The sequence below is a fragment of the Gobio gobio genome (genome assembly GCF_949357685.1).
Source record: "Gobio gobio genome assembly, chromosome: 9".
NCBI classification, from domain to species: Eukaryota; Metazoa; Chordata; class Actinopteri; order Cypriniformes; family Gobionidae; genus Gobio; species Gobio gobio.
In genome coordinates, this window is record NC_137115.1 from 43,931,744 (window position 1) to 44,003,832 (window position 72,089).

The following is a 72,089-nucleotide window of genomic DNA, read 5'->3' on the forward strand; positions in this document are numbered from 1 at the left end:
TAAAATGCAGGGCAGCATGATAAACACTATCCAGTCTTTTCAATAAATATGTAGAAGCATGCATGTAAATATCACCATAATTTAAAATTGGTTTTTAAAAAAATACAAATAAAATTTAAAAAAAGCTCAAAAGGAAAATAATTTTATTTTATGAAAATGAAAACCTAATCTTGGTTTAATTTTCACTAAGTGATCAATATTAACATCAAAGGCCAACTTATAACATACAACATATTCCTAAGTATTTATAAGCTGTTGATCTTTCTATAGGCATCAATGGTAAGAATAGACTTAAAAGGGGTCATAGAAAGGCTACGTGTAAAAGTTATATATTTTTTTGTTTTGTTTGCATTTAGAACTCATTTCAATTTTAATAAAAAAAGTAAGCTGAAGAGTATAAAAAGAATCACACCGTATGAAATATACAAAGAGCCGTTTGAAACATCGAAAAAAACCTTTTAATACTGCTTTAACGCCGCGGACAGTAAACAAATTGTGATGCTCTAGTCAGCTGACAGGGGCGCCAAAAAAGTGCGTCATAGAAACGCAGCGCGACGCCTTCACCCTGTGTGAATTAAATCGGAGCTGGCAATGCCTGGATTTGATTTTCCAGCTATTTTTATTGTTTAATCTGTGAATGGCGCCTAAACAGGACCCTAAACCTAAATTTCAAGAAGGTAAGACGCCCTATAGGAAAGCTTTGTATCCTCTAAAGGAGTCGTCAGTTGTTCGGTGTATCCTCTCATTCAGCCGTGCAAAGGAAGCGGGCGCTGCCACTGCACAATGGCGCGTGTGCACAGCGAGATGTGAATAGAAAAGCATTTTTTTAGCCGAGCACTTCTAACTGCCTATTTTAAAATGTGCAGAATTGTTTATCAGCATCCAAGTGCATGCATAATTGCACGTTAGTGCTTTCCGTTGTGTGTAACAGCCTCTATACATGCACGCGACCGCGCGTTCCTGAAACAAAACATTAGCTGTTGTCTATGTAGCGCATTAGCTTCCAGCAGGCCTTGTTTACAGGAAGCTCCAGTTATAGCATTGAAGTCCTGGCGGGAATTATTTATCGCTTTTCATAACATAATGTTGTCCGATTTTTAATGAGCTGACGGTTAGTAAGTTTAGCATTTGCGGATTTAACCGATGATTTGACTGATATGGGGCGAGTTTATAGCCAAAATGTTAAAAAATAAAACTTGGTCGTACACTTTTTATACAAACCTACTTTCGTTCAATAGCATTTTATTCAAACGTGCGAAAACATTTCCTGCCAAGTTTTAATTGTATTATTGTTTAATGGAATATTTAGGTTCTAAGTAAATTTGATTTAATGAGCTGAATTATGGTTGTAATACGATTACATTAAACACACATGTGCTTTTAAAATGTGTGTTGTGACTTATTTTGAACGCATTTACTAAAATATACATAATAAACAATTGGTCCTGTGCTCATACACATTTTCATCGAATGAAATGCTTCTCCTTTATTTATTAGCCTGCCAGTGGACGCAATTACACGTTAATGTTTCTGATGTGTTTCAGGTGAACGAGTGCTGTGCTTTCATGGGCCATTGCTATACGAAGCTAAGGTATCTGTTTGAATCATTCATGCCATGCATCCCTCAAAAGCATGTTTGATATTTTTTGGGAAGGGAATTTCCTTTTTTAGTGTAAATGTAGTCCAAGTGTTTGAAGTAGTGGTTTTGTAGATAAGGGTTATGCTTTTGAAATGGTTTTCAACATTCATTGAAAGCACTTAAAATGGACACAGTAGCCATTTAACATTTCATTTCTTAAGATGTTTTGTTATCCTGATGTGTTTTCTCATGAAGTGGCCTTTTTTCCTGGGTGTGTTGTGTGAACGTAATTTTGTTACAAATGATTTCAAAGGGGTTAGTTATCAAATGCCTTTTGAGGTGTTTTCCTCTGAAAGATGATTTGGATGGATACATGTCTTTTATGTCTCTCTTCACAGTGTGTGAAAATCAATATCAAGGATAAACAAGTGAAATACTTTATTCATTACAGTGGATGGAATAAAAAGTAAGTATATGTATTAAGCGGTACCTATAACATCCCTTGTAATTTCCACCAATGACCATGCTATTTTTTTTACAGGTTTGCTCAGTTAATTCTAATAATGTTTGTGTTCAATGTGTTTTTCTAGTTGGGACGAATGGGTTCCTGAAAGCCGTGTGCTCAAATATGTGGACAGTAACCTGCAAAAACAGAAAGAGCTTCAGAAGGCAAACCAGTGAGTAATAAAGTTTGGAAACAAGTGATTCCTGATATAAGCCGATTTAATGTGCGTGACACTTCCATGTCCATATTTTCTGCCATTGTTTATGCAATCTGCACAAAAGATTTATTGCAGAACATACAACTGTTTTTCAGAGACCATTATGTTGAGGGAAGGATGAGGGGTGTCGCACCGAGCAAGAAAATCGCTGCTGTGCAGCAAAAAAATGTAGATGTGTGAGTATTACTTTACTTGAGGCAAGAAGCAAAGTGCACTTATGGGCACTTTTTAATATGATCTATCAGAACTGTAAACTCATGCTTACTCTTGGCATGGTTAACCATGGTCTTTCTATCATTTTCACTAGAAAAACAAAGAAGAACAAGCAAAAGAGTAAGTTCCATTTCCCTTTATTTTGACCTGTCAAAGCTGTTTGATTGTGTTAATGTACTCAAATAACCATTGAAAGAGTTTCACAGATGGCTTACAAATCTGTCATGCTGTTCTCCTATTAGTCTTTGTCGGAAGTTAAATAGTTGCAGATCCAATACTATTCATATAGTATTAAATGTGGCTTGGGGCCATTGATTATTTACTGTTGCTTAAATAAATCTGTCTTGTTAACTTCTCAGCACCAGGGTCTGGAGAGGGCACTAGCACTGGGGACATGCCTCACCCCCCACGCAAGAAGAGGGCACGTGTTGACCCAACTGTGGAGAGTGTATGTCAGTTCAAAGTCTGTTTAAAACAAATAGGCCAATATTTAGAGTCTCTTTGAACTGGTGTTTTTGCATGAGAGAAAAGTAAGGCTGTTGACATTCAAACTGGTTTTGTGTGCAGGAGGAAACTTTCATTAACAGAGTAGAAGTAAAGGTAAAAATTCCTGAAGAGTTAAAACCGTGGCTGGTAGATGACTGGGACCTGATCACTAGACAGAAGCAGGTAACTACAAACGTCATCCCATGCTCAACCTAATCCAACTCCTGTATTGCTCTTCTGTCAGATACATTGCTTAATTATTAAAGGTGCAGTAAGCGATTTCTGAGAAACACTGTTGAAATCAGCCCAAACAAATCCCTCAATTCATTGCTCCGCCCCCTAAATGCACAAACACACAATGCAAGATGAATGTTTCTTTATCATAGCTGAATCAAAGCAAAATTATGCTTTGTGAAAAATAAAGCGAAGATAGGGCAAAAAATTAACATACAGTACACAAGTATATACAAGCAAGAGGAGTTAGTCGCTAGCAACTCCAGACAAACAATGACACTCAAAACTGTCCTGTTTAGGGCCCTATGATTTCTGCAATGGGGAAAATGTGGATGTTATTGTGGAATCCAGTCATAAAAGCAGAATATACTGAATAACGTGGACTTTCATATAATTTATAAACAAAAAGGGTTAGTACACATAAATCGCAACAGTCTGTGAATATTAAACCGCAAAAATACTATTTTAAATACGGATCCTGCATGTCTGTGTGAATGAGTTGCGCCGACGCATGGTTTTATTTACCACACACACTTAAGCACGCGTGAAGCTCGCAGTCTCCAGAGCCACTCTGAGGCCGGTTTCACACTGCACGCATTAGCAGGGCGTAAGCAGCGTGCATGGTTTTTCTGCGCCCATGTTAACAGATTAGAGCAGAGGCGGCGCTGAATTAAAGCCGCAGTGAATTGTTCTGTGGCCTGTTGCACATAGCTGGTTTCAGTTGCTACCCAGTTAAGTTCGAGATTAGTTTGAGTGAACTGGTTTTTCGGGCTCAAGAAGGTGGATTGGTTTTTAGCAGTTGTTCATCACCATAGTAACTTGCACTACACGGCTAACCTGCTCTGGAGCAGGTTTTATTCTGGGTTAGAGATCGCAAACCCAAACTGGACCATTCAGCTGCAAGTAAAGATGCAATAAAGCCACACTCCCTGTATCTCTAGTTCCAAATTAAAGCAGTTTATAGTGAGAACTTTAGAGACAAAATTGCTCATCTTTTTGGTGCTTATTATTTATTAAATTTATATTAGGCTATATGAATTATAATTACTTTTAATTCATATAATTATTATATTAATTGACAAGTAGCCAAATATTAATTTAAATATAATGCGTGCATTCATAATTATTTTAAACAACGTGTATTCATATGAGCTCTTTGTGAACCTATAATTATTAGGCATATTTCTTTGATTCACATCATGCATTGATATAGTCAGATATTCTTTCAGCTGGTTTCTCAAACTGTCGCTGCAGCAGAAGTGTTTATTCCTGCTTTGTAAATGCATTTAATTTCATGATCATTTTCAAAACGATCTCTAAATCTTCAGGCGAGAAGTGAATCAATCGGATACTGTGATTGGCTGTTTGCAGCACGTGTCACATTTTCAGGTGCATGCGCTTCAGAGTTTATCGCAAACTCTGGATTAAACCTGAGTTGACAGAGAATGTTTATACCAAGCTTTGAGAGACCGTTGAACTTGATCTAAAACAGGTTGGATTTGCTGGATTTGTCAACTCTAAACTTACACTGAAACTCAGAGTTTGTTCAGCTTGCTTCATGCAACATGCCTCTGATCAAAATTGACCTGATTAACATGAACACATTTCACCATGAAATCATGTAGTGAAGTGTTCCGTGCATTTCACAATCACCATATGACATCCAGCGCTGTGAAAAAAATAAATAAAATACACAAAAACGCATCACTGCCAGTTATTTTTTCCCAAACTTAAAAGGCCCGTTTAAATGATCAACACTAGAAGCTTATCTTAACCTTAAGGTTACTTTTATCATGTAAACTCTCTCTCTATATATTATATACAGCCTGTTATATGCATATGTCTTTTGGACAGAGGGGGACACGGTCGCATTTTCAGCAGATATGCTGCCCATCATAAATCAAAGCATGAGAGGGGAGAACACAGGGAAAGGTGACACAATGGACAATATTCGTCTGTATTTGCAATACACAAGCCGCGGCCCCAAACACTGCCAGTGTGAAAGCACAACAGGCTCGCGCTGCTCTCGCTCTGCTTGCGCGTGTGGTGTGAAGCCGGCGTGAGTCACTTTTACAGTTAAAAATTAAAAATTATTTTACATTAAAATGGAATCCAGAAAACTTAAAACCGAAAACACAGAATTTGGTCAAAATAGTACGGAATTTGAGGGGGGAAAAACGTATTTCATAGGGCCCTAAACATGTAATTTTTGTTAAACTTTTAATAAATTGATGTTAAATTGTATACGTTTCATGATTTCAATTAATTAGACATGCTTTTTGATTTACTAAAATTTAATTTAATCATTAAAATAAAAGAATGGAATTTGGGAAAAAAATAAAACTGATTTCATATGGCCCTACCTGGTTCTATAGCTAAAATTACAACAACAGCATATCTTGGTTCTGTGAAAGATAGCAATACCAATGTTACATATGGAAAAGAAACAACACAACCTTGATTTCAGGCATTCCCGCTCGGGCCTAGCCTGACGTTGTCATACTCAATTCTAGTCAGAATATGAGTCTGATTCTGCTCCGTTGGGCTGTGATTATGGGGCGTGTTTCAACCCAACCAGGAAAGACCTCAATTGGATAGACCTTCAACCAATCAGAGCAGCGGAGCGACCGAGCGATGCAGAACGTTAGTTGTCAAATGTCAACAGAACTCAACTGCACTGTGTTGCCAAGTCCACGGGTTGAAGCGACCCCAATTATGTGATATACAGACCCAGGAATGTGAATTTTAGCAGGCAGTCCTTCCAAAATAACACATATTTTACCCCCCAAATGCCTTTTTTTCCCGGAGAACCCCCTTGGAAAGCTATTGGGCTTGTTTTGAGGAACGTTAGCAATTGGGCGGGTTTTGTTGTAAAAACTTGGCAACCCTGTCTGCACGCACGCTGGACTAACGTTAGAAGAAAAAGATGAGTGTAAACAAACTTTGCCGGTGTTGTAAAAAAAGAATTTAAGGATACACAGAGTACTTACCAACACGATCATCATTTCTGAGAGAAATAGTAAAGGTGAATGCATAAACGAACAAGTTCTCCGTTAGGATTAGAACAAATTCAACCCAAGCGCTCTTTGATGATGTGGATGATTACGTTACTGTTTATCATCTGTCAATCATCGTCTAAAGCCCGCCCTGACAATTTCATTGGTCCGAACAGTTTGTTCGGGCATAATTACTTCTCTATTGAGTAAGTCCAGACCGAACTGCCCGAGTAAAAATGTTGTGGGCGGGGCTAAGTTCGGCTGGCATCCAGGCTAGCTCGGGCCTATAGCGCTGGAAAGCTTTTCTAAAATTAACTCGGGTCCTAAAGCTCTTGCCTAATCATAACCCTTCTTGTAATGTCTCTCAGCCATTTCTCTTTCTACAGTCTTTCTTCAACTCTATCTTGTTCACACTCTCTCCTCCCCCATTATGAGTGGACTACTAATTTACTATGAATGTTGTGGTGCTCGGTCCAATCCACATTTTCAACGCGTTTCTCAGAAATCACTTGCTGCATCTTTTAAACTACAGGATGCTGTCTAGAGCAGCAACTAAACAAAAAAGAGGAAAACAATTATTGGTTGTATGAAGTGGCTCCGCCCTCCTATGAACTTTCGCTCAATTTTCCTTCAGTACTCCGTCTGCTATTTACCAACAGCATATTTGATGGAATTTGCCTGGATATTTGGACTAATTGGTCATAAAATTTGAGTTTTGAAAGTTGTGCTCCTGTGAAAAAGTGGTTTTATTTATTTTTTGTTTAGCTTTTTCACTTGCCTGCAAAAAAGAATGTGGATGCTGTCCTGGAGGACTATGCAATTTACAAGAAATCAAGAGGAAACTGTGATAACAAGTATGAGAAATTCTCCATTTTGTTGAAATCACCGTTGTAATACTCACAAACCACAGGATGTAGAGAGAGCTTTATACACTCTTGATCTTTACGCAGGGAATTTGCCGTGAATGAGGTGGTTGCTGGAATCCGTGAGTACTTCAACGTCATGTTGGGCACTCAGCTCCTCTACAAGTTTGAGCGGCCGCAGTATGCAGAGATCCTAGCAAACCATCCAGATACGCCCATGTCTCAGATCTACGGGGCGCCGCACCTGCTGAGGCTTTTTGGTATGTACTTACTCGCCATGAAATCGTCAATTCTTCTTTTATATGGCGTATTATTTAGAGTATTTATTATTAATGTTTTGATTTTGTTTTTTAAATTTATGTGCCCTCACGTTCTTTTATCAAAATAACTTCCCCTTCCACTTGCAACGACATCCCTTCTCTGATGATGTCATGAGGGCGGGACAACCTGTCACTCACATGAGATCACAGCAATAGCAAACCACAACCATCCAATCAAGTCCCACCCTACAATTTTTCTTGGTCGGGAAGCCGTTTCACTTGGATATACTGTACGTCACAATAGGGAAGAAAAGACTATTGCAACTTCCATTTCATGCCAACTTTAAATGCTAGTTGTTTTGAAACCTAATTGTACCATTTAAAAGCAAAGTAAACCATCAATTATAAGTATTTTAATTTTGAATGTGAGCCTTTAGTGCTACAAACTATTAATAATCCATGACCATGCTCATAATTTCATCCTCAAAGCTTAATGTGATCATGGAAATACAGCGAAGAACATAGTTCTGAAAGAGCCATATCAAAGAGAATGTTTTAATGACATTATTGGTAATGGCATATTCTTCACAGTATTTAGTTTTTTTGTGTGTGTGTTAATGTTTAATTGAGGCATTCGCTGATGTGGCCTCTTGTGTCCTTTGGCAGTGAGAATTGGAGCAATGCTGGCCTACACACCTCTGGATGAGAAGAGTCTAGCCCTGCTTCTCAGCTACCTGCAAGATTTTTTAAAGTAAGTAGAAATTGATTTTAATAGCAGTGACTGACTGACTTTAATGGCTGGCAGTAACTGACTGAAATTATAAAAAATTGTGCTTGTTTTAGGTATTTGGTGAAGAATTCATCAAGTCTGTTCTGTGCAAGTGACTATGAGGTTGCACCTCCGGAATATCATCGCAAAGCTGTGTGAGGGCAAAGCCAGTGAGGATGTTTGGTGCTACCTTCTGATCCTCATTTCATTTGTTATTTAAAATCCATTCATCAGTCTTGTGGAAGATTTTAGTGCTCACAACATCAGTCGATATTGGCAGATTTGGTTCAGTACTCTAAGGATAATGTCTGGTGTTCCAGATAAGGAATTGAATGAAATCTCTTCGGAAAGCTGCTGGCAATTGCTCCCATTTTATTGATTCCATATTTTTGGTTTATCTAATATTGATGAACAGAACCTGGTCATGTATAGTTGAAATGCTGCATTTATTTGTTTAAATTTTTTTTTTTTTTTTTTTTTTTGAAAAAGATGACGGTCAATAAATTGTCCTTCCCAGTTTTGGCTCTGTTTCATTATTCTTCACTCTTACCAATTTTCATTGAGTTCAAAGCTTTGAAGCTGAATCATATCTCCATGTTAAGAACAGTAAAAGGCTATATAACCATAGCACTTCAATGATATGTGGGAACATATTAAAGCAGATGCTGTTGACCTAGGGTCACATTTGTAAATGTACAGTTTGATTAAAGTCCAAGTCCTTCAATTTAATGGTAGTTGTAACTTTTTAGTATGTGGTCTTAAATAGACTGAAATTTAAAGAGTATTACTGTACATATGGATTGTATATCATTTTTCAGCGGACTGCAAAGGTTTAGAAACCACCAGTGAAACATGAGTGTTAGCCACTTTTTGAGAAATACAATTGGCACAGGGCCATTAATACGCTCTATTTGGGAAGCTGCTGTTACATATTTTAAAGAAAGAATGAATGAGGTCTTTCAAGAGGCTCATGTTTGAAACAGGTTTGTCAACTGGATTTGGCGAGTTCCCAACTAGAGCCATTCAAACATCATAAAATGGCAGACTTTACCCCCAAGAAAGAACATAATGTTTAATGCATTTAAGAAGTTTTAGCATCATTATAATGGTTCAGGGTTTTTTTTTGTACTATAACAAAGAAATTAGTCTCCTTTTGTTTATATGTTTAGAGGGTTGTTACAAGACACTACAAAGAGAATGTGATGTGTTTCATAACACGCTCGATTGTCTCTTTGGTAGAGAAGCTGCAAAACGCTTCGGGTCGATCATAATTAGGGTCCACACACCGGATTATTTTTTTTTCTTCATCATTTGTCTGCCCTTAAACTATTTTGGCTTCAGAGACTGTAAATCAAAGACCAACTGCTAATCAAAAGAACACTTTCTTCATACACTAGGTGGCGCTGTAAAAAGATCATTTATATTTTTATTAATAACTGGAACTGGGAAATTCTTGCCCTTTATTTTGTGAGCGCAATGTCCAAATTTCAAAACATGGCACACACGGACAACAGGATTTTAGAAAAAATATATAGAATATCAATTTATAGGCCATTCGAGCGATGTTTATTATCAAAGTTTGCATTTTGTTTGCCATTTTCTGTTTTTACAAACATCTTTATTCTTTGATAATTGACTGCACATGATATTATGACAGGATAATATGAATGATCTCATAAACACATAACATAAAATGTGCCAGCTAATTAGGCTACATGAACATCAAGGTTCTGGGTCATTCCTGTTATACAGTAACATTTTGGCTTCATAATTCTTGCATGTTTTTCATATTTTTAGCATTCTACCAAAATAGTGACATGTTTAACTATTAGGAATACATATTGGTCAAGCTCAGGGACTAAAAAAATTATAATTATGGGTAGATTCATTGTTCAAACACCGGCCGTGAAGGTGTTCCACCCTGTTAGGGACATATACATAGTTTATACCAAAATGTTAATAATGTAAATGTTAAACAATAACGAGCTTTTCTTGGATAGTATATGTCCCTTATGCCATCATGGTATGTTTTATTCTTGAAACAATAACAAAACAATTATTGATTAATAGAATGTCTTGATTATTAAGAACAGGTACTTTTTGTACCCATTTTTGCCAACAGGATGGTAAATAATGAAAAAAGTTGTTCAAAAACATATCCTGTATATGCTGTTAATGCCCCTCACCTCCCAAAATATGACATAAGTATGCAAAACATTTAACGTTGCTGTCAAATTATTATATAAAAATGACTCTTCTAACAGGGTGGAACACCATAACAGTGGATCAGTTTTCTGTCATTGTCATATAAAGCTGTAATAATATTTATATATACATATGTTTATAGAATTTGCAATATACACTAAATACAATTTATTATATTAGAAAATGTTAAGTTAAATTAGCTGTAGCTCTTTGAGTGATCTACATTTAGCTAGCTAATAAAATATGTTTTACATATTTTTGACCGGACAGACATTCTTCATAACATAGCTTAACAGGGTGGAACTTTAAGAGTGGGACAAGCAGGATAACATAAAAAAAAAAAGAAACAAAAAAAGGTAGGAGTGAGAGTTGAAGCTTATTTCAGTTTGTACAGTTGAGTTCCAGCAGGAAAGATAAATTATGACATTTCCTGAAAATTGTCTCAATGGAATTGTGGTCTATTTTTGAAAGTCGAGAAATACATACTAACAGGGTGGGAGATGACTTCAGGGACACAGTAAATTAAGAAAATTTTATTTTTTTTAAAAAACCTATAGTTTCACATAATTTATATGTATGATTAGAGGCAGTTTATCCTATTCTATAACATAATCTAAAAATATTTTGAGATTTTTATCATGTCATGGTTTATAGTTCTTGTGGAAGTTGATTACTTTGCACTGAGGACATGATACAATTGAATGCATATATCAATAAAAAGGTGTGTAAAATACAAAATAGTATTTTTATTGTCTATTATATCTGTTAAAGTGATAAAGAAGACCAAAATATATAATTTAAGCCATTTCTTATAAATATGTGACTCATTTCATAGAAAATATGAGTAAATCATAGAGACAGAAAAGTTACTGTATAACAGGAATGACCCTACTACAAAAAGTGCAATATCAGTTAGTTTAATAATAAATAATTTAAATCACATGATGATTAAATAAAATATGCATATTTCTAACTGATGACGCAACTGTGTTTACAAGTTTGCAAACTGGACAAGCCTGCTGACAGTATTACTCGAAGCTGTCTCCAAAACAAACACTCATTGTCGAGCTGCTTTTGAAGGCATAGCGAGTCTGTGGAATCTGCAGCCCACAAATCATGTGAATCAGCTTTTCCACGGAATGACCTTCATACGGAGACTCCCTTTCCACGCCGATTGGCTCATTGTTACACAGTTTTCCTGACGATTGGTTCATGGGAGTGCGTCAGGTCTCAATAGAGCCTGAACCGTGTAACCGAGGGGTGGAATAAAGTTTACAGGCAAACTTTGACAAGAGACGCCAATTTGGACATCTGGACAAGTGCACTGGTCTTAGTTACTGTTATACTGGAACTATGAAAAGTTTTAAACAGCGACTTAAGAAAAACGAGGTAAACATGAGTGACTATACAAATTGTACTCTTTCGAATAGCTTGTCAAGACTTTGGACCAAGCCCATAACATGTCCTGAAACTGAATGTGTGTAATACAATGGGACTGTGGGTGGTCAGTCTGCGTGATTGTAACTTGCATATTGTTTTGCTGAACTCCAGGAATTAATCGTTATGTTTATGGCTAAAGTGAAGGACGGTGCGTCTGACTCGTGATTGTATCATATACAGCTCAATAGATAGATGATAGTATCGCTGCATTTGACGCTAGCCTACTTTGCGCTTGAGTTAGTGAGACAAGCAGAGATTGCTTAGGCTACTGTGTTGTTGCAAATGTAAACAACTGTAGACGCATTTCACAAATATTATTTGCTATTTCATCATAGTTGCTGCTGTGATAGACTGCACTATGCAATTGTAATGCGGTCAACAGACCTGGAACTACTTCATGATAGTGTGGTTATTGAAAAATAATCGATAGTTTACAACAGACCTGTAAAGTGCTGTTAAAAATAATCGATAGTTTAGAACAGAGTCAGACCTGGAACTACTTCATAGTGCTGTTAAAAATAATCGACAGTTTAGATCAGACCTGGAACTACTTTGTTGTGTGGTTATTGAAAAATAATTGTCATTTTCAGAACAGACCTGTAACAACTTCATAGTGCTGTTAAAAATAATAATCGATAGTTTAGAACAGACCTGGAACTACTTCATAGTGCTGTTAAAAATAATTGGCATTTTTGAACAGACCTGGAACTACTTGTGTGGTTATTGAAAAATAATTGACATTTTCAGAACAGACCTGTAACAACTTCATAGTGCTGTTAAAAAAAAATAATCGATAGTTTAGAACAGACCTGGAACTACTTCATAGTGCTGTTAAAAATAATCAACATTTTAGAACAGACCTGGAACCATTTCATAGTGCGGTTATTGAAAAATAGCCAATAGTTTAGAACAGACCAGGAACTACTTCATTGTGTGGTTATTGAAATATAATCAATAGTTTATAACAGACCTGGAACTACTTCATAGTGTGGTTATTGAAAAATAATCAATAGTTTATAACAGACCTGGAACTACTTCTTAGTGCGGTTATTGAAAAATAATTTACATTTTCAGAACAGACCTGTAACTACTTCATAGTGCGGTTATTGAAAAAAAATTGACATTTTCAGAACAGACCTGTATCAACTTCATAGTGCTGTTAAAAATAATTGATAGTTTATAATAGACCTGGAACTACTTCATTGTGTGGTTATTGAAAAATAATCAATAGTTTAGAACAGACCTGGAACTACTTCATAGTGCGGTTATTGAAAAATAATCGATAGTTTAGAACAGACCTGGAACTACTTCATTGTGTGGTTATTGAAAAATAATCAATAGTTTAGAACAGACCTGGAACTACTTCATTGTGTGGTTATTGAAAAATAATCAATTGTTTATAACAGACCTGGAACTACTTCATAGTGTGGTTATTGAAAAATAATCAATTGTTTATAACAGACCTGGAACTACTTCATAGTGTGGTTATTGAAAAATAATCAATTGTTTAGAACAGACCTGGAACTACTTCATAGTGTGGTTATTGAAAAATAATCAATAGTTTATAACAGACCTGGAACTACTTCATAGTGCGGCTATTGAAAAATAATTGATAGTTTCAGAACAGACCTGGAACTACTTCATAGTGCGGTTATTGAAAAATAATCAATAGTTTAGAACAGACCTGGAACTACTTCATAGTGCGGTTATAGAAAAATAATCAATAGTTTATAACAGACCTGGAACTACTTCATAGTGTGGTTATTGAAAAATAAATGATAGTTTCAGAACAGACCTGGAACTACTTCATTGTGTGGTTTTTAAAAAAGAATTTAAGCACCACCTTGCCTTGAATTATATTATAAAAAGGATGGTTCTAGTCCTGGATGCTGATTGGTTAATACACTTATCAGCCTTTTATATTTCACAATATAGTGGACATGTTCACCATATCACTGACACTGTACAGCATCAATAGCAGAATTGTTATTTCCTTTTGTTGCATATAACTGTTATTTCAGGAGGAAATATATACCATAGCAACTTAATGAATTTGCATAATAAAATAAGGTTTTAATTGCAATTGCTAGTGCTATTTTGAACTATAGTGAAGGTTTCACATTAAAAATACAATGATAAAAGTGATTACACTTTCAGTGATGGCTCTGTAGAGAAATTGCATGAATATTGCATTTTCTGATATCTTATATTTGCCTCTGTCTCAGAGTACAGAATGGGGAAAGTATGATGAGCGTCTCTTGAAGGCAGCAGAGAATGGAGATATAGAGAAACTCACAGCAACACTCAAGAAAGGAACCAACCCCACCAAACTAGACCCAGAGGGCCATTCTGCGTAAGTGCCACTTTCAATATGATGCTTCTGTGATGTTAAACAAATAGTGTCCAGTGTACAAATTGCAGTTTTTACTGAGAATAATTCTCCACATAAGTTTATTTTTTTCTACATTGCGTTTATGCAACTAAACCAACCAAAAAAAATTTCAAAGACTTCTAATTTTATAGTCAGTTGCTGTCTTCTATGGTTTTGTGCACTACTGAGCTCATACCCGCACTATGTTTTAAAGTGGAAGGCTCTGGGATCAAGTGGTCTTGTGATCTTTGATTGGATGTGAATCTCAAAAACATATCTCTATCCTCCCTGCTGGGACTCCTGTGTTTACTTATTCTGCATGCATTTTATCATTGCATCTTGCCACAAAAGATAGCTTTTTAATAAAAGTGCAAATGTCCAGCCAGGGGATGAGGGGAAGAAGTTTTGATAGCCCTATTTTTTGTGCCCTCATCCTCCTCTGCAATGCACAATGCCTTGATTGCTGTTGAATTTATTTCCAGTAGCAGCTTCTGAATGAAAAGTAGGGAGTCTGTTGCACTCAAGTTTTGTAGTGTTTTTCTTCTTCTGTATTGGTGGCTGGCACATGCACACTAACCTAAGTTTTTACTGCTAAACAAATTATGAGGCAATTTCACCCTTACTGCTATTTAAATCCTTCTTCTGCATTGGTTTACTCTTATATTTTACCCTCAAGGATAAGCTACCTAGAAAACCCTGTTTGCTTTGTGGAGGGTTTTGTATTCCCTTATTGTATAATTGACAGAGCTATAGTACTGATTCCACAATCTTTTCTCCATGGACCTGCCTCACACTTCTCATGATAAATACTGGTATGAGTAAAGAAGGAGAAATAGAGGGAGAAGGAGAAACATCAACCACACGATGATTAGTATACTTTCTTCAAAATCAAGCTAAAATACACTGAGTTGATATTCTTTTTTTTATTTATCTAAAACTGGTACCTGTAGTCCTAGAATAACCTATATTCTGTGTGTGCAGTTTGCAAAAAGAATAAAAATGGATCTGATTATGCAGTTTAAAGTAACACTATGGGCACTATTTTAATGATCTGAGCGCATGGCACAGGTACACTAATTCAGAGTTCTTTCAGGACCACTATCGTCAAAGATGATTGATTGACTATTAGCATATAGTTTGGATTGACAATATGTTTCTGTTCTGGGCAAGAACTCCCTGCGCATCCATGCAGCCTAGCAGTAATAACCCCCCTTAGGGTAAACAGAACAGAACCAACATAATGTATTGCAGATATCATTAAAGTTGATATTACATGTACAAAGTGATTCAGGAATTTAGTCTGATTCAAGGGAAATCAGAATACCAAATCCTGACTGACAACAGGAGGAGCTGGGGATGGAGGAGGGTAAATGAGCTCTGGAGAAATACGATAGCTGCTTATAATACTGAGGAGCTATATATATATATATATATATATATATATATATATATATATATATATATATATATATATATATATATATATATATATATATATATATATATATATATATATATATATATATATATATATATATATATATATATATAGCTCCTATTAAAGGTCAAACTAGATCTCTACAAATCTTCACAAGCATCTACTTGCCACTATAAATCTTTAAAATGTTTTAGATTAGACAATGAAAACATAGGTCATAGAATTTTTTTTAAAGTAGTCGCCAATTTCGCAAAACCTGTTGGCGAGTCAAAACCAGGGCTAAAATCGGCAGTGTGAAATCAAGTGTATAGCGTCAGTTCTGGCAGGCCACGTTAGTCAAACTCGCATCAACTGTCTGTCAGCTGATCTCGTCTACCTATAGGAATACGACGTCTATCACCGCATACATGCGACTACTTTAAAAAAAATTCTATGACCTATGTTTTCATTGTCTAATCTAAAACATTTTAAAGATGATTTATAGTGGCAAGTAGATGCTTGTGAAGATTTGTAGAGATCTGGTTTGACCTTTAAAAAAAGATTATGTTGCATATTGTTCAAAACAAATACATTTTTCATACCTGACTTTTTCGACTGTTGCCCATCACATCACCACGGCATGATATCTTGTACATTAGAGCCATATAAGGTGTGAAAAAGTTCCTAAGTAGTGAAACAGGAACATGCGAAGCATAAAAATGGGGGAGTAAATGTCATCATAAAGCTTTCTACGTTTGCTTAAATCATAAATGTGTGGCACAGCAGTGCTCTGGTGATAATATGTTTATGGGACAGTATTAAATATGGTGTGCAGTGTTATATGCAGCCTATCATTTTCCTATTTTTCTTCTTTTATCTCTTCCGGTCAGCTGTTTTTAAAGGGGGTTGTGTATTAGGTGTGTCAGGCCTCATGACAGGATTTTAGTCATGTTCTGTTTTTGTTAAATATTTCCTACCTCCCAATGACAGCTTTTCTGTCAAATAGAATATATGCATTTCCTTGCCCTAACCTTGCCAGTGCAGTAAACATGATGAAATAAAGAAATATCCAATTTTTTATATATGTTTAGCTCTTGTGCATTTTATTTCCATTCCTTTTTCAAATAGATTTTAAAAAGAGTTTTCCCCCCTTTATTTTCTGCTACAAAACATGTTTATACCCACTCCCACTACATCTTTCTGATCCTTCTTTTGTCCTCCACCTATTTCGGCTTACAAGCACCAACAGTCCTGGTGATCTAATTAACTGTTGTATCATGCCTGCTTTGTGAGGCTCAAGGAGTGGTTGTCTATTTTCTGTTGAAACAGGCCTTGGCTGCCATGTTGTTGCATGTTTCTTGGCTCTTAATCTATAATCTTATTGGTCACTGGTAAATGCACATATGTTGTAAATGCAAATTTTGACTTCATGGAAGTAATATTTTATAAATATAAAATAATAATATAATGTTAACCTGTGCAAATATCTGCATTAAATACACATTATTCATGTTGACAAATCAATTATTGACATTTACATTAATGAACAATATTGTTGATGATAATCATGCTTATATTTTATACATGTACTTATATATTATCTTTCTTTTTTTTAAGGTTTCATGTTGCTGCTAGCAAAGGCCTCATAAATAGTCTAAACGTTTTCCTGGAGAACGGTGTCAATTTGAAGGCTGTTGATGCTGCCGGTAAGACTTTCTGTCTCTGTACATCTTTAATGGTTATACACTCATAAAAAAAAAAACATATGTAAAGTAGGTCAAATGTCTGAGATGGGGCTGTGCGATTAATTGAAATCAATTGAAATCGATTTCAGCACCCAGCGATTATAAAAATACGATAATTGAGATACAAACGGTTATTGTGCTCCATTCCGTCCCTTTTCAGTGCGCATTCTCTCCTCCTTAAAGAGATAGAATTTTCATTTTTGGGTGATCTGTCATCATTTACTCACCCTCAAGTTGTTCCAAGCCTATATACATTTTTTTTTTCTGCTCTAACCTACACAAAGGAAGATATTTGGAAGATTGTTTGTAACCAAGCAGATCTCGCCCATTGACTACCATAGTAGGAAAAAAAAATACTATGGTCATTGGGGGGTGATATCGGCTTAATTACAAACAATCTTCCAAATATCTTCCTTTTGTAGGCTATAGCAGAAAAAAATAAATGTATACAGGCTTGGAACAACTTGAGGGTGAGTAAATGATGACAGAATTTTCATTTTGGGGTGAACTATCCCTTTAAAAACCCAAACTTAACATGCAAATCAGTAAAAAATTCGCAAAATGGGATGTGCTTGAAATTATGAGCCAAATTTCTAATCAAAGCAAGTTTAATTCTTACAGTGAAGACTATTCTGTATTTTATTTTACATTTTATTTTTCAATTTCTGTAGTAGGCTGTTAGCTGAATACTCTTTGTTTACTTTGTTTATCTTTTTTTCTATTGTGTTTAACTTGCTTTTAACTTGGACTTTAAAAAAATACTAATACTATAAGTGTACTTCTACTAATACTTATACTAGTTAGCCTAATACTCTGCTGTGGTATCGAAATTTGTATTAAGAATTGTCAAATTTCAATATATCTCTTTCGTTAAAGCTGCTGTCCGTAACTTTTTTGTGTTCAAGATTTACAAAAAATATTATACAGAGACTTTACTACATGAATCCATTTTATAAACCATGTTTTTGTCTTACCCTGAATCATTATGGTACACTTATAATAAGTGTTTATATTGGGACTATTTCAGACCGGTCTGGTAGGAACGGCTGCGGAGGAGCACAGTCCCTGCGTGATTCGCCATAGACATAGAGAAAAAGAAAGAAGTAGCTCCGGCTGCAGTGTTCTTCCGCAAGACGTGTGCAGTTCTGTTTATTAACCGCTAGAGCGCAAAAAGTTACGGATTGCAGCTTTAAATAAAATACATAATAATAAGGTTTTGGTCATGTGACCCACTCATAATCATGATTACAATATTGATAAAAAATAATGACCATTATGATTTTTGCCATAATCGAGCAGCCCTAGTCTGAGACCACACTGAAAAACTAGGATTCAAAATCTATTTAAACATGGAAATAAACAGAAAGGATTAGATTTTGTAAAATGTAATGTAAAGAAATGTTATGACATAAAATTAATAGTATTCTGCACTATTTATAAGTCTCTCTCTTAACAATTAAATAAGCAAATTTGTGAAATTGATCATGAGACTCCTTTGTATAGATGACCAGATGTTCTTTGGATTATTCTCAAATCATGGAGATCCTGATCAGTTTATACACAAACTTATGGAGTTCAAGCAGCTCAAGTGCTGCTGCCATTAAAGCAAACAATGTTTCTGACTTTTAAACCTCATTGTATGTATGTTGTTCTTTTGTGCAGGTAAAACAGCGTTACATCTGTCTGCAGCAGGCGGTCATTCCATGTGTGTGCAGAGGCTACTGCAGGTACCGTCCACTGCGTTCCTCCACTAACAATCACAGGAAGAAAGACTAATGAGAAACCGCATTGGAATGTCACAGTGTTGACGTATAACCAACCCCTTTAGCGATTGCTCTGCCAAAGAGCTCAATGCTTTCTTTTCTTTCCCTACCCTATTTTGTTTAAAGCCCTTGTTTATTGTTTTTTTCTTTCTCTGGACTTTCCTTTGCTTTTGATCTTCACATGAAACTGTGCGCTTAAAGCAGGGCTGGAGCAATTTACTCCACTTTTTGTATCATAGCAACAATCCTTTTGCTCACAAACACACCGCTAAGAATGTGAGGTGTGTTATCTGGTGTGGAAATGTGAATTTTCTTTCGTAAAGCTTTGATGTGAATGTAGCTTTAATTAATTGCAAGTCAAAATGAATGCAAATGAGTGTCAATTGCATTCAAGTAGTACAAAAGCAAAATAATTAAAACCACGGACAATTTAAAGCATTAAAAGAAGAAACTTATGATTGAGACAAATTCCAAATATACATTTGCATTTATGATGAGCATGTGCTGAGAGGCATTTTTGCAATTTACATTCTTTTCAATGTTTTTACCTTAGTTTTCTTAGCTTGTTGAGCAGAGGAATATGTAAATGAACTTATGTAAAATGAAACGCATTTCATTTTTTTCCCAGAATGTATGGTATTGCTCATGCATGTGTTAAATATTTTATTTTCCAACAGTGTAAATGTCCTGTTGACAGCACAGACCTGCAGGGCCGTACAGCTTTGCATGATGCAGGTGTGTGAATTTGTATTCATATTCCATTTAAAATGTTAGTTAATATATAATTCTACATTTGCTTTTGTTTCTCACTGACTAAACGACAACAATGCATCATTTAAAGCTTTCATATTGTTTTTTATTCTGGTCAATCCCATGACCACTGCAAATATCTTCCTCAAAATGAAAATTCCTGAAAGTATGAAACAATAACAAACTCTGCTCTTGAACTGTCCTCCTACTATGGCCGTGCACAGACATTTTGTGGGGCAGGTGCTCAAGTAAAAAAAAAAAAGAGCTTATAATTATTTATACAGAGCAAAGTTACATTTGCTGATAATGTTTTCATCAATTACACTATTTAACACACTATAGGGCTGTTATACCAATTAAACTAAATCAGTATCAACAAAATCCATCTTGCCATTTATCAAAATCCATTTACACTGCAATTACAATTACCTAATTAATATTATGGTTTCATTTTCTAAATATAACAGTTGGCAACATGGAAATGAAATTAAGGAATTATTATATAGTATATATTCAAATAAAACCACCAGTAGGTGACGGTAAGTTGTAATAAGCGAATCATAAAATCATTCATTCAACTGATTTGTTCAAATTGGTTGATTAATTCATGAAAGACGCAAGTGTCCACTGACTTTATGAATGGGTCATTGAATAATTGACTCACCCAATTTGTTCAAAAACTGGGAATCTTTTAAAGGGATAGTTCACCAACAATTTTTGTCATTATTTACTCGCACTCATGTTGTTCCAAACCTGTATGAGTTTCTTTCTTCTGTTGAACACAAAAGAAGATATTTTGAAGAATGTTGGTAATCAGACAGTTGACGGTAGCCATTGACTTGCATATTTTTTTTTCCTACTATGAAAGTCAATGGCTACTGTCAACTGTCTGATTACCAACATTCTTCAAAATATCTTCTTTTGTGTTCAACAGAAGAAAGAAACTCGGTTTGGGACAACTTGAGGGTGAGTAAATGAATTTTCATTTTTGGGTGAACTATCCCTTTAAGAACGAAACACTGCTGTGAGATGCTAGATTTCTGCAATTTTTTTTGGAACTATAAACGTTGGAAAACAGACAGTCAAAATTGAAAATTTTCGGTCTAAAAATGGTCAATTCATATAATCATTATTGTTTATTGAACTGTTGTACAAAATGAATATCATATTTGTAATCATGAAAATGACCCTCTTGCTTGTGTAATATTGCTTAACTATACAAACACAAAATACAATAACTCATTCAAGGGGAATTCATATCTTGAATTCTGGGGGCTTTTTTTTATTTCAGTGGCATTTCCGACCTTGCACAACACCATATTACATCAATGATAGACTAGCTTGCTTGTTGTTAATCTTAATGGAGGGCTATTGCCTAAGTAAGGCTTGCTGTATTCAGATAATAGTGTTTTAATAGTGGTGTTTTAAAAGTATGTACAATTTTTAGGATTCCAAGGCAAGAAACATTTTATGAGCATGGTAATATTTTTTTTAAATGAATGACATGCAAATAGTTTAACCGACAAGCCTACAGGACATACCACAATGTTAAAATGTTTTATGTACACCAGTATGCTTAGAGCGTTTTCTTACACATTCTGAAACCGAAATGATAATGAATAGTTTCCTTCTTTGTATTTTGAGGATTGCGTCAGATTCATTATTGTCATTCTTTTCGAGCAGATCTTTCATTATGAATTCTTCAACTGCTGCATGATGATGCATCAAGGACAGATATAATGTCTAGCTGTCAGAGTTGATTGGCAAATTATAATGTCTTGTCTTGTTATTGTTTTTCAGCATATGTAGGCTGTAAAGCCGCAATCAAAATGCTCTGTGACAGCGGTGCATCTGTTGATGCTGCTGATGCAGTAAGTAAAATAGGTTTTGACAACAATACATTTTTCACACTGTGTATGTAATGTATAAGAAGCCATGTAAGAAAGGAAGACCGAAATGGTGTTGCAATATATGTATATATGTGCCTTTTTCAGGATGGTAGATCACCTTTGTTGCTTGCTGCTAAGATGAGCCAACCAGGAGCATGCCAGTTGCTTGTGCAATGTGGAGCACGCACTGTTTTTCGAGACAAGCAAAACAAGTAAGGGAAAATGATCAAATTTTCTGTTGTGCATTAATAATGATCAAATCTGTATAACTAAAGTATAAGCCAGAAGAGGAAGATCACCATTTTAAATTCAAATATTTATATTCAGTTCCAGTTTGTATACTAATGTGAATCAGCTTGCAACTTCATATAAAAAAGGCCATCCCAGCTGCATTGCGCTAGTGTCCTTAAGAAATCCATCTTCTACAACAAGGAAGTCACCTGTTTTCTTTCCTTTGAAGTGACACACATTTGCATGTGTACCCTGGAGAAATCTGAAGTGCATAGCACACTTACATTGCATCCATTCTCAGAACTAGTGAAGCGTCACCATATACCTTTATTTGTTATTTATCAGTATTCAATTATATTTTTTTGATTTATACAAAAAAAGTTTTATCAATATTTTAACATTTTTAGGGCTGCCAAAGTTAATTTAATTAAATGTTGAACAGCATTAAATATATTTAATAAATAATATCATGCTATAGTTCAGTAGAACTCATGAACTGCTTTTGATGAGTCACTTAGAAAATCTCATTAAAGTAAAGATACACTATATTGACAAAAGTTTTGGGACGCCTGCCTTTACATTCACACAAATTTAATGACATCCCATTCTTAATCCGTGGGGTTTAATATGGAGTTGGCCCACCTTTTGCAGCTATAACAGCTTCAACTCTTCTGGGAAGGCTTTCTACAAGGATTAGGAGTGTGTTTATTGGAATTTTTGACCATTCTTCTAGAAGCGCATTTGTGAGGTCAGGCACTGATGTTGGACGAGAAGGCCTGGCTCGCAGTCTCCACTCTAATTCATCCCAAAGATGTTCTATCGGGTTGAGGTCAGGACTCTGTGCAGGCCAGTCAAGTTCCTCCACACCAAACTCGTCACTCCAGAGAACACATCTCCACACATCTAGAGTCCAGTGGTGGCATTTACACCACTGCATCCGACGCTTTGCATTGCACTTGGTGATGTAAGGCTTGGATGCAGCTGCTCAGCCATGGAAACCCTTTCCATGAAGCTCTCTACACACTGTTCTTGAGCTAATCTGAAGGCCACACAAAGTTTGGAGGTCTGTAGCTATTGACTGTCTATTGAGTTCTGCGCACTGTGCGCCTCAGCATGCGCTAACCCTTCTGGCTGAGTTGCTGTTGTTCCCAATTGCTTCCGCTTTGTTATAATATCACACACAGTTGACCGTGGAATATTTATTAGTGAGGAAATTCCACAAATGGACTTATTGCACAGGTGGCAACCTATCAAGGTACCACACTTGAATTCACTGAGCTCCTGAGAGCGACCCATTCTTTCACAAATGTTTGTAGAAGCGTCTGCATGACTAGGTGCTTGTTTTTATACACCTGTGGCCATGGAAGTGACTGGAGCACCTGAATTCAATGATTTAGAGGCCCAATACTTTTGGCAATATAGTGTATCTTTTAAAGGGATAGTTCACCCAAAAATTATCATGATTTCCAAACCTGCATAATTTGTTTTCTTCTGAACACAAAAGAATACATTTCGAAGTATGTCAGTAACTTTAAGCTCTACCTTTTTTACCTTAGTAGTGTCATACCAGCTGATCAATCATTCTGACCATGTTCTGTTTTTCTGACTATTTTCTGTTTGTGTGTGTTCTGTCTAGGACTGCGCTAATATTAGCTTGTGAGAAGTCCTGTAAAGAAGTGGTGGATATTCTCCTGAAGACTAAGGCAGATGTTTCTGTAGTGGACATGTATGGCCACGATGCTTACCACTATGCCAGACTAAGTCAGAATCAAGACTTGATCTCACTTGTACAACATGCCTTGGAAAAAAACACTAAAGGTAACATAAATGTACATCCCCAAATCAGAAAAAGTTGGGACAGTATGGAAAACGCAAATAAAAAAAAGAAAGAAGTGATTTCTAAATTTACTTTGACTTGTATTTCATTGCAGACAATATGAACAAAAAATATTTCATGTTTTGTCTGGTCAACTTCATGTCATTTGTAAATATGCATCCTTTCCTGTCATTCAAACCTGCAACACATTTAAAAAAAAAGTTGGGACAGTAAGGCATTTACCACTTTGTAATGTTGCCATTCCTTTTCACAACACTTAAACAACGTTTAGGGACTGAAGACACCAAGTGATGAAGTGTTTCAGGTGTAATTTTGTCCCATTCTTCCTACAAACAAGTCTTAAGGTGGGCAACAGTACGGGGTCTTTGTTGTCACATTTTGCGCTTCAAAATGCGCCACACATTCTCTATTGGAGACAGGTCGGGACTGCAGGCAGACCAGTCAAGTACCCGTAACCTCTTCCTCCGCAGCCAGGACTTTGTAATGTGTGCAGAATGTGGTTTTGCATTGTCTTGTTGAAATATGCATGGACGTCCCTGGAAAAGATGTCTTCTTGAAGGCAGCATATTATGCTCCAAAATCTCTATGTACTTTTCAGCATTAATGGTGCCTTCACAGAAGTGCAAGTCACCTTTGCCAAGGGCACTGACACAACCCCATAACATGACAGACCCTGGCTTTTGGACTTGTTGCTGGTAACAGTCTGGATGATCCTTTTCTTCTTTGGTCCGGAGCACACGGCGTCCATTCCTCCCAAAAAATACCTCAAATACTGATTCATCTGACCACAGTACACGTTTCCACTGTGTGATGGTCCATCCCAGATGCCTCCGAGCCCAGAGAAGTCGACGGCGCTTCTGGACACTGTTAACATAGGGCTTCCTTTTGGCACAGTACAGTTTTAACTGCCATTTGTGGATGTAACTACGTATTGTGGTACTTGACAAAGGTTTGCCAAAGTAGTCCTGAGTCCATGTGGTGATATCGCTTATAGATGAATGACGATTCTTGATGCAGTGCCGCCTGAGGGATCGGAGATCACGGTTGTTCAGCTTAGGCTTGCACCCTTGTCCTTTACGCACTGAAATTCCTCCAGATTCCTTGAATCTTTTAATTATGTTATGCACTGTGGAATGTGAAATATCCAAATCTCTTCCTATCTTTCTTTGAGGAACATTGTTTTTAAACATTTCAATAATTTTCTCACGTATTTGTTGGCAAACTGGCGATCCTCGGCCCATCTTTGCTCCTAAAGGATTAGACCTTTCTTGGATGCTGTTTTTGTACCAAATCATAATTACAATCACCTGTTGACATCACCTGTTTCAAATCAATTATAATCAATAATTATTTAACCATTCTACCTCATTACTAGCCCTAAATTGCTCCGGTCCCAACTTTTTTTGAAATGTGTTGCAGGTCTGAATGACAGGAAAGGATGCATATTTACAAATGACATGAAGTTGACCAGACAAAACATGAAATCTTTTCAAGTCAAAGTAAATTTAGAAATCACTTTTTTTTTGCGTTTTCCATACTGTCCCAACTTTTTCTGATTTGGGGTTGTACTTGTTGAATGATTTTGAACATGTTTATCCTGTTTGCTTGCAATATACGTGTATACAGTGGAATTAAATGTTGTTTCAATGTGTAAAAAACCCATATAATCTTGTGACCAGCAATGCTGTTTTTTTTCTCAGTGAGGTAGTGCAAAGTGACAGTCTTGTTATTATTACATGTAGCAATTACTGAACCCTTTCAGACAGGCAGCAGGTCAGTCGAGTTTTAAATTTAGATCCCGGATGAACCATCACTCTGTCATTTCTAGGTAATGTCATGTCATTTAAGAGAAGTGTCTGATATAGATCAGATCCAGCTGTGCTCACATAGACTTCTCAGATTCTAACACTAAAAGGCAATCAATTTCTAGATGCGACCAGTCTGTATTCCTTTTCCAAGAACTGTCATATAGAGAGAGGCTTATTCGAAGCAAATCAGCCCTTGGATCCCTGAAAAAGGCTTTTGATATAATATTGGCATATCACCAGATATTGAAATGCACCAATTAGTTAATAAAGTGATTGTCATAGCACATTCATGGCATATTAAAATGCTTGTCTGAAATTCAGTAGGAACAGAAACATCATGTGCTATCACCCCCCCCTCCCCTTTTTTTTTTCAGCAAAAGAGACTTCCAGTGTTTCACAGAAGATGCAACAGGTAACATTGACATTTTGCTATCAATTTACCTCTTTGATGCATTTACATGCACATTCACATTCACAGTCAAGTTCAAGTATTTGTAATCTAAGACAGGAAAGGCAGTAACAACAGACAATAAGGTCATGGGTTTGCTGCACTCAAATTAAGTCCATCTTTTTATTGATTTTACTGCCATCTAGAGTCTTAAATGCTAATCGCAGTGCAATTTATTTAGAGCCATCCTAATACTCAGTCACTTGCGAATGATGATGGTGTGCTATCTTCATCTCTGCAATGATGGAAATCAATTGGATGAAATGTAATGTTCTTTTGCAGCTGTCAATGGAGAGGAATACATGTTCATTTATAGTTTCTTACTCCTAAAACATATATTAGGGATCCAGCCTTCAGGATATGTTTCACTAATTTACTGTAGGGAGATGCATTTATTAAAGAATTGTTGGAGAATAGCATTTATTATGGAAATATAGATTTCGTTCTATCTGAAGGCCATGTTATCAGAGATTTTTTTGGTAATAATTATTAATTTTTCTTTCTGAATGCACAGGCTAAATCCTGGACCAAAACAGGATCAGTAAAGATGGAGAAAGTTTTGTCAGAACCCCTAACAGTGAGTTTCTTTAGAGGGTGACATTTGAATTCATTTGATTGACATTTGAAGTCTGCGCTATCAGGCAGTCATTTCCTCTCATGTAGCTGATTGTGGTCCTGTGAGTTGTTCATGTCACCATTAAATGGTTGTTTCTGAATTGCAGAGGGAACATGGCAATCACTCCACTGAAGGTAACTTGGAACGTGATTTATATATATAATGGCAGAACATCAGGATTGCAATCAGTCATATCACAAAAGCTTTCCAGGTATGGACTCTAATGTTTTAAACATATTTTCTGCTCCCTGAAGGAAAAGGTGCCAAACAAGGTCATAATCTGGATTCTACACAGGTAACCTGCCTTACCTGACTAACTTGATCTATGTCTGAAGAGTTTGCTTTATGACAGTGGCATTATGTATTTTTAGGTTTAGTTAACTCCTTATTTTTTAAGTATGTGACCTTGATATCTTGCTCACAGTTTGTCCTTTAATCAGCCATTTAAATAAAAATTTTACATTAAGGTCCTCACCACAAAATCACTCAATCAACCAATAAATACATTTTTATGTTTAAGTAAAAAACCTTTTTTATGTAAGTCCTTTTATCAGACAGTTAAATTAAACTTTACATTAAAGTAGTGCACCAAGTAATATCATTGTCATAATGTGAACACTTTTTTCTGACAGAATATAGAGATTAAAGGGTTATAACCTCACTTGATATCAGACTTATTTTATATCCTATTCTCATCAAACTGAACAATTTCAGCAGTTGAATTCAAATGGACAAACAAAAGAGTATTTGGCCTTGTTTACACCTGGAATTAAGATGCGTTTTGGTCGATCGGATCACAAGTAGACGGTGGAGACACATTCCCATTTACACCTGGTGTTTTGATCTGTCTCTTTTGTCCACTTTCAATTACTTCTGTCCTGATTTCTTCAAGGAGAGGGTCTATGGGCGGGTAAATGGATTAGCTTTTTCAGATCTTTCGATTGAATGAACAAAATAAGCTCAAGCTATTTACATATGTATGCACCCGGATACATTGGAAAAACATACAGAGAACATCAGCTTTCATTTCTGCTTTGATAGCCGCGAGACCATGCCGAACGCTGTGAGTGTGTGTTAGAAATCAGGAATGGTGAGTTCGGTGAGGTGGGTTCGTTTTTTTCGTCTTCAAACGAAACTTTGCTTTCAGTCAACAAAAGTTTAAATCCTGCCTGGCTAGAGCTCTTCCGGTCAGTGGGCGGAGAGTAGACGGTCTTTTGTGGCTATATGAACGCATTTGACTACATGAGCGTCTCCACGAAAGCAATCCGTTGAATGCGTTTTTGTCTGGAAGTGGTCGAAAGTGGACAAGCTCAAAATGTTTTAGACCCTGTTTACCCCTGTATTTAGCGTTGTCCAATTGTGATCCAATCTACCAAAACGCATCTTAATACCAGATGTAAACAGGGCCTTTTTCACTTCAACATAACCCTTGTCAATTACTCAGGTCAGGCCTGCACAGTCAGCTCCTGTGCCAGTGAGATCTGCTCCTGTGGAGTTATTGCCCGGCGAGGTGGACGCCCTTAGGAGAGAACTACGAGATGCACGAAGGAGGCAAGAAGCAGCAGAGACGGAGGTGCACAGGCTGGACACGGCTCTAACTCTGCGTTGTCAGGAATACGAAGGACTGAGGAGGAACAGCGAACAAGCTCTGCATGTGGCTCATAACCGAGCATGGGAGCTGGAGGAGGCCTTGGGCGAGGTGCAAAGGCGGATGGCCGGCTCAGAATCCCGAGTGAGACAGATGCAAGCTCATCTAGTGGCCGTCAGGGAGCACTTGGTGGAAGAGCTAAGAGTCCAGCTTCAAGAAGTCAAAGGCCAGCGGGAGGCAGCCGTAGCCGAACTGGGGAGAATGCAGAAGGAGCTCATCCAGAGCAGGAGGGAGGTAGAGCAACAGAAGGAGAACCAGAGCTCCTTGATGCAGGAACTTAGCCGGCTTTCCCAGGAGATGCTCAGCAGAGAAGAGCAAATAAACACACTGAAGACCAGGTTAGCGGGAATGGAGACGCAGCAGGCTGAGATGTCGTGTAAAGAAGCTCAGACCCCGTCAGAATGGTGCCCCACACATGCGAAGAGCACCATGACTGACCTCATCACAGAGACCCGTGAACCAGCCGTAGATCTGGAGAACTACATCAGCAAGGGTGAGCACACAGTCATAACTAGCTCACTGAATAATGCACTGCAACAAGCAGACACCAAAGCTGACGAGGCTCTACAGAAGTACCAGTGCGCCCAGGAGGAGAACCAGAGCCTGCTGAGAGAACTTCAAGAACAGAAGACAGAGCTGGACACAATCCAGGAGGCTCTGGAGTCCAGGTTTGCTCCTGCTGTCTTAGTGGAGGAAAAGGAGAAAGAGGTGGAACGACTCAAACAAGCCCTTGAAGAGATGGAGAAGAGACAAAACCAGGCCAGTGTGAGCATCTCAAACTCAAAAAAGGATGGTGTTCAGAAAGAAGAACACAGGCAGCCATACGCAAGTGAAGTACAGCATAACAAAGTATCTTCTTCTACAGGGAGTGACAGAGCAGAATGTAAAGTCACTAGAATTGTAGTGGAAAACGTGCAGACTAAAATAGAAAGCAAAAGTAGCACAACTGAGGACCAGAGGAGCACATCACCAGATCAAGTTGCCAAGGTTAATGATTATTGCTTGTATATTTAATATATTCATGATACATTTTTTTCTATTTAATTCTATTTAAAAAAAAGTTTAATGTATGATTTTGTCATTTACAAGCATATTATTTGATTGATAAATGGCAGATTTTGTCTAAATAAATTAAGAAATAAAAAATGAAAACTAAAATCGGTCCTTTTAAATGCTACAAGTGAAATTTGCTATAGATAACATTTTATTTTAGTGTTATTAAATTGTTAATGTTTTTAAAAAGCATTAGATGGCAGCAATGGTTATACGAATATGAGAAGACATGAATAATTAAATATCTCTAATATCAGCAAATAGCCTAATTGTTACGGTACCAATATGTTGTACATCTCTAAATTAAACATACAACCTTGGGTATGGGGGGTTGTGTTAACCACCAAGCAACCAATCAGAACATCCTGATCACCCTGGAGAAAACGTAAATATCTAATTACATGTGTTCTCTATCTCAGCCATCAGTGAAGAATGAGGGACAGAGGTTGGCTCAGGTCAACATATCAGAACCCATCAGCTCCTGTGAACCATCACAGTCAGACAGCTCCCTCCAGGCTCAGGTCTACAGCCTACAACAGCAGCTAGAGGTTAGTTACTCACGGATTGCTCTATTGTTTAGGGCTGTTTTTTGAGACCCTGTTTTGTTTAAGCTTTGTTAGACTAGAGAGGTCAGTGCTTTTAGTGCAGATTGGATTGTGATAGGATTCTTTAGTATAGGCAGATCTGTTGAAAAGAGAGTTGTGATCTTGCTGCTACAAACCCACGCTGTCAACCTGTTTGAATGGGGTTAAGCAGGACAAAGAAACAGCTTGTTTATTTGCAGCGATTTTCGGAAATATTAACACATGATATGCACTGGTTACAACGTTGACTACATTTATGTTAGCATTTTTTCTTAATGGAGAGTTAATGGAGAGCCAACATCATGACTTGTGATTAACTTTGGAGGGAAGGTGGATTGCTCCCATAACTCCCATAATGTAGAATACATTTACAGTATGTATGCTTTAATATTTTTCTCATGTCTCATATTTTTATGTTAAGGCATTCACATAAGCACGCACAGCAAATACATATCAATAAATACTAGCAGCTGCTCAATTTAACCCAAGAAAGAAGTTTGGTAGTGCAAAAAAGACAAGGCAACGAATTTCACTTAAACATTTTATTATATAATACATCCAAGGAGAAGGTAGAGAAGTTTTTCCTTCAGTCAGCACTCATTTGGGGTGTAATAGTTGGTTTAGCTTAAAGGGATAGTTCACCCAAAAATGAAAATTAGCCCATGATTTACTCACCCTCAAGTCATCCTAGGTGTATATGACATTCTTCTTTCAGGCTAATAAAATCGGAGTTATATTATAAAAGTCCTGGCTAATCCAAGCTTTATAATAGCAGTAATTGTTGCTCTGTTTTTGAAGTCAATAAAAATGTATCTGTCCGTCAAATAACGTGCTCCACATGGCTCCTCTAATAAAGGCCTTCTGAAGCGAATTGATGCATTTGTGTAAGATAAATATCCATATTTAAAACTTTATAAAAGTAAAGTTTCAGTCGATCGCCTTCCATATTCAATTTATGGAAAGAGTGTTGAAAGTGCCTCTGCCGATCAAAGGCTTACGTTACCAGGTACGCTCATCAGACGTTGCGTACGCATCTTGAATTGCGAGAAGGCACTTTCAACACTTTTCCACAGAAGGCGATCGGCTGGAACTTTACTTTATAAAGTTTTAAATAAGGATATTTTTCTTACACAAACGCATCTATTCGCTTCAGAAGGCCTTTATTAAAGGTCCTGTTCTTCGTGATCCCATTTTTCAAACTTTAGTTAGTGTGTAATGTTGCTGTTAGAGCATTTATAATACCTGTAAAATTATAAAGCTCAAAGTTCAATGCCAAGCGAGATATTTTATTTAACAGAAGTTCCCTTTCAAAGCCTACAGCGAACGGCTGGTTAGGACTACATCCTGGTATTTCCTGCTTTAATTACGTCAGTAGAGCAGTATGTCGACTAACCTCCGCCCACAAGAACGCGCGAAAAAGGGGGCGTGGTCTTGTTGCTCCCGCGTGGAGAATAGGAAGTGTTGCATTCGGTTGCGTTCGTATAGTTTGTTTGTTGCCATGTCGTCGAGACGCTGTTATTTTCATCCCGGAGTCAAGTCACCTTTGTTTGGCTTTCCCAGGGACGCTGTACTTAGAGATCATTGAGCGCATGCATCCCCGTTATGGTGAGAGGCGTGACCTTTCCGGTAACGTGCGCTCTGCGTGCGCTAAGCTGCTGTCGAATCACAACATGGGAACCGCTGGCACAATCAGAACTCGTTACGTATTTCTGAAGGAGGGACTTCATAGAACAGGGAAATCTTTCAAGCCGTTTTGAGGACAGTGCAAACAGCAGTATACAGATAAGTAAATTGTGTGAAAAATACTGTGTTTTTTTACACGTGAAACATGAACACATGTTATATTGCACACTGTAAACACAATCAAAGCTTCAAAAAAACACGAAAAACGGGACCTTTAACCCCCCGGAGCCGCGTGGAGCACGTTATTCGACGGACAGGTGCATTTTTTATGGACTTCAAAAACAGCAACTATTACTGCTATTATAATGCTTGGATTAGATATAACTCTTTCGTCTGAAAGAAGAATGTCTTATACACCTAGGATGACTTAAGGGTGAGTAAATCATGGGCTAATTTTCATTTTTGGGTGAACTATCTCTTTAAGAAGGAGAACTTCCCAACCCATAATGGAACACTTAGGGCCCTATTTTAATAATCTAAGCACATGGACTAAAGCACACGGCGCAAGTGCACTGAAGTCTTGTCTGAATCCACTTTTGCTAGTTTAACGCTTTAGTTCAGCGCACCCGGCGCATGGTCTAAAAGGGTTGTCCCTATTCTCTTAATGAGTCATGGGTGTGTTTTGTGTGTAACGTGTAATAAACCAATTTAGAGTGTCATCTCCCATTCCCTTTAAAAGCCAGTAACGCTCGCCATGGCAGATTACTTTTTACATGGAATATAGACACCCTCAAACTCAGTTTAAATACATGTGTGTATTGTCACGATTGGTCAGATAATTAGCCAATTTCATTCGTCATTGCAAATAGGTTGGCTAAAGCCGCGTTTCCACCGCAAAACAAAGCAGACCATGTCATAGGCCACAGAAGAGACTGGATCTTGAGTCAAACCTGTTGCTGTTGGAGAGAACTGGGAATAGTAAGGATAGATGAAACTGATACACTGAACTGAACAGCTCATACGGGGTACACTGGGCTGGTAACTTCACAGAAGCAATTTTTGCAATCCCACAGAGTAACATGAGATAGTCCTGTGATATTTAAAAAACAATCTGCTGTGACTGTGATCCAAAACAGCATGCTCCTGAATCACTCTCATCAAAGTTAAGCTTTTACTGTAATCCATCAAAACAGAGCACTATATGACATGTATTGTACATTTCTAAATGAAATGCAAGTTTAGGCATTATTCATTTTACTTTTGAAAACCAATGCATTAGGAAACTTGTTCTCTTTTTTTTGCCAGAACTCGGAAAAGCATTACAGACATGTGCTTTCAATATACCGAACACGGTTGCTCAGTGCAGCACAGGTAACATTTTATTCCTTTATGATTCATATTTTCTTATTATGTAACAGAAGTAAACCCATGAAAATAGCAGTGTTTATGTTCTAGAAACTGTGGTCTTCTTTTGCAGGGTTTCATGGATGAAGAGGCCAGAGTGGCTCTGCTTCAGATTGCCAAGATGAGAGAGTGCTGAGTGTGTGCTGAGCATTCATTGTGCATATGTATAGACACTACTGTTCAAAAGTTTGGGGTTGGTAAGATTTTTGTAATGTTTTTGAAGATGTCTCATATGTTAACCAAGGCTGCCTTCAATTGTGAAATGTCATCACAACCTAAAATAACTGCTTTGTATTTAGATATGTCATAATTTTTTATTTTTTCTATAATGGCAAAGCTGAATTTTCAGCAGCCATTCCTCCAGTCTTCAATGTCACATGAAATCATTCTAAAATGCTGATTTGGTGCTCAAGAAACATTTCTTATTATTATCAATGTTGAAAACAGTTGAGCTGCTTAATATTTTTGTGGAAACTGTGATACGTTTTTCAGGATTCTTTGATGAATAGAAATAACATTTTAAATGTCTTTTACTGTTACTTTTGATCAATTTAAAGGCAGGAAGCGTGGCTTTGGAGACGCTCTGAAGGGAGGGTGGGAACTTATGCTTTCAAAGCTAGCTCGCTATTGGTAGCCTCTCTGAAAATTGCCTACCCTACCTTTAATACATTGTTCCTGGATAAAAGTATTAATTTATTTGTCAAAAATACATTGCTGACCTAAACGTTTGAAATGTTGAGTAAATGTATACATTACACAGTGTCTACAATGGACACAACAAAGGGACCATTGCAAATCCATTGAGATCCAGCTTTCTGGACCTAATCGGTGGAGCTAGACACCATAACCCTCACCTTAAACCTAGTATCCCTAAACTGATTGCGTCCGGTGTAGACACGGTGTTAATCACTAGTTCTTTAACAGAAAATGGAGAATCAAATTTGGTGTGATTTAGGTTTTTTATGTCCCCATTTCATTAATGAATGCCTTAATGTACATATTAACTGTGGCTCTTTGTAATGAATTTACACTGAAATTAAACTAAAACTATTATACAAATGAACTTTTCCTTTTCCCCCGAATAATTATTCCTTATTTTTCCCTCTAGTTTCTTTTTTTTTTGTTGGTGAAATTAAAGATGAAGTGTGTCATTTATTAGGGGTGTCGATATAGATGGATTGATACATCGATTAAATGACTAACAATGTATCGATGCAATGCAATGTTTGATTGACAACATCTTTGCATTTTTAACTGGATATTTTCTGACAGGATTTCACACAGCTCATTTTATGGTAGAAAAGAAGAATCTAAGGAGCTGTTCACACAGAATGCGTTTTTCCAGTCCACTGCTACTTTTCCATTGTTTTTCCAAAGTAACACAGATGTCTTTAATGACACATGACTCAGCATTCTGAAAAGCCATACTTAAGTTAAAATAAATTCAACTTGGGCTTTTATTCATTTCACTGACCTGCGTCTCACGTTTTAACAGCAAAATCATGTTCTGTGTGAACCGGCCCTAACCCTGCTCCTGGAGAGCTATATCCTGCAGAGTTTAGCTCCATCCCTGATCAAACACACCTGGAAAATCTAACCAAAGTCGTCAGGATTACTTTGTAAAATTATAAATTACATTATTTGATTGAGTAGAGATGGAGCTAAACCCTGGAGGACAGTGGGCCTCAAGGGCTAGAATTGCCCACCCCGAAGGTTGAAGACGAGACACTGCAGCAGTGTAAAAATACAAAGTATTTTCTATGTATATGCCTCAAATTTAGGACACTTAGACATACATGCAGCATATTTTGCATATTATATTTTTATATAATGTATCCTGGGAGATACAACTCATAAAATCCAAACTATATCAAATATATTTAAAATATTATTTTGGATATGGGTGAAATGCTGTTTCATGCATACTGAGCTTTTTACACTGTTAAAGACTTGGATTCCCATCCTAAACATGGACAAAGTTTTTTATTTATTTTTAAGTTGGACGTTTGATGGAGTATTTCTGTGCCAAAAATACTCCTGCCGGTTTCTCATAAGTTTCGGAAAGTTTTTTTCGAGTATGGGTATATGTGACGTCAGATGGGGCGGAATGTCCTTGTACGGGCCTTACAGGCTCTTCTCCCGGAAGGTCGCGCGCGCGACTAGAGCGGGAGGGCTGCGCTGTCACAGGACTTCATGAAATCAACAATGTCACTAAACCAAAGATGTGTGTTTTTGGTTGTCATAGCAAGACAATCATGTTTTTCCGGAGCAGCAATGGAGTTGTGCAAGTGTTTGTTTGTTCCCTGAATTTCGGCGACGATGGTTTATAAACAAGGTAAGTTACAGTTAAACTCCGGATTTGTAGCTCGCCTAATGCTGAAAGATGGAGCAATTCCAGCGATTAAGGTTCACGGTCGTGTGTTGGAAGCAGGCGGTGAGTAAAAATGCTTCTAATGTCTTTGTGTTGTTAGCTATCGATTCCATTGTTTTTCTATGTACGTTAAACATGCATAGCTCAACGCAATAGCTGCGCGCGCTCGTCATTCTTTAGCTCCGCCCAAACGATATGCCCCCAGCTGCTCGGCTTTTTTCGGAAAGACTTGGTACAGCCTATCTTTCCTTTATAAATATAATAAAACTAAAGACTTTTCGGTGATATGAAAGATGCAATACTACTCTATAGGTACTCAAGATTGACTGAAAATGAGTGTTTCCCCCGCCCTTTAAGTCCAGATGATATAAAAAGTGACATGATCGTTTTCCACTCTTGCCTGTTTTAGGGTTAATGATTGAACAGTCAGACCTTTTACAAAGCCGCACGCTGTGTTCTTGAAGTGAAGGGCTCAGACTGCCCTCTTGTGTTTTGTACTACACACGGTTGCCTTTTGACGCAAATGCTAGGTGATTTTGTGTTCTCTAGGGTAAATATTTTGCTGTGAGATTGAATGTATGAGTGAGTGAGCAGTATGGAAGCTTGTTTCCGCTGTTAGGGTGGTTTCACTTCATTGGTTCCGGCTGCAGTATTGCCGAATGACTATTATGATTAATTTTTTACACAAAATCTGTTGCTCCATCAATGTTCATTAAAAAACATATATATTTATTTCTGCAACTAGTGAAAAGCACATTTTTCTTAAGCTGTGGCGTTAGCTCTGTTTTACCCTTTAATTGTACCCAGCATAAAATGTTACCTGAGAGAAAAGAATTTAGGAAGAGAGGAAGCCCTCCAAAAAGAGGAGACAAAGAAAAGCCCAGAGAAAAGAAGATCCAGAGCAACAGTTACAATGTTATTTTATCCCTATCTTGACCATTTGACTGAAACCCAAATGTGAAACATTCAAGCTGACCAATCAGCAGATTACAGCTTCCCCCGCCATACTAAAGGTGTGACAAATAGCAGACCACCGATGACACACACCTTGGCCTACAGGCCTTGATCACTATCAGTATGACTTTATTCCAAATGACCCAAATGCAAAAGGTAATCGCAACTTTTTATCTCACAATTCTTTTTCCCTCCTCAGAATTGTTAGCTATAAGCTTGCAATTGCGAGTTATAAAGTCCAATTCTGAGGGAAAAAGTCACGTTTATATCTCACAATTATGAGAAAAAAAGTCTGAATGACCTTTTTCAATTTTTTATTCAGTGAAGGAAACGAGCATCTCTGATGTCCTGAAAAATCATATTACCAAGTGCTACTTACTGTTTTGAATTAATAAGGCAAAAGAATGGACATGGAAAGACACTGTTTATGTACTTAATGAAATCTATCCCTTGGTCTTGGCAAAAAAAGCTTTTCTCAGTTGTGCATTTTTTCCAAGACAAGCCCTTACAATAAACCCTAATATACAGACTCCACAAATACTCAACATATGGTTTTGATTTTAGCACTCAACAGAAAAATGAGAGACTTGTTGTTAAACATTGACCTCAACGCAGTCATCCATCAAGACTTTTATTTGCGCTAATACGATTTATTGTCTACACTGAGGTTTGGCTGAGCCTCACGCTTGCACAGACCTGTTTTTTTCTCTTCTATGAACTGACTGTGGTCATTGCGGTTTCATTCAGTTTCTTGGCTTGGCTGTTCATGTTGTAGCTATAGTTTATCAAAGCTCGTGACATTGAGAAGAGCTTTTTGGCACTGCATTAACGTTTTATTCCACTGAAGTCTGAAGATTTTGAGCAGGAAAGGAACATAATACCCCATTAACTTGGAAGGAACCCTGTCCCTCCCCGCAACCTAAACCCCCCTCCCATCCACCTCAATTTGTTCACTTGAGACCCACTTCCCTCCCTAGCTATTATTGTGTCTCATATTTAATAGAGGAGCGAACCACAACATTGGTTTCATGTTTTGTTATTTGTGGTCTGATCTGCCTAAGCTGTTCTCAGTAATTATGGTGAATACTTCTCAATGTGCCTGGGATTTTTTTCCTTTAATCAGATTTCCAAAGTACTAACCAGAACCAGATGCCCACTTGGTCTGTCTCATATTACTGTGTGCTTGGAGATCACAGGATTGTGATCGCTTTTAACAATATGCTAACAAGTACTGACTGCTGACGACCACACCTCTTCCCCTGAGGGAGTCTAAGGGGGCGTAACCTCAGTAAGTAATGCTGATTTTAATGCATTGGTCAGATCCATTTGCAAAAGAGTTCAGAACCCAACTGGACCTATACAATTTTGGCAATTTCACCTTGTTCACCTTATGGACACTAGCATTCTTGGTCTTGCTGTAGTATACCCACAAAATGTTGTCTTTGTGTAGCTAACCCAAATAATATGAAGCAGTTCAGCTCAAGTTTGGTGCTGGTTTTACATTTTCCTCTTTCTTTTAGGTGCTTGGAATTTTCCCTGCTCCACACACCTGTTGCTGAATGCTAAAAACTCATTCTCATAACTGTAAGGTAAAAATATAGATTATTTAAGGTATGAAATATATTATTTAAAAGTATATACAGAATAGTAATAATTGACGGTCATTTAAATTCATTAGCTAATTTAATAAAATTAAATTTAAGATATACATGGGAATCATGTACTTAAAGGAACATTAAGAATTTTGAAAAAAAAAAAAAAATACCACAAAAAAAAAAAAAAAAAACAAAAAAAAAAAAAACACTAAAGTAAAACATCTGGATCAACTTACAGTAATGAGAATTATATAAATGAATTATTATTTCAAAATGTTATATATACACACACATATATATATATATATATATATATATATATATATATATATATATATATATATATATATATATATATATATATATATATATATATATATATATATATATATATATATATATATATATATATATATATATATATATATATAATATATATATATATATATACATACATACATACATACATACATACATACATACATACATACATACATACATACACTCTAAAAAATGCTGGGTTAAAAACAACCCAAGTTGGGTTGAAAATGGACTAACCCAGCAATTGGGTTGTTTTAACCAAACATTTAACTCAACTTGGGTTGTTTTTACTATAAATAAATGTGTGTGTGTGTATATATGTATATCATGTGTATATATAATTTATTCTGCATTTCTTGACAATTAAGAACTTGGTTCAGCATTTTTAAATTCATTAGTTAATTTAATCAAATTAAATTTAAGCTATACTATGAATCATGTAGTTGAACAAAAAATGACCCAAATTTACAATGATGGGAATTTGGGGGGGAATTATATAAATAAATAATTAATTAATTCTTAGTTCAGCATTTTTAATTTAGGGATGGTTTTAATACAACCCTTATCAAGTAATGTCCAGGAAAGTAGTATCAGAAAACCATTTGACCCTTTAAACTGTGTGTATTGGGCATAGTGTTTCACAGTGGTATCAAATCTCTCACTAATACTCTTCAGTCATGGTGTCAGTATGTCTGTTTCTGATCACACAAGCCGTGTTAAAATTAGTCCTGCTGTGGCCATTCAAGTGCTTCTTAGAGCATTGTGACATCTGAGTTGAGGGTTGCGTCACTGTTTTTCCCCCTCATTAAGCTACGGTTAACCACCAATGGATCAAGGCCCTGTTCTCATTCTCTCCGCTTCTGTCCCAGCCCAGCACAAATTACACATTCCTGGAGGAGAAGACATCCCACATTCACACGTCTCACAAGGCGCTGACATTCCCTATCTGTTACAGCACCACTGTAATGGGAGAAGAGAGTTAGAGCGCTCTTCACCCCAAACCCCCACATTAGTGTGTGAAACACTGGAACGTCGCAACCACAGGGCATATGGGATGTATTTATAGCATCACTGGGTTATATACTCTGCTGACAGAAATGTTGATGATGTATTCCAGTCCTGATTATGAGAGATGACTTTGTTTTCATCCCATCAGGCTGTTGTCAGGTTTGAGCCCGTTCTGCTGTAATACTTTTACTGCAGGGTGTGTGTATCAGACTATCCCCCACATCTCTCTCATTACGTAAACCACATAATGAGGCAATCATCTGTCAAAACCTCAGAGATCTTGTTAGAAACTGTCAAGCGCAAGAGTTTTTTTTTGTGGTCATTTTGGAAAGAAAATGCCTGCTAAATGTGTGGCAGTTGTGGCCTAATGGTGGAGAGTCGGACTTGTAACCCAAAGGTCGCAGGTCAGATTCTCAACACAGACAGGGAAATGTGAGGGGAGTGAATGAACAGCGCTCTCTTCCACCCTCAATAGCCACGACTGAGGTGTAATTGAGCAAGGCACCTAACTCCCAATCGCTCCCCAGGCGCCCACTGCTCCTGGTATGTGTGTCCACTTGCAGATTGTGAGTGTGTAACGGAGGCCAGCTAGTAGTCACTGTGCGAGTAAACCTCACTCCTCTGATCTCAAGAGACGCTCTAGCGACTGACGCTAGATGTTGCAGCCTTTATCCTCCTTGTTAAACCATCCGAATTTCATGCTTGCGGACCCGGGTTCGAGTCCCGCTTGAAGCGGGTGGTTCGAACAGGAGGGGTTACATTGGTGCCGTGACCCGGATGGGAGTGAGGTTTAGGGAGGTGAGTAGCTAGTAGTCGCTGTGCGAGTAAACCTCACTCCTCTGATCTCAAGAGACGCTCTAGCGACTGACGCTAGATGTTGCAGCCTTTATCCTCCTTGTTAGAGCGTCCGACTCTCATTCTGGCGGACATGGGTTCCAGTTCCGCTTGGGGCGGGTGGTTCGAACAGGAGGGGTTACATTGGTACCGTGACCCGGATGGGAGTGAGGTTTAGGGGGGTGAGTATAATGGAGGCCAGCTAGTAGTCACCTAAATTATTATCAACATTTTTTTAAGACATTATCTTGCACTTAAGGACATATTCACATTTTTGTCCAGTAAAACACTCTCTAGAGTAAGTTTTTCCCCCCACTTGCAATTTCAAGTGGAAAAATATGGTTCACAATTGTGACAGACTTTTTTTTAAATGGGGAAAAGTCCTTTGAAATGTCTCATACCATCTTCTTGTTTCATATGTTTTCTTGTCAATCGATTTCAGAGCGTACATTTATAAACGTCTCAGTTATGGTAGTGTAATGCCATTTCATAAAAGTATTATTAAGCACATCTTTTCCACCACAAAACACCTTTTAGACCGTGTCCAAATAAATCAAAATCAATGCCTCTAAAGTTGAACCCCTCAAAAAGAATTACATATTAGATGACATCATAGAAAAGGATAATAAGATGTTCTCGTTTTAGTCAGGATGGTAATTTAACTCCGCATGATGTACCTTGGTGTCGGCTCAAAAAACGAACTGAACAAAACACAAGAATGGGCATTCCTGCATTATTCAGGAAGCTGTAACTTTATCCAGCTTTCTGTGACATGGGGTGTGACCTAATGGTTGAAGACCAGGGCTCTAGAGGTAAGAAATTGGAGGGTAAGTGAGATCACAATCCTATCCTGTTGTCATTGAGCAATTGAACTCACTCAAATGGATATGCTGATGATATAATTTTGTAATGAAGAAAATGGGAAAACATGCAAGTATCGTGGTCGTAGATTTTTTAGACCCCAGTGTATATACGTACAGTAAATGTTTATGTGTGCTTGACAGATCATTTGTATTGGAAAATGCCTTGGCCGCAGAAAGGGGCTGTGGTCTCCGCCATCTATTACAACTCGAAAGATCAAACCCCTCTCCTCCGGGGGGAAGAATCCGCAAGATGTAAACAGGCTGTTAAATAGAAAACTACATCTGTGTTCATTTGTTTCAGCCAGAGGAGGCCACATTTGGTAATCCTTACTGAAAATTATTTTCAATCACTTCAGAGAGTGAAAAAAGTTTAGCCTGCCATCTGTTTCCTATGGGAGTGCAGCAGTGGATGAGTGTTGAGATGTGGACAGCCAAAGATTCCCCATACTCATAGCTCCCACCCGACTTGCATCACACTCTCTTCCTTAAAGCATTTGCAGACATGTTTTGAGAGGCGTATGTGAGTTTAATCGAAGCCATGCTCTGTTTGAAAAGTTAGAAACGCTGTTTTTGGGCTGCTGTGGGTCTTGCAGAACATCACTGTCTTCATTAGTTGAACTGAACTGTTTTAAAATGCTACATTTGAGGACAGACTAGAAACTACCTGCGCCTTTAAGGGGATCAGAATGTGATTTGTCTGTCAGTCAAGTAGCAATAGATCATGGAGCAATTATGGGATACATGTCAGTCTACGCCTGAGACTCTTTAATGAGACGTCAGAGTTGTTGAGCAGTTATCCTCTATGCTGTGCTTTGGAGATTCATAGTTTGCGTAGTATAGCACTTCAAAGCAAACCCTAACCGAACACACTTTTTATCACATGCTGGTGTGTAACATTGAAAGGATGACATTGATAATGACATGAAAGTACAGGCTGTATGAAGCATCATCAGGATGTGTTAATGAAGACTGAGACTAAAAATAAGCCAGCTCACCTCTTTAGGAGAAGGAAGAATTGGGCCTTTTGAAGTACACAGGGGTGTGTAAAAGCTCTGTATGGGTGGATTCTGAGTGTTTGAAGAGGGAAAATATGCTTGACAGTGCTCTCTCTATCTCTCTTTGTCTTTTGTTCCTCATTAGACTGCATACAGAGTAAAAACAGCCTCTAATGTCACCTTTACAAGCGGCCTCGTCTGCCCCTTTCATCTCGGATCCTTTACAACTTTCATCACTCTGATCCTCCTGTGATCCGGAAACTTTGATTGAGCCTTTGTGCTACAAATTTGTTGGTGAATTGAAATGCAGATTCCCTGATGAGTGACTTTAGGGGTGAAAAAAGAAATGACCTTGAGAAGGTGATTATCCACCTGGAAAACGCAAGGAAGAATTGCCTTAATAATAGGATGCTTGTGTGTGTGTGTGTGTGTGTGTGTGTGTGTGTGTGTGTGTGTGTGTGTGTGTGTGTGCTCGCGTGTTCACGTGAGGATGAATTTGCTTCATTCCGTAAGCTCATATAAAAGACTTTGAGAGAAGAGTTAAATGGTTGAATTAAATGGTTTAGTATCAATTAATGACTATTACAGGGACCTAGCTTTCTTTGGTTAGATTTGTTGTATGTTCTTGTTGAAAATAATATCTATAGCACATAAACATTTTCATTTGTTGAGTTGAACAGTTTAATTTAGGTAACACTTTACAAAAAGTTTCAATTCATTAACATTAGTTAATACATTACGTGTCATCCACTAACATTGAACAACATTTTCACAGCATTTATTCATCACTATATAACTATGCTAATGTAATATTGTTCATTCGTTGTCAACGTCTGCACTGAAAACCTGAATAAGTTTATAACTCAAAACATTTGAGGTATGGTAATTCAAAGTTTAAGATTTGTATTTTGTACGGACACATTTTAATTGCTCTTAACTTTAAATATTTCAACCCATTCTTAACTTAAAATAATCATGTAATCTCAATTTAAATATTTTTTGTAGTGGAAACTTAAGCTTTAACTAGCTGATTCAGTAAATGCTAACTTGCTAATTAATAGCACATTTATAGCATGAACTTTAGCATAGTATAGTATAGCAATTGCTGAACAAGTATACAGCAATATAGAACATTTCATGTATATTTGTTCTCAAATTAAGCTCATGCTCCACTTGCCAACCAAAAACCCCCAAATAACAGAAAGTCTTCTAAATTAGCAGCATAGCAAATCATTAAACACCAAATCTCCCACTTAAAGGGATAGTTCACCCAAAAATGAAAATTAGCCCATGATTTACTCACCCTCAAGTCATCCGAGGTGTATATGACATTCTTCTTTCAGACGAATAAAATCTGAGTTATATTAAAAATAATCCAAGCATTATAATGGCAGTAACAGTTGCTCGGTTTTTGAAGGCCATAAAAAAATGCATCTGTCTGTCAAATAACGTGCTTTATGCGGCTCCGGGGTGTTAATAAAGGCCTTCTGAAGCAAATCGATGCGTTTGTGTAAGAAAAATATCCATATTTAAAAATGTATTTCATTTTTTTCTACGGCTCTGCATCAGCCGTCCCCGCGCCATCACTTCCGGCGAATAGGGTCAAAATACTTCTAAATACCGGTGCGATCATAGATTTATACATAGAATCCTCATTACTGCCTGCGCTGATCGGTCGAATGAGGCATCTACATAAATATATCTTTGATCGCGCCAGTATTTTGACCTTATTTGCCGGAAGTTATGGCGCTGGGAATACTAGATGACATTCGTCTAATAAGAGGTAAAAAAATAACAAATACGGTTCGGTTTCTCGCTGAAACCGATCGTTTCGTGTCTTAAGACATCAGTGTGTTGCCACGAGCCGCATGGTTTAATATGGATTCATATGTCTATGTGTTTTTACTGTCATTGCTCTCATACTTTAAAATATCCCCATTGACATGCATTATACGACTATCACACTACAACGGTTGGATTTAAAAAATCTTAATTTGTGTTCTACTGAAGAAACAAAGACACCTACATCTTGGATGCCCTGGGGGTAAGCAGATAAACATAAAAATTCGTTTTAGGGTGAACTATCCCTTTAACATTAATCTTGCACAAAACATTATAGCCTACAATCCTTAATTTTAGCATTTACTCTCCATTTCGAGTGAGCAAAGCATGCTGGGAAATAAAAAATCCCAGCCCAGTTTCGGTTAAATTTAAGTTTGTCTAAATTAAAAGAAACAAGTTCATAACACTCAAAACAATGAAACAATTCAGATTACGTGAAATGTGTCAGTTTTGTGAACTCACAAGAAAAAGAAAGTTCTAAATACTCATAAAAGTGAATTTGATTGAACTCATTTGTGTAATTTAAGTTTACCCTAATCAAAACAATTAATTATTTTGACCATTAGGGTTTACAGTGTTAATGTTAAATTTATACAGCTTATTCATATAAAATGTATTGGTATGGCGGTAGAAAATGTATTACAGTAGAAGTTTTCGCTGTTTAAGCATTGCAGCTAAGACTGTTTATGTATTATTATTATTATTATTTTTATCTGCTGTACTCCATTTCTCCAGCAGAGAGCAGGCTTGTATTGCAGCGAGACATCAGTGTCTATCAGTGAGGCCGTTTCTATCAGTCCAGCAGATGGCAGCCTCAAAAGTCACAGCACTTGTGTTGCTGCTTTAAACAAAGACTGATGAATTGTAGGTGCTCTAAAGAAGGTTTGAATTAAGGCTTGTATGTCAGTGTAACATCAGTCATTAACTCCATGGTAAATGAGAGAAAATTAAACAAAAGTTTTATTTAAAAACTCAATTGTTCAGGCTGGTAACATTTGAGAATGAGATGTTTTCAGATGTGATATATATATGCATATCATTACCAATAGCTTAATGTTTCATAAATGAATGTATAGTTGCCCAAAATAGATCATTGCTTATAGTCTGACCATGGTTGTTCACGTACCGTTGAGTTTGCTGTGCGTGTGTGGATAGCTGAGGTGCAGTGGAGAGTGGAGACAGAGTCAGTACTGTGACCCCCCTGTAAACCACAGACCTCAGCACTGTCGGTTTGCACATTGACAGGCTCCACTCCCTGTGGGTTTGGCTGGAGGTGGCCTGGAATTGACCCACAGCCTGTGGGCGCTCAGGGGAGGCAGGGTTAGTACTTTGGCTAAGTGTAATGTGGATAACAGTGTGTGAGTTAGCAGAGCTGAAGTTCCTTTCCCACAGATTTCCACTGAGGTTACAGCTGCGATCTACTGAATATTTTTTAAGCATAAGAACAAATTAATAAGTATGTGGTTTGGGAAGAGGGCAAACATCTGCAGGACTCTCTCCAAATACACGAAAGAGCATTAAATTAAACATGTTTAGCTTTTTTTATACACAAACACAGTGTTGGGGGAGTTATGTAATCAGATTACTTTTTTTCAAGTAACTAGTAAAGTAAAATTACTTTTAAATTGACTTTTTTTTTTTTTCAAATAAGTAACGCAAGTTTCTTTATTTTCCCATTTCTTGACTGACAGCTCTGCATGTTGAGAGAAATCATGAGTGCGGTGCAGAGGCGTTGTGTGCAAGTTCAATATTCCTCAAAATGTAAACAAAAAAAAACAGAAAACCGCAAACGCAAAATATTTTAAAACACTGTGTGAAGTACAAATATACTTTGTGTTTAATCTCATTTTGTTAACCAATGCCTTTGCAGCTGACCTTTGATGATTCACTTTAACCTTACTAATAAACAAAAATGGTTGAAATGAGGGTGTTTACCCGACAACGATGAACTAAAAACAGGCGACAACGTTGTCACAATGATCCCCGTTCACATGGATCTGCGAAAATGACTAAAAGACAGTATTATGCATGCCAGGTCAGTAGTTGGTCATGTCACTTTGTCAAGAAACACCCCGCAAACAATATTAATACGCATACGTGAACATGTAATCGCATGTGTATGATGTCACCATTTTCACAAATTCACGTTTTTGTTGTTTAGGCCTACATGAAGACAGGAAAGGCATTGTTTTCAAAAGCTTTCGTTTTCAGGCCCTCAAAATGGGGTTGTCATGTAAATGAATGGCCAAAACGCATTAAAAAGTTTTCCGATTTCAGTTGAAAATGGTGTCGTGTACCCTAAAGGCCCGTTCACACCAAGGAAAGGACGATAACTATAATGATAACGATAAAGATATAGTTCTAAAAATCGTTCTCAATAAAGAATAATAAAGAATAGCAGAGTTCACACCACAGCTATAACGATAATGGCACAGAGAAACATAGTTGGAATCACTTTCAGAACTATTTGAATGATAAAAACGATGAACGATAAAATCATCGACAGCCAATCAGAATCCATCCAGCTGTTACAAATCTGAGCATTTAAAGCGGCAGACAAGCATGTGCTTAGAATGAACAGAACGGTGTGTTATGGACGCTAATATAGTTATCTTTAAAGTTATCGTTCTTGGTGTGAACTAAGACTGTTGAACTTTTCTTCTCCCCCCTCGTCCTATTCTTCAGCAATCCAGAATGGCAGCACAGCTGAAAGGTTTGCTTGAGCAGCGCCCTCTACTGTACAGGCATTTGCATTTCCTTCAGACTGAGACTTATTAATTTCACTTTTGGTGTGAAAGGGCATTTACATTTGCCAAAAAAATGTTGTTATTAAAAAAAACCCAATCAAGCCCAGCACAGACCAAAAAAAGTAACGTAAAAGTAACATAACACATTCATTTCCATAAAAAGTAGCGGTAACAATTTAGAATAATGGTCTGTCTTTAATAGGTAACTATGCAGGAAGTAATGCAGTACTAATGAGTAGTGCTACATTAACACTTCAGCTGCTACTATTAACTAAATTACAAAGAATTACTAATTAATTACTAATCACAACATTAACGTGTCTGAGATGTGAGAAATTGTCTTGCTTTACTCTCAATGTGGTCATAAAATGCATCACTAACTACTCAAGGGTTACCAAGTCACTACGCAGATGAAAAGATGAAAAAAACAACATATTTTTCACTTTAAAATAATGGTCCAGATCACCAGTAGTTCCCGCATAGTGATTAGGTAACCCTTGAGTAATTAGTGATGCATTTTATAAATTTATTCAGAGTTAAAAAGATGATTGATTACGTCTCAGACACACAATAATGTTCTTTATAATTTGTCAGTTAGTTAATAGTTATTAATGAGGCTAATCTCATTCAGTAAATATTGATTACTAACAAGGTACTGTCTCCTAAATGTGATATTACTTACTGATTAGTTAAGCTTGTTTCTATATTAGTTAGTAGTAGTAGCTGAAGTGTTAATGTAGTACTACTCATTAGTCCTGCATTACTTCCTGTAGTTACCTATTAATGAGGGACCATTATTCTAAAGTGTTACCAAAGTAACTAACGCAATTACAGAGAGTTTTACAGATAGTGGATGCGTTTAAAAGCTGTTGCTGAAGAGTTGATGTAGGAAAAGGATTTATCGAATAGTTTAGTCCTGGACAGGAGGTATGTTAGCAAGAGAGCAGTAATCCGGAATGTGCCCTCCCCTGCGGATCACCAGAGGAGCACGTTGGAAAATCACTGATGTCTTTACAAATATTTACTCTTGCCCCGCAACATCTGCTGAATTTATTGTTGTAAAATCCCCCACCGTTAAGCGCTGGATCGGAGTGTCCAGATGTTCCTAATAACGGCTGCTAGCTTAGCCATGCTGGAGAAATAGAGGTGCCCTTGAGCAAGAACGGACTAGTGTCAGGCTCAACCCAGCCCTGAACCGGCTGGATTAGAGGGAACACAAGCACTGGAAGGGCCCTTTATTAAAATGTGATCTGTTGTGGTCAGGCTTAAGGTGGGCACGAAAGATCATTGGTATATCGCTGGTTTTGTCTGTGAGCACTTCTGCCCTCGGTACCACAGCGCTTATGTGTGATCTGAATGAAGCGGCAGGTATTTGGGTAGAGGGCATTAATGATTTATACAGCGTCTGTTAGCCAAGAACGTTTTGAATAATAATAAGTCCCCCCAAGATGTTTAATCATCTGATACCTTTGGACTGGAACACAGAGTCTGCCTGCGTGCCTGCAAAGTTTGTTTTATCTGTCTCTCCTCAGCTCGCCGGATAGATAGGCCTCTTTGGGCTTCTGCAGATCATTGAGGCTGCTATGGGGCTTCTTCGGTCGGCACAACCTATTAGTTCTGCTCTATGTACAGAGGCCACAGAAAGTTTTCGGACATTTGAGTCACACTTAAAAATCTATGAATTTCATTGAATATACAATAAAATATCACACCAAGTGGCATCTGCAAACAAATGATGCTAATTCACTTTTTCCTGAACTTCTAACCAATGTATTTGTTTAAAGATGTGAGTGAGGGAGTGTAACACTGAATGAGGGCCGGTAAACTTGTGACATAATGGCTATTGAGCTTTGTCATAACTGGAATAAATTACAGAACTTAAATAAATAATAATTTTATATATATATATATATATATATATATATACACAGTATATAATCTTAGCCTCGAATACTGCTCTAAAGCGGTATTCATGGCTGAATCAGAAATCGCCCCCTATACCTTCAGACAGGGAATTATTTAAAGGGGCAGCCATTTGTAGTGGTGTCCGAAACCATAGTGGATGTAATCGAGTGAACTCATATACACTCCCTCACTCACACCTTGGACTACACTTCCTAGCATCCCTCCAGGTCTTCACCTGCACTCATTCAGCCACTGATTTGCCCTGTCCACTTAGTTGCGGTCTTTGCACTTGACCACTTGTCTACTAGGCGTATTTCCTATATTTGGCCCAAGTGTTCAAGTAGGTGTGAAGACTGCAAGTGTGTATAGAACTTTTGATTACCTGATGGGACACACTTATAGTGTTGCATAAATGCAAGTGTTTACAGAGCTTTTTTTTATTTAGCATTTTGCATCTTGCATTTTTAAAAAAACTTCTAAATGTCTGTTTAGTAGTCACTATATAGCCTAACGAACAGAAGACTGTTCTAATTAAAGGTGCACTATGTAAAAAAAAATTCAGTAAAATAGCCAAAAACCACTAGGCAAGTGTTATTTTAACACTTAAAAGAAAAATTGCTATTTTAACCATAGACTGTAAAAGAATATGGACGTAGTGTCCGTGACGTCACCCATAGGATTCTGAAGAGCAGTTTTGAAGCGTAAAGTAGGGTCGAGCTGGCCGTTGCCATCTTTGGCAGATCGTCATCGCGCGTCACTCCCGGTTAACAGAAAATGGGCAAAGAGGCGGGATGTGGGCGGAGCTGAGGTGACGCGATGACTAACAGACAGCAGATAAATGGCTATCCACCTGTTACTCAAAGTGGCCACGCCCATAATTATGCAGAACTTTAAGGCTATAAAATGTAAACGAGTGAGTTATAAAAAAATTCACCCCCCTCACAGTTGTCATGAATTAAAAAATTAGCCGTATAGACAAAAACCACAATTTGTACCAGGCTCAGACTGTAAACATGTTTTAATCTGCTGTAAAGTTTGCCATTTTAACATGGAGCTCAATGAGATTCTGCTCCCTTCTCCCTCCAGTCGATGAATTGCAGTTTAATTCACTTCCATATTGGCTTCAAGAGAAACCAAGAAACGTGAGGTTACCGCTTGATTTTAACCAAGGAACTGGGACGTGTGAGGGAGTCGCCTGTCGATGGCGTCATATTTGCGTTCCCCTCGGTTTCCAGTTTTAATTTAACAAAATACACATAGCCTACTCATCTTTGCACCAATAAAATGTGCAACACTTTATGTTTTACTACCAAATTATATGTAATATGGAATTAATTTAACTTACAGTGGAATGTTTTCCTCAACACCTTGCAATTTCGGGGGACGTGAGTTCCCGAACATAATACATGATGGGATACGCTTAGCCTCGAATACCTCCTAAACGGTAATCATGGCTGAATCCAAAATCGCCCCCTATACCCTCAAATAGGGAATTATTTAAGGGGACAGCCATTTGTAGTGGTGTCCAAAAACACAGTGGATGTAATCGAGTGCACTCATTCTATCCCACATTGCATCGCAATAACGATGTACGCTCCACAGCTGTCCGAATTCACTCACTTGTTTTCATTCACTCGTTCAAGTGAAATGTATTAGTGGATACAGTAGTAGGGAATAGTGATTGAGGGTTTAGGGATTAGCGATTTTGGATTCAGTCCAAGATAGTGTGGGTTTAGTGTGCATTAAGGACACTGCACTTTGGTATTTTTAAGACATGGGACAGCCTTGCACACTACTTCCTGTCACATGCATGCGCTCTCAAGTGGCCAAGACCGCAAGTGTGGGTATTTGGACAGGGTGCAATTATCACCTCATCAAGACACACACATAAGCACATACATCGCTCATTGTCTGGTCTTGTCATTCACTACATGTGTATAGACTTACCTGACTCCTCACAATCTGTCTACCTGGCCTCATCACGCTACCTTCTCCTCAAGTCATCATGTACCTACAATACTAAGAACTCTACAAGTTAAGTCTGCCATCTTGCCTGCCATCTGCTTTCTCTGTTTAATAAACATCCGTTACCTGCATTTCTGTTGTCTGCCGCTCTGTTACATGACACATTACTCCAGGTATCTGCATCAACAATATTACAAATATGTATGATGTATACAGCAATATAAATGTATTTGGTTATTCAGAGCCATGAACTCATCTCTGGTTTACGCACAAAATACATTTCGGTAATCTTTGTTAACGTTTAGTAAAAGTTTATCTTAAAATAGTTTAATAACACTGTTAAATGACATTTTTAGCAAATCTGAATGTGAATATCCATTTTTTATACTGTACATTATAATGATGTGATGCTAAATACACTACTTGTAGTGTTTACAACTGATTTTTAGTGTTATATATATATAATTTTTTTTTTTAAGACGCTATACTATACTATTTTCTATAGTAATTTTAATATTGGCCATTGAACGGTTATCAGCCTTAAAGGGATAGTTCACCCAAAAATGAAAATTCTACAGGTTTGGAACAACTTGAGGTTGAGTAAATGATGACAGAATTTTAATTTTTGGGTGAACTATCCCTTTAAAATAAAAATGTGAAAAAATCAGCTCATCTTCATCAACTAGAATTGGCCAGCTGTAGGCAGAGGCGGGCAGCAGTGAAGTATTTTTACTCTCTCCTCTAGAACATTTTTCATGTGTCTGTACTTTATTAGTGTTTTCTTTGGATACACTTTTACTTCACTACATTCCAAAGCATAATGTCACACTTTTTACTGCGCTACATTTCATATTGAATGTCATTTAATACATAACGAATTTAGTACTTTCTTACTTTTACTCAAGTAAAAGTAATTAAAATGTAGTACTTTCTTACTTCTGAAAAGGCAGCGAAATGCATAGCGTTGCTCACCTCACTTTTATATTTTAGTTTTTTAACCGTTGGTTTTGTTTCTAAAGCTTCAGTACGTAATGGCACTTGCGTCTATATACTGCAAATGTACTGCAAATGCTCTAAAGAATGCTGAAGACGAGCAGAAATTAGATTTACAGCTCTCTGCTTGCAGTATGTCAGTCACGCTCGTCAGGAAAATGAGTGAAACACACACAAACTAAATTATTTTAAATTCTAAAATGTATTCTAAATTTTTCAACTAAATATCGAAATAAATCGAAGTATTAAACTAAATTAACCATATAAACTAAATTACTGATCTAAAGCCCACACTGTCACTGTATGATCATTGAAATGAACTGATGACATAACCGTTTTCTCCAGAATGGCTAGACGGCTGAATAAAATTATGCTGTATTATTTTCCTGTTTAACACTGTAAAGCTGCTTTGAAACAATCTGCATTGTTAAAAGCGCTATATAAATAAAGTTGACTTGACAAACACAAATTTTTATCAAATCATACGTCATTAATAGCGGTTCACTTCCGCGATTTAGTACGATTGCGTTCACATCAGCAGCGAACCGTACCGGAGTTCACATGAACCGTACCCCAGACCACCCTTTTTAAGTGGACTCTGGTACGGTTCGCAAGTGCGCACCCGAGTTAGGAAGACCGCGTTCACATCATCCAAACGTACCAAACTCTGACGTCAATCGAACCCGGGTGCGCACCAAAACTGCTAGTGTGAAAGCTCCCTTAGGGTGCATTCACTTTTGTAGTTCGGTTTGTTTGGTCCGGACCAAAAAACAAAAACAAAACATATAGTCCTGGTCCGCTTAGCGTTCACAATTTTTAACAGCGAACCTAAAGTTACCGAACCAAAGGCATAGGGATACGGTCACAACCTGATTGGTCGCTTTTTATGATGTATATTTCGCGACGGAGCTTACTTACGAACATTCAAAACAATGCTGTGTGCTGGATTAAATACGATCATTTTATGCGTGTACATATGGTTTTATTTTTACCAGCTGAGAACTCACGAAGAGCTCATAAAATGTTCAAAACAGTCAAAACAGCACCAGGATATCCTCCGTTGTATGCAGAAACGAAGATCTGCATATATTGATGAGGTACTTTATCGCCTCGTTGCTCCACGTTTGCATTCTACTCATTTTGGATACACCGATCTGTCCGCGTCGTCAAATCATCTGACTTGTAGCGTCGCATCTTGTGACATCACGTCCTGTTTTTGGTTCATTTACATGTCTTTGGTCCGTGTTGCATTCATATATCAATCGAACCGCACCAGAGTTGGTTTGGAAGCAGACCGAGAGTCCGAGACCCATCTTTTTAGCGGTCTCGGCCCGCTTGTTTGATGCACACCAGGGTTCGGATGGCAGCGTTCACATATGTTCAAATGAACCGCACTAACCGAGCAATCGCACCAGGGTTCGTTTTAATCGAACCAAGTGTGAACGCGCCCTTAATCTCTCTCCTCATGAAATGCAGAAATCAGTGGGCCTGTATGGGATGCATCCGAAATCGCATAGTACGTTCTTATTTTGAATAATTACTTCACGAGCGCTAAAAAAAAGTATGTTCTATTTAGTATGAATGCGTGTAGAATGAATTTGGACTACATTCGCCATGTTGTCATTATCATGTGACCTACCAGTTACGTCACTTCACTGCCATTCACAAACCCTCTCCTGTGGCCTCATGGGATAGAAAAGTGTCCATCATATGCACAATTCAGAATCTCGCCAGAAGAAGTAGATCATCCGGGTGCTTTTTGCCTATACTTATTTATGAGTACTGTGAATTCGGCCATACTTCTTTTGTCACCGCCTACTATATAGTAGGGACGTATGCGATTTCAGATGCAGCCTAGGTGTTCAGTCATCCTTCATCAACGCAGCCCTGTTGTGAGAGCAAATGTCAGTGCTGGTGCTCTTGCGTGTAGAGGATATTTGGTTTTGTTTACACCCATTAACTCACCTCAGGTTTACACACAAAATAGTTTAGGTTTCTTTATGTATACAGCATCAATATAACGGCATACATCTCTAATTTTCTCCACATGTGTGCACCCATATGTTTAGGTATTTGCGAAGGCATCCTTGTGAGCGCATGTGACAGGCGTTTTCCTCGCAACTTGGAACAGGCTTGTCAAGGGGGATCTAGCACCCGTTAGTGAGAGGACGGGGGCGAAGGAGGGATCGGGGAGTGTGGAGAGCAGTAAATTATTTGTGCTGGCAGATGTTCACAGACCCAAATATTCATGAGTTTGTGGACCTGGCAGCTCCCGTCTCCTGCCAAACTTGCTGCTTTTTCATGATGCATGCGGGAGCAGTTGTTATTCTGGCGGCGTTACAGAGTGCATTAATCTGAACTGTCATCACCTCCGACCGCTTTTGGTGGAAATTATTTCACCCCTTTATTAAGGGAACTCCAGTGAAACATTACCAATGGCGGTAAGGTCAACATTCTTGGCGGTTCTGTCATCAGGCTGCTGTGCTTTGACGCTGGCCTTTCTGTGCAGCGTATACAGTAATGTAAACCTTGGAGGAAAAGTATGGACCATGAAAGGTGGGACCACCTTTCTTAAACGCTCTGGCGTTTCGATCACCATCTCGCTCATATTTGTTTTGAAAGCCAACGCAGCGATTTGATTCCATTTTAAAGGAACGCTCGTGCCAATGGCGTATATCTGTAAAGTGTCAATGTATGTGGTTTTGGATGTGGTTCAGAATGAGTCAAAGCTACTGTTGTGGTGCCTTATTAGAGTGGCTCGCTCTCTCTTTCAATGTTTAGCCAAACCATTTGAGCTGATGATTTCACAATTCATTTGAAAGCGATCTTTTCTAGGCCAGCCCAGCGTGCAAATCCAGTTCACTGGTTCTTACCGCAAAGTGGTTATGGGAATATTCTCCCACTGAGTGGTTGGTCAGTTTGACCATTATTGTTCAGAACACATGCTTCTCATAACAGCTTAGAGAGGCAGATGGAAAAACTCTTTGTATGAAAGAAGTAATCAGCGGTTTATTCAACTATCCCTTTGAAGAGACAGTAAGAAGCCCCTCTCTGCGTGGATCAAATACAGATGCGTTGTGTACATCTATACTTAGTGTCTGTCAATGGTATGTTTTGGCAGCTCTACCAGACGGGCTGTCGTGCTGTGTAAATTGCATAAGTATTCAGCATGCGATGCCCATTGTGACCTTTGGTCTCTCTTCCTGTTGCAAACTAAAGCCATTTAGCCTGTCAGGGCCTCAACCTTTTTGTAAATGTCACTTTGAGGGACGTGTGAAAGCCATAACAATAGCCATCGTGTAATCAAGTTATCAGCGATGCCCAGAAAAAAAAAGTGCAATTATCATAATAACATATCCAGCCAGTCACTTACTGTCATGCCTGTTCTGACTACGCACGGGGGTGTGCAGGGAGGGGAGGGAGGGAGACTTTTCTAAAGGAGGGCTTTGGCAGTCTGCCACAGAGTGCGCTTTTCCCTCGAGGCCTCTTACTCACCAGTCAGAGAAAATGAGAATTACACATATTAAAGAGGGTAAACGGCAGTAATCACCGCGCTGGGAGGAGGCAAGAGGATTCACAGGCCTGTTGGACGTGTAGTGCAGGAAGGGAAGTGCTACTCGGCTCTCACACACACACACACACACACACACGCACACCCTCTTTTGGAGAAGCGAGCAGTGCTTTGCCCCATATGCTCTTAAGAATGTGTTCCATAAACTCCAGTCACTTGTAGGCCAGCGAGCATTACGACTTGTTGTTTTAGGTGTTCTTGGTGTCAGCGCGTAGGTTTTGTTTCCAGTCATTGATCTTAGATGCAAAGACCACTGGTTAATATGCATACTGTAGTTTTCCATCGCTCCATAGGATTTGCATAATGTGAAAATACCAGTTTGATTGGATTTAAGTCAGATATATTTATGTAATGGGTAACACTTTACAATAAGGTTGTATTAGTTAACATTAGTTGACATGACCCAACCATGGCATGAACAACACCTCTGTTCAGCATTAGTTCATCTTTGTTAACGTTCATAAAAATACAGCTGTTCATGTTTGTTCACAGTGCATTTACTAATGTTAACAAGCTTTTAATAATGCATTGGTAAATGTCGAAATTAACATTAACAAAGATAAATAAATGCTTTATAAGTGCAGTTCATTATTAGTTCATGTCAACTAATGTAGTTAACGAATGTTAACTAATGAACCTTATTGTAAAGTGTTGCCATGTAATTTATAGAAAAATATCTGTAATTTGTGTGAATGACACTCATAATGAAACTACTATTGAAAAAACAACATTCCCCCCACACTTTATGGATTTATTTTTATTTGTTTTACACTAAGCTACTGTATATGTGCTGCTGGCTGACAGTCCGTCATTTGTATAAATCCCTTATGATTATTATACTTATTGAGCTACTACATACAGAGTGCAAATTAATTTAGTTGAACGTCCATCCATTCTGGGTTTGATTTTAAATAAAATTAGAATAGATTACAATAAGTGAAATAAATAATCCATACATTTTAAGGTAAAAAATTAGAAACTGTATTAATGTTGACTAAATAAAACCATATGGAATGAATTATATGCGTTAACTTTGACTGCCATAGAAATTTAATTCGCATTCTTATAAATGCTGTTTATCTTATCAGGATATGCCACAAAATCCAGTGTTTCCAGTGTTGTATTTGATCTCTGTATCTTGTGTGACGGCCTTGCACGGCTCACATCACTATAAGGCTGGTGAGAATTCAGTCCAAGCGTGAAATCATCTGGCTTTCACCAAGCCCTTTTAGAGCTGTGATGTTTCCTCCGGTGCAGTCCTGAAAACATTGACCCGTACTCTGCTTTCCTTGGCAGTGACTGCGGAACCTTTACAAGGAACAGCCTGTTTGTTTGTTTGGTCCATAGAGTTCACTCAGCGTGGGTTGTGTTTGCCAGGTCACTAGAGCCCAGCTGAGTGGTGGAGAGGGCCGGGGAATGGCCAGGACTGCTGTGGCGGAGAAGGGGAACAGCTGCATGGCGAATCCCGCACTCTAACCCTTTAATTTATTGCTCATCGCCACGTGTGTGTTCCCTATCTCTCTCCATAAGGAATATACTAGTGGCTAACGGCGGACCACCCTAACCTCGCTGGATCGAAGTCTTCCCCGCGAGCCTCAGATAAGAGGCCTGGAGCGGATCCAGGTGCATTAGAGCTGGGTTGAGCTTCTGACACGAAACAGCCCTCAGGGGGAACCGCAGGCATCCATAAATATTTAGGCACCAAAGAGGTTTATGGAGTTTGTTGTAAAAGGATTTATGATGGGCCGAGAGTCCATCCAACAACTTGGAGAGGGGGCTTTTTCGGGACTTTGGCTTAATGTACTGTCGAGCCGCACTCTCCACAGGAACATCAGCATGGCTCAGGAGAGGTCCGATCAAAACAAACACTTTACACGGCAAGAATGCAAACAACACCTCACGTCCAACAAGCCAACAAAACAGGTGTGAGCTTATAAAAGGCTCTTTACCTGCTGCATGAACGATGCATTCTGGTATGCAGAAGAGATCAACAGATGTTTCAGCCCTTATTAGGACAACGCGGGAATTGCGTAAATGTAAATGATGGCCTATGCCCATTTTTGGATTTAAGAACTTAGTAGTTAGGGACGCACAACATTTTAATACCATATTGGTAACTGGCCAATATTAGTGTTTTTTTTGTATCATATCAGTTGATTTTGGATATTTAATCGTGCATGTGTAGTTCTCTGTGCATGTCTTTGCCAGAAAAAGACAGTTCTTTGAATTGGTTCCAAGCACAGTGTGTGAGTTTGCCTACATTTGTGTAGGTGTGACATCGCCTCTTAATATTCAGTAAATTACCTTGTTTGACATCAGGTGAGATGGGGTAAGATTTGTATTATATTTTTTCAAGTGAAATGTTTCTATTTGCATTTAATTATGTTATATTTTCTCAACAGCAAATATGTTCAGCGCAATGAATTCAGTGAAGCCTTTCCTCATTGCTTCATTCCAGTGAGTCAGTCTGGCTCTGATGCCACTAAAATATTTTTGGTCCAAATAATTTCCCTTAAACTATTTAGTGTCTGTCTGGGCAGGTTCATTGGTTCATGGTGCCAATGAAAAACACAGAAAGAATAACTGAAATTGAGTGAATAAAACAGATGTTCCTGCTTAAATGGGGGCAGTCCTCATATAAGGTACACTATGTAATATTTACAGTTGTTCAAAAGTAACAGAATTTAAATAGGCCTAATGAGTCACTACGTCATCATTCCTGATTCAAGCCTATTATAAGAGTTTATATTTTACACCTGTTGGGATGGTTTTTGTGGGAAATTGCGTATATACGTTACTCGCCTGTGTCGTATCTGTAAATAGACAAAAGTTGCTGTGTGGGAGTGGCGTAGGTTAGCGAGAAAGGTTGACGTGGAGCATCTTTATCTCGAACCTCCGGCGAATCACCCATTTAAAAAAAAAAAAATGCTGAACAAAAGAGAGTCTGCTGGCAAAAAGAGACTGCAACACAGCTTGTTATAAAACAAGAATCAACATCGGCTTCGCTTTTTGGAGATAGTAAGAACTGAGAGATTTGAAATGTTGTAAAAGTGACCCAGAGATGGCGTTTTTATTACTGGACAGGTGACTAAGGTATTTTATTGAACATAATTGCCTTATGTAGTTCTTTTACAGAGTTCATTTTAAAGCATTATCTATTGTGAAGGGTCATCTCATTATGGTTGTGGTTGTAGCGCTGCGCTGGAATTATTTTCAAGGAAGTACCATGTCTATTAATGGGTATAGCTACAGTAACGCTAGACAGCCTGAGATCCTTTCCATTGAAACTGGTTCTCTTAAAGGGATAGTTCACCCAAAAATGAAAATTAGCCCATGATTTACTCACCCTCACGTCATATGACATTCTTCTTTCAGACGAATAAAATCTGAGTTATATTACAAAAGTCGCTCATAGTTGCTCTGTTTTTGAAGTCCATAAAAAGTGCATCTGCCCATCAAATAACATGCTCCACACGGCTCCGGGGTGTTAATAAACGCCTTCTGAAGCAAATCAATGCATTTGTGTTAGAAAAATATAAATATTTAAAACTTTACCAAATAAACTTTCGACCGACCACCTTCCCTTTTCAATTTTTGGAAAAATTGTTGAAAGTTACCCTGCCGATCGAAAGACTAATACTACCAGGTACGCACTTCATGACGTCACTTACGCATCTTAGAGTTTCACTTTCAACATTCAACACTTTTCCATGGAATGCGGTCGGTCGAAAGTTTACTTGATAAAGTTATAAATATGAATATTCTTCTTACACAAACGCGTCGATTCGCTTCAGAAGGCCTTTATTAACACCCTGGAGCCGCGTGGAGCATGTTATTTGACGAACAGATGCACTTTTTATGGACTTCAAAAACAGAGCAACTATGTATCAAATTCTAATGCTTGGATTAGCCTGGACTAATATTTTTAATATAATTCCGATTTTATTAGTCTGAAAGAAGAATGTCATATACACCTAGGATGACTTGGGGGTGAGTAAATTAAGGGCTAATTTTCATTTTTGGGTGAACTATCCCTTTAAGTCTAGTACTGAATGTTTTATGAGCAGTAGAATCTGTTTTTTTTTTTATGATAGAGAACCATATTCATCCACACAGTCACGCAGTGTGAAGCACAGCCAAAAAAATGTTCTCGCAAAATGCATGCAGTTTTGTTTTTTAACCGCTAGATGGCAAAAAATTACATAAGGGCTTTTCACACTGTGCTTAACCCTGGGTTACCGTCGTTCTAAACACCGCTTTTTACCACAGGTAAAGGAATGTTTTTCAGACCTGTAATTTAGAAGCAGGGTTAGCACCGCTTTATACCCAGGGTTATGAAGTGTTACCCACGCATTGTGGTGCCAAACTTGTACGGTGTGAAGCGATGCAGTGTTAGGCCCCGATCACACAGAACGTGCTTTTGCATTTTTAATAGATTTCTGTTGGCAGAGAGCGTTATGCGCGCTGCTTATGCGCCCTGGGCGCCTTGCGTTTTAACCTAACACGTTTTAGATGCTCTAACACGTTTTAGATGCTCTGAGTGCCTGAAGTTGAAAAAAAATCAACTCTGAGCGGAAAAGCGCCCGACGTCATTGGTTTTTTTTCTATTGTCCAATCGAATGAATGGAAAGGCGGACCTTCCGTTGTGGTGATCGTTACCTTGATGGGACTGACAGGACAGCTGATTCGGGGGTTTCTTAGCAACAAAAAAAAAAACTGCAGCGCACTGCTATTTTCTAAATTGAAAAACGTCAACTAATAAAAGGCAGTGCAGTGCGCCTCGCGTTTTCGAACCTGAAAAAAGCGTTATGTGTAATCGGGGCCTTAGAATGTTACTGCTAGATGCTTGGCAACAGACAACCAATCACATACTCATATTTGCTTTGGACAGTCATGGATTGAGAAGAAAAATGTCAAATGCTGACAGAAAATGTAACAATTTGCGTTTCATTCTTACCTATATTGTCCAAAGTAGGGTTGGGAACCGAGAACCGGTTCTTATGCAGAACCGAAACTGATTTTTGAAAAATACCAGAACCGCGCGAAATTCCTAAGTTTCGGTTCCGAAAACGGTTCTGGTGCAATGTGTGTGCGAAGCGCTGGAAGCGTATCCTTTAATAGCGAGTGACAACCAGAGTTGCCAAGTCCGTGATTTTCCCGCTTTCCCGTTTTCCACTGTTGCCGCGGGCTGTGTTTCATGTCCGCGGGTTGAAACGATTGTGCAATTGTGCGGGTTTTGTTGTGAAAACCTGGCAACCCTTGCTCACCTCATCATGAATATTAATTACGTTGCCTGCCGCTTCCAGGAGTGTAACGCAGTTCAGCACTGAAAGCCCTCGCGCTACACATTTACGGTTTTGCGTCAGATATTTTCTCGTTGACCACCAGCATAGCGAAGAGAAAGTCACAAGTATGGATTCATTTCCAAATAATGAATGATAATGAAGCAAAATGTAACCCGTGAAAAGTTAATAACATGCAAAGGAGGCTGCACTAGCAATTTGACAAAACATTTGCTACAGCACAGAGTGCCACAGGGCTTATACCAGATTTATAGTGAAAGGCCTATATATATATATATATATATATATATATATATATATATATATATATATATATATATATATATATATATATATATATATATATATATATATATATATATATATATATATATATATATATATATATATATATATATATATATATATATATATATATATATATATTTGTCAACCGTTGAGTCACCATGGTTTAGGTAAGCGTTTAGGCACAATTAGGCTACCTTTGTAATGCTGAATTGCAATTTATTATTTACAAGTTCACTGAATAACTGAATTACTATTAAATTGATATATAACTAATTAATAAATATAACTAATAAATATAATTTATAACTTGGTTTTATTCAGAGACAGAGAGATAAAATGTAATAAGACAATTTCAGAGGTGTTCATTTGAAAAAAAATGTGTTGCAAGAATGGCTTAATTAATACTGTAATATATGTACAGTACAGGACTTTTTTGACATTGCCAACCTGTAAATAAATTTTAGAGCAAGTAATAAACACAAAATGGATTGTTTGAGTTGCGTATTGTGCCTTTTTCCTTTACCACTATTTGTTTAATAATTTTAATGGAACCGGAATCGGAACCGGAATCGTTAGGCGGAACCGGAACCGGAACCGGAACCGGAAAATTTCTCACGATTCCCAACCCTAGTCCAAAGTATCCATTCAGTATAAACTCGAAAGTACAGTTGGCAATACAAGGATGCCCGATGCTAGAGCTTTTATGTAAGCAGGTGCGTTCATCCAATCAATGACACTTACACTGCAAATAAGAACGTTAACCCAGGGATTAGGAATATACAATGTGAAACGTCAGTTTATGAATACCTAGGATTAATTGTTAACCCCAGGTAGATTATCAGCAGTGTGAAATATGAAGCAAGATAACCCAGGATTCAGTTTACCCAGGGTTTAGAATGACCCAGGGTTAACTCTTTCAAGTGTAAAAAGCCCTATAATGAACCTTTAATGTTAGTTTACTGCATCTACATTGACATCTGTTATGTTTAAGATTATGTTGTTCTAGCAAAAGATTCTACTGAGGTTTTCTCATGTGAAACTCCCCTCAAGAAAATAGAAACCTTGTTCTCTATTTTACCACTACAGGACCATTATGGCTGGAGGCATATCAGGACTCTCACTTTATATTTGATGAATTCAGGCTTCAGGCCCGTGTTGTCTTATTACCCATGTGGCCTACCTAAATGTGCACATTGACCATTATCACTCTGTGACTATTGAAAGCGAAAGTCATTTTAAGATGAATCTAACCCTTCAGACAATTGCCACTCCAATATCCGGCAATGTAACTCAGACTGCCTTCTGTTTTCTTTGTCAGTTATCAGACAGCGGTATAATAAAAGAGAGACTTGGGCTAGTCTTTTATATCAGGAAATATGAATTATTGAGCTGTCTGAAGATCAGGCTTAAGATTACAAGGGAACATATCTCCAGCAGACATCATATAATGAAAGAGATTTATCATTTTAATATGTGCATGCTGCTGCTGTAAACAGGGCCTATGTTAGCAAAGACCCCAGGAAGGGTCCTTATTGGTGAGGGGTCTGGAGCGAGCAGCAATATTCCACCTGTGCTACCACTGTTTTCATTAAACCCATGCTCGTCTTGAACTCTATCATGGAGATGTCAATCACACCCCTTTTTTATTTTTTTGCGTGAAGATATTCTGATGGTATCCGCCTCACATTTATTTATTTATTTATTTATTATAAGTGCAAGGCCATTTCATTGATATAGAATTGCATAAATGGCCATGCCAGTAAATGAGTGCCATGTGTCATGTGATCTCCTTCATACATTATAACCAATATACACTCTAAAAAAAAGGTTCTATATGGCACCAAAAATGGTTCTTGGCTCATAATCATAGGGGAACCTTTTTTAGTGCTATATAGCACCAATTTTGGTTCTTCAGTGGTTCTTCAGCAGTTCTTCAGAGGTTCTTCACCGGTTCTACTAAGGTGCTATATAGCAACTCTGAAGAAATGCTGAAGAACCACTGAAGCACCAAAATTGGTGCTATATAGCACTAAAAAGGTTCCCTTATGATTACGAGCCAAGAACCATTTTTGGTGCCATATAGAACCTTTTTTTTTTAGAGTGTATGTTTTCTACAAAAAAGAAGCTGTCTGTGCTGATGTTTCCATTCTCTCTGACCTGTTCCATGTACTGTCTTGAATGGTAAAGTGTATTATAATTTTCCACCAATAAAGTTACGGCAAAAATATATAAGCTATAAAATACTATACTTTTATTGTTTAACAAAAATAAAGCACTTTATTTAGTGAATTAAGAATCACAACATAATAATGTACAGTATGACATTTGTACATTCATTTTGAGATTTAGAAGCTTTATTAAATGATTGTGTTTTTTAAATTTTTAATATTTACTTTGAATGCACTTTAGATCATAGCAAAAACATGCACAATTAAGGGTGCAATTGGTGATCTGGGAAATGCTAACTTTAGTCTGCTAGCATTGAAAGCATACGATCAACGCCTAAACACATGAACGCGTACAGACCAGCACAGAAGCCAGACGACCAGATACAAAGTTATTGGATTATATCATGTGTCATTCACCGGTAAGTAAGTTAAACTTTACAGTACAGCGAGTAACAGTACTTCAATAACGAACGTAAACAACTGTTTGCTTGCCATTCTTGCTCTCTCTGCACAGCGTACGCCAACGCGCTGATTATGTATGATGTCTGCGTGAACACGCTGAGCAGGGGAACACCTGCTATAATTTCATTCGGACTGAATGTGATGAGTGCACGAACATTTTATGGTCCTATTCGTTCCACAAACAATATATATAGGCCTAAAAAAAAAAATACATTTAGACCGAACTGCAAAACATACCTCATGCTGGTGTGATTGTTATCAGGATATGGGGAGACTTTCAACCAGCATAACAAAACATATTTCTGAATCACCTATTGCACCTTTAAATATCCAATATTGGATGTACAATATCCAATTTTGACCAATAATTACTCTGTTTATTTGACCAGCCAGATGCAGCAACATTAGCCATGTTTCCATCTACCTATTTCGTGCAATTTTTTGGATATTGCTTGATGGATATGCCATTGCTTAGATGCACATAAATTCTAAAAATGCACATGTAAACTTGCGCTGAACCCTGCTGAAAAATCCAGCACTGCTGGTCACCAGCATGAGGTATGTTTTGCACTGCAATCTGGGACCACCTTGGGATGCTAGTTGCTGGTTTGCTGGTCCCCAGCATGGGATGCTAGTTGCTGGTTTGCTGGTCTCCAGCATGGGATGCTGGTTGATGATTTGCTGGATCCCAGCATGGGATGCTGGTTGATGATTTGCTGGATCCCAGCATGGGATGCTGGTTGCTGGTTTGCTGGATCCTAGCATGGGATGCTGGTTGCTGGTTTGCTTTGGAATGCTGGTGTGCTGGTGGTGGACCAGCATATGTTGTCGTTTGCTGGTATGATCCCATCAAGACCACAACAAAACTTTAGGCTACATATCACGTTTCTTAGTGTGTGTTTGTAGTTAAAGACCAATTTTCCAAATGAATTTTAATAAATTATTTAACAAAGTAAAATTCATGTTGCTGGTTACATGTTCACACAGTAAAATCCCCAGACATATATGTGACTTCCCATATAAGTATGAAAGTCTTTAAAAACAGTAACTTTCAGTTTTGAACTTTCATTATCAAGTTGTTATTAACTGTCCCATTGAAAGAGCTCTTCTCATAGCCCCTTTTTATTGAACAAACTGCTTATGATTATGCTTTTATTAGCCATTTGTCTTGGTTTTCATATCTTCAAATCTTTTTGTTAAGAAATAAGCTCTTTTTTTTACACATTTATTTGAGTGTTTTTGCTTTTACAGAACAAACAGAACAATAAGCTCTTTTTAACTGATTTGTTTACAGATCTTTTGAAACAGGAGACCATTGATGCTTTGAAACGTTTTACCAGTTTGCCGCTGACATTGATTTAATGTAATCAGAACTAAAACGATTAAAAGTTTCTGCTCTACTTTCAGCAGAGGGAGCAAAATAAATTACAAAGTTGTAATCATATAGTTCAATAAATCGAATGTTTTCACCTTACAGTGTTCTTTACATCATTAATGTGTTAAATATAGAAATATGCAAGCAAAAACAATGCTTGCATGCAGACAGCTGGCCTACTCACACTAATTGAACCAGCTTTACCAGCTCCGTTTAGCTTGAGAACAGCATGGATATGCTGGTCCACCAGCTAGTATGGAATTCATGCTGGTTTATGCTGGATTTTTCAGCAGGGAAGACATGCGCATGAACTATGATGGTAAAACATTTACAGAATAAATTCCTTGATGCACATCAAAAAAGTTGCATGCACGGTGGGGACGGCATAAGCGTAATCACAGCAGACTGATCTCGTTGCACAGCATCTGAAATGTTGTTTTGGTCATTCTGAAATACCTTAGCCAAAGTCTGTCATCAAAGTGGTTCGGTATAATTACCTCCCAGAACTGTCTTGCACAATTGCGTTCCCAAACAGCAGGCATCCGCCTCCAAAAGCAAGATAACATGGCCGCGTATTTTGCCTTTCGTCTGCACACTCTGAGGCACAAGTCATTTATTATATACAAAAATGACCCACGGTGGCTTCCATTTTTCTTAGTGATATTTGGCATTACTTTATAAGGAAGTTACGATTTTGTTCTCTTCGCCTCCCTAGATCATTAAATTTGTTAACTTTGAATGGAAACAGTTGTTGAGTCAATTCTGCAAGTTTAGGGCAGGACTATCACTTAATCTGACCAATGGAAGTTGATGGAAGCATTCAGGAAAACGTTTTATTCCAATTACATGTGGTGACGCTAGGGTTGTATAAATGACACACTTCATCTTCAAGTCATTTAGAAATGATGTTGACTGCACAGCTTCACACTCTATTACTTTTCACACAATTCTAGTACTCTAAGTCTCTCTCTCTCTCTTTCTCCCCCATCTGGCCAGCTCACAAATTCCCCACCTCCTCCCCTCCAGTCATCTGTCCATTTCTCTCTTGGGTTCCTTGGAGGGGGTCAGAGGTCCTCTCTGTCGCAAATTGCCAGAAGATCAAGAATCCTCATTATCCTGTTAACTGTACATTTATCAAACAAGACAGTGGGGCTGCGGTGCCCCGGCCATCATTAAGGTTTAATAGAAAGGGGGCGAAATGAGCGAAGGAGCAGTAAAAAGCTGTAGCAGGAACTAGCGTTTGCTTTTAATGTCTCTGATATCCCTGACAGGATTATTAATCAGGAAACTAAAAGAAATTTCTGGACCTTTTGCTCCCAGCTTCCTCACTTTAGAGTCTTTTAGCTTGTGGCATTACATAGCAACTGACAGGTCATGAGGTCCATCGCTAATTGGTTCTATGGGGTTTTGAATAACAATGAGCCGAGCCCAATTACCGCAGCTACAGAGAAGCACAGATGAGAGAGGGTGTAGGAGCCCAGTCGAGTCAGTGCAAGCTCAGATAGCGGTGGATTGGGAGGTGTCGGGTTTGAAAGAAGGGGGGAAAGTTACGTTTCATCCCTGCTGTGCCTCTCTCTCTCTCTGTATCTCTATTTCTCTGTAAGGGCATTAATGAGATTTTCAAATCAACTGGCATGCGCTCTAATGGAGAGCTGAGCTAAACAGTAGCATTCCTGCAGGACAGCTCTGCCTCATTGACTATTCCATTTGAGGAAGACATTCACATGTTCTCTGGGAATTATTTTAACGTCCCAGTTATCTCGCTCTTTTTTGTATCGCATGTTCATTTATTAGTGATATGTTTTGCCTCCTTGTATCTCACACCGAGGATCTAAATTAAGGTTCCTTGATGATTGGCTCTAAGTGATCTTCATTGGCACTTTAATGTATTCTTCAAAGCTGCAGGCTGCTTCAAAGCGCCCAATTTGTTATGTAGATTATTCTGCGCTCTCCTTTACTGCCATGTCTGTTCCCACCTTGCATGGATGCAATCTACCTATTGTCCAGTTTATAACAATATTTAATTTCTTTTGTGGCGACTCCCCGAAAAAGTTTGTAAAAAATACTTTTACCTTGAAAAATATATATTAAAGGTGCACTATGTAAAATATCCAAAAAACCACTAGGCCAGCGTTATATATTTTGTTCAGTTGAGTACTTACAATATTCAAAATTTTTCCAACTATTTGTAAATCGTGAGAAAATTGCTGTTTTAACCAAGGAACCGGGACGTGTGAGGAAGTCGCCTGTCAATTGCGTCATATCTGCGTTTCCCTCGGTTTCCTGTTTTATTTTGCAGAAACGCTTTACTCTTACTGCAGTGTGCAACAAGTGTCATAGCAGCCGCCAAGCGAACACACAGAGTAACATCATAACATAATTTTCAATACACTCAGATGTATCTAATATGATAAACAGAGCTGCGTTACCTCATACTCATGACCGGAAAAGCGGAAGTGGCGCTGGTGGCATAATAAAAGTCCCGCCGGCGACTGTCATAATAAAAGTCCCGCTGCTCTCAAGGCATGTGTTCTGCTCTTCTTATTAAAGGGTTAGTTCACCCAAAAATGAAAATTCTGTCATTAATTACTTACCCGCATGTCGTTCGACACCCGTAAGACCTCCGTTCATCTTCGGAACAGAAATTAAGATATTTTAGTTGAAATCTGATGGCTCTGAAAGGCCTCCATTGGCACAATGGCACTTTACACTCTCAAGACCCTTAAAAGGTACTAAAGACGTCGTTACAAAGTCCATCTCACTACAGTGGTTCTACAATAACTTTATGAATCGGCGACAATAGTTTTTGTGTGCAAAAAAACCCTAAATAACGACTTACATAGTGATGACGATTTCAAAACAAGGCATCATGAAGCTTCGAAGCGTTATGAATCAGTGAGCCGAATCAGCAGTTTGAATCGCCAAATTTCAGCAGTTTGGCGGTTTGACACGCGATCCGAATCATGATTCGGCTCACTGATTCATTATTTAAAGTTATTTTAGAACCACTGTAGTGAGATGGACTTTGTAACGACGTCTTTAGTACCTTTTAAGGGTCTTGAGAGTGTAAAGTGCCATTGTGCCAATGGAGGCCTTTCAGAGCCATCAGATTTCAACTAAAATATCTTCATTTCTGTTCCGAAGATGAACGTAGGTCTTACGGGCGTCGAACGACATGAGGGTAAGTAATTAATGACAGAATTTTCATTTTTGGGTGAACTAATCCTTTAACAATCGCTCCAGCGGCCTTGCTCAGCTCCCACAACACTCGGTCCTTCTCTGCTTCATACTACAGTAACGTTAATAATCGCATCCATGAACATGATTTCTGCCCGAGTCCTATCCCGATTCTTTTCCACCGGCTGTGAGGTGAAGACCACATGTCCCAAGATTCTGCGCGCAAACGTGGCGTCATCAAACTACGCCTTTGTTTTGAATAGGCGACTTTGAATAGACAAGGAAACCTTTCCTTGAAAATGTTTGATATGAAACCAATGGTTCATTTCTAAGAACTTTGCATGTCTTTTAAACTATATTTTTGAAGAGATTTATCCTCGTGCGTCATTGACCTTAAAACATTAGTGATTTGATAGTGATTTTCTGTGTCTTTTCTCAGAAAACCTACTTTATAAAGGCTTTGGTCTGCAGTCTTTGCCCTTGAACTAATGTGTCCACATCGGGCGCGAGAGCGAGAATTTAATTTGATCCCCGTTTAAATAATCTGTTTCAAATTCATGAATTCACACGGAGCAATCCTCCCCGTTCTGAGTATTCATCATTCTCAATAAGCCCTTGGAGAAGCCGTCATTAGGTTTCGGCCTCACCCGCCTGCACTGAACCGCTCCTCAAGGGCTGCAAATTGGAAATGGGACTTAAATACTGCTTGAAATGGATACTTCATATTCACCTAAGCCCTAAGACTGGGCTGTCAAGCGCAAAGAGGGAGGAAGACGTGCGCTTTCCATGCCCGCTGTACTTACAGCATTGAGTCGAATCCTTTTAATTGCCCGAGCTGAAAGGCTTTACGCTGACCTTTTTCAAAGTCATGGAGCAAACAATTCTCTCCAAGGTTAATGCCCCTTCCTTGTTTTTTCTTTCGTGTGCGCTTTTGAGTTATTGACCGAATTGATGCAGTGCTTATGACTTCAACCCTGAGCTTTTGGAGTGAGCTGTATTGAAGAAGCTACTCAGAGGCTGTGCTCGAATCAAGCCGGTGGAGTGCAGTCGCTTGCCAGTGAAGAGCCTAATCTAATTTTCATTTTTGAATAACTGTAAGCGCAAATGCAGCACTAGCGATACGTTGAGAGACTGTCTGATAAGAAGTGCTGATTGACCTGCCGCTCATATAACCCACTTGATTGGATCTGCCGTTCGCAGACAATCTGTCACTGCTTGTGCATCCGCATATCTGATTCATTTGTGCTTTAAAGCAGTTGAAAGAGTTGAAAGAGGAAGGCCTCTTTGCCGTAAAGTCTATGTAAATACATCTCTCGAATCTCATCTCAACACAAAGACCCGGAGAGCTCTCTAAATCCCCGCAGTTTAAGAACAAACTGGATACCATCCACCAAACTTGACAGTGGGATCTAATTATGCATTAGCAACTTCCAAATCTGCATATCTGCGTACAGTTGCGGAGCTGCAGCTGTTGTCTCTGAAGAGTTTATCATTATTTCACATTTATTTTGTTTCCCTAATTACCTAATTAATTCTGTTGTTTTGATTGTCATGTTTACCATTTGCTTTGTGGAGGCATTATCCTGTTCTGTTTGTCTGTTTGAAGAAGGAGACATCTCGCTGAATAATTCATGCCCTGTTCCAGCGTCAGCAGTGCAACGTTTAAACGATGAAGGAGTTTGCGAAATTCTGCCTTAGTCTCTGACTAACATGGGTGCATGCACACACACACACACTGAGTCTATATATATAAATATATTTATGCAGCCTGAGGCGACGGTATTGGTGGAAAGTAAAAAAGTGGGTTTCGCAAAGCTCACATGATTCAAAAGATCTCCTCTCGTGTGTCTCTCTGAGGCTTAGAAGAACAGACTAACTGGACAGTGGTGTTTTGGGACTGGGTTTAGTCTAGGGAACTACATTTACCTCTGTGTTGAGACTCTCAACCACTTGATTTAGCTAAGCAGGGTCTTAATGACGCTAATTTGGGTCCTTACACTGAATTAGTCGCAGTGCCCTTTAGGCTGAGTAATGGCTTGCTGTCCTTGAAGTGGAATATGGCTCGTAATTGGACTGCATGTCTCTTGGTTGCTTCTGGTTTTGCTCTTCTCTTGACGTTGGCCTCCTAAGAACTTAATTTGAAGACAGGCCAATTGTAGTTGGGTAAGCAAATTGTTCCTGTGCAGTATGTGTTCTGGTTAAGAGGCAGGATACAGGTGCTCCTCCCTGCTAATTCTACCCCTCTGAGTACACATGAAGAGAGAGGAAGCATCTGTTTACGGTTTACAGGTCATTCCTGTCATGCAATGCATTTTGGACGTTTAAACCTTTCAAAACATGAATATGATTGTGTTGTCATTTAAAGACCCCTCTGAAAATCGATTTTTTTAATGCTGTTTATATTTCTATGTCTTTCAGACAAAACATGTACAAAAATTCATAAGTCAACAACATTGCTTGAAATCGCTGGTGTTTCTGACCACACAAACTATCTTGTATCCAATCACGTCACAAGGGGGGCGGGCTTTAGCATATCATTAACTATGCTGCAAAGCAGTAGCCTAGAAATCTAGACGCACCCTAGCGGGAGCAAATGTAATTTCTAGCAACTCTCCGTTGGCTTGGGAGCTGGAAAACCAAACTCTGGTCAGGCCAATCACATCGTGTTTAGAGTCGGTGGGCGGGCTTAACATAATGACGGCAGAGCTGAGGCGGCTCCGCGTGCTACTTGTAAACAAAGAAGCTTGCGAACAGCGGTCTTTCGACTCTGGAAGACTTGGAGTTAAGCTTTTCTTTGAGAAGAACAAAGAACGGCACTGAAGTCATTCTTAAGATAGGAAGATGTGTTCTGAGTTTTGCCGACCGGAAACGGTGAAAGTTTAATCTATAAATCTTTAAACCATAATCTATCTATAAATTTGAAAGACAACCGTTTATCCCGCCCCTCGGATTGAGCCCTGCCAATGGAGAAGTCTCAAGAGAAGCCAGGTTATCCCGGTATATTGTGTACATTGAACTATATGCCTTTCTCCACTGACGTTCTAGGATGTTCAAAGCATTTTTTTAAGGATGCTGATTTCTAGTAGGTATTTCTGAGATGGCCAACGGAAACATGGTTTGTGTAACCTTAGCAACACATTATTAGCTTTTTGATAACGTAGTCAAGCAAAAGGCTAATCATATTAATTACGACGTTGTAAAGAGCGATACCTTTGTGCAACGTTTACCACAGTAACTTGAGTAAAAGTTGACCGAGTACGGGTCTCTGAGCTGGTGTGAGGGAGTGGAGGCAGGGCTAATTTACATATTCATAGATCCCCATATACTAAATGAAGGAAGAGTTACATTCAAGTATTTCTAAAGCATAAAGAATTTTATTTTTCACAGGAAAAAAAATGTCATTTTGGTGATCGAATTACTTTTAAGGGATACAATTATTGAATACAGGGAGACTTTATGTAAGTATTTCTATGAAAGGGTTTAGCAGGCTTGCAGAAATATGCTCTGGTCAAGCTTATGCACTTAAACTTTCAATTATAATTTGATTATGTGCACAATGAAAAAAAATGAGCATGGTGGAAATAAAGACTGCTCAGTGAAGGATTGTGAGTTAGTTTACATATGGTGTCAGGTTCATTTTGATATTTATTGAACTTTATTGAACTTGATCTTTTGAGGTATTGACATTAACATAGCATTTTTTGTCATTTTATCAAACCAGATGGAATGTTTTCATTTTTTGCTTCCAAAAAATGACAATTTCCTCCTGTCTTTTGTTACTTTATGGGATATATCAAAAGACCAACTTGATGGAAAGTGATATTGAGGACTCCGAAAAAACAAACACTCCCGTGCTTTTGTAAATTTTGATAGTTTTCAAAAAAGCAATGTTGCCGTTATTAAAAATGTGACTCTTTGTTCAGTTAATTGAGATATTGTGATAAAACATATGTGATTTAAATCTTTAAAAATTGCGAGTTGAATGTTTTATGTCGTGTATTAAGACAAAGTACTGCTTAGCAGAAATGACACTTACACTCAGGCTTTGTAGATAATTTTTGCGTTCATCCTCTTCAGTAATTTTCTCTTTTCTGTAAGTGTGCACCCCGGATCACACACAGACAGATCACCAGCACATCAGCACAGGGTTCATTGTGTACTTATTAGCAATGTCATCCCTAATTATTTAAGCTCAACTGCAATCTCATCTTTCTTTACTTCCTCTCTGTCCATTATTTCCAGTCTGTCTCTCGCCTCTAGCAAATGTCTCTCTGGATTCTGAATTTACAGTGACATATGCTTCTGCTATCCACACTCATGATGTGTATGCCCTGCCTACATGTGTATGTGCGCGTGTTTATGCAAGTAAATTTGTTTGCGCTCAGAACCCGGGGTGTT

At 38.0% G+C, this 72,089-nt stretch overlaps 2 protein-coding genes across 3 annotated transcripts; both read left to right on the top strand.

Annotated features, from left to right (window-relative positions):
• The first annotated feature begins 509 nt into the window (after positions 1-509).
• morf4l1 (mortality factor 4 like 1) lies at positions 510-8,639 on the top strand. 2 transcript variants are annotated; one of them, XR_013817181.1, is made up of 12 exons: positions 510-677; positions 1,545-1,591; positions 1,978-2,045; positions 2,170-2,256; positions 2,397-2,477; positions 2,609-2,634; positions 2,874-2,962; positions 3,082-3,183; positions 6,996-7,084; positions 7,181-7,643; positions 8,020-8,104; positions 8,197-8,637. XR_013817181.1 is itself a non-coding variant. In XM_079825226.1 (12 exons), exons 1-12 carry the CDS (start codon positions 638-640, stop codon positions 8,279-8,281), a joined length of 972 nt encoding a protein of 323 aa, XP_079681352.1. In that variant the 5' UTR covers positions 510-637; the 3' UTR covers positions 8,282-8,639. The 2 variants fall into 2 exon arrangements, 1 of the variants encoding a protein (XP_079681352.1); XM_079825226.1 differs by having other exon boundaries at positions 7,181-7,353; positions 8,197-8,639.
• Positions 8,640-11,357: 2,718 nt separating this feature from the next.
• On the top strand, positions 11,358-34,413 carry uacaa (uveal autoantigen with coiled-coil domains and ankyrin repeats a). The gene is made up of 16 exons (XM_079825930.1): positions 11,358-11,716; positions 13,993-14,120; positions 17,173-17,261; positions 18,963-19,027; positions 19,741-19,798; positions 21,614-21,684; positions 21,808-21,914; positions 23,570-23,751; positions 25,953-25,990; positions 26,541-26,603; positions 26,749-26,776; positions 26,897-26,937; positions 28,087-29,277; positions 29,763-29,891; positions 32,856-32,921; positions 33,028-34,413. The coding sequence occupies exons 1-16, from the start codon at positions 11,681-11,683 to the stop codon at positions 33,088-33,090; spliced, it is 2,355 nt and encodes a 784-aa protein (XP_079682056.1). The 5' UTR covers positions 11,358-11,680; the 3' UTR covers positions 33,091-34,413.
• Positions 34,414-72,089: the final 37,676 nt, after the last annotated feature.

Excerpts from the sequence above, each read along its gene's own strand:
- morf4l1 (XM_079825226.1), top strand. The coding sequence starts at position 638 with ATGGCGCCTAAACAGGACCCTAAACCTAAATTTCAAGAAG. Across the intron at positions 1,592-1,977 it reads CATTGCTATACGAAGCTAAG|TGTGTGAAAATCAATATCAA; the intron begins GTATCTGTTTGA and ends CTCTCTTCACAG. Across the intron at positions 2,257-2,396 it reads GAGCTTCAGAAGGCAAACCA|AGACCATTATGTTGAGGGAA; the intron begins GTGAGTAATAAA and ends ACTGTTTTTCAG.
- uacaa (XM_079825930.1), top strand. The coding sequence starts at position 11,681 with ATGAAAAGTTTTAAACAGCGACTTAAGAAAAACGAG. Across the intron at positions 25,991-26,540 it reads TTTCACAGAAGATGCAACAG|GCTAAATCCTGGACCAAAAC; the intron begins GTAACATTGACA and ends CTGAATGCACAG. Across the intron at positions 32,922-33,027 it reads GGTTGCTCAGTGCAGCACAG|GGTTTCATGGATGAAGAGGC; the intron begins GTAACATTTTAT and ends CTTCTTTTGCAG.